At 45.1% G+C, this 72089-nt stretch overlaps 1 protein-coding gene across 1 annotated transcript; it reads right to left on the bottom strand.

Annotated features, from left to right (window-relative positions):
• Positions 1-53699: 53699 nt before the first annotated feature.
• LOC137545163 (piggyBac transposable element-derived protein 4-like) lies at positions 53700-54854 on the bottom strand. The gene has a single exon (XM_068266276.1). The coding sequence runs from the start codon at positions 54852-54854 to the stop codon at positions 53700-53702; it is 1155 nt and encodes a 384-aa protein (XP_068122377.1).
• Positions 54855-72089: the final 17235 nt, after the last annotated feature.

The following is a 72089-nucleotide window of genomic DNA, read 5'->3' as shown; positions in this document are numbered from 1 at the left end:
AAGTGTCCACAGCCCGCTTCCTCAGGCAAAAATACTAGAAGGAGCAACTGTATAATAAAAACATATAAATGACAGATTTAAAAATACAGCTAACAGTTTCAAATCCAGGATTCTGACATAAAATCCTGAGCAAGAACATATATGTCACAGATACTACAAGCGATATATATATACAAATATATGATTAAAATCTATAAAAAATATAGAAACATAAAGAAGTAGTAATCAACCTTAAAAAACAGAGAAAGTACACCCTGGGAACATCACAGCATGTGCTGTTAAAGCCATCATACAATAATATGCAAGATGCTTGTATTATATGTGAATCTATACAATCTACAATCAAGAAGGTGGTATAACAAGGATATCAATAAGATATAGAAATTGATGTGCCAAAGATATAAACTGCAGTGTCATAACCATATGCATTGATTATGATATTATGCACATACATTGTTCTGAAAGCTGCCATTGCATTTTACTGCATAGCTGATTATATATATATATATATATATATATATATATATATATATATATATATATATATATATATATATATATATATATATATCACAAAAACAATCTAGATCTGAAAGAATGAACTATTCTCACAAAATACTTCGCTCTTTACATAGCTGAATGTGCTGACAACAATATCACACAAAAATGATCAATGGAAATGAAGTTTATCAACCTACAGAGGTCTGGATTTGGAGTCACACTCAAAATTAAAGTGAAAAAAAAAATACAGGCTGATTCAACTTTGATGTAATGTCCTTAAAACAAGACAAAATGAGGCTCAGTAGTGTGTGTGGCCTCCATGTGCCTGTATGATCTCACTACAATGCATAGGCATGCTCCTGATGAGGTTTCAGATGGTCTCCTGAGGGATCTTCTCCCAGACCTGGACTAAAGCATCCACCAACTCCTGCACAGTCTGTGGTGCAACATGGCGTTGGTGAATGGAGTGAGACATGATGTCCTAGATGTGCTCAATTGGATTCAGGTCTTGATCTGAACGGGCGGACCAGTCCATAGCATTAATGCCTTCGTCTTGCAGGAACTGCTGACACACTTCAGCCATATAAGGTCTAGTATTGTCTTGCATTAGGAGGAACCCAGTGCCAACCGCACCAGCATATGGTCTCACAAGGGGTCCAGAGGTATTTAGGGTAAATAGTGCTTATGGTAAGCACTGAACTTATGTGGGAAGGCAGTGGCCGGCCTGCTGTAAAATGGATGGAAATTGTAAGAATTAAAATGTGGGAAAGCAGGAGCCTGCTGTACTATGGAAATAGACATTGTAACTAACTGAAATCAAACATGGGACAGAAGGAAGCAGTGGCCGGCTGCTGCTGCAGAATTGATTTTGAAATAATGATGTGTTATATGTCATTAGACTACAGTACTTAACTTCTAATTACCTTATTATTTCTAAATGAATTACAGCTCTGTGACTGTCTTTGCATGCCCTCAGCACATTGTGCACCAAAGCTCTGTAGCATACATCCACGCTGTTGTTCCTCTCCAATCTCCTCCCACTCCATCAGCCCCAACAGGACCTATGCGGCCAATCAGAAGGGGGATCGGAGATGGGAGGCAGCGAGTGGTGCCGACATTGCTATGGTGACCACAAGGCGCTGTCAGCGCAGTGGGGAGGTCCGGAGGTGATTGGGATGCGAGAGGGAGGCACTGCTTGGCAAGCCGCACGTAAGTCACACATAGTCCCTTTTCTTCTGCGGGGAAGCGGGCAGCATAGACAACACCGCTGGCGGAGAGTCAGCTACATGGGAAGGTGCGTGCAGTACTCGGACGGACATGGACCTGAGGGTTGATTTATTAAATTGATTACTGGGGATGTGCCCCCCAGATGAGGACAAAGGGGCATCTATGGCAGGTGCCCTATGTGCATCCCTAAAAATACACCTCTGAAGGGGTCTGAGGATCTCACCTCGGGTACCTAATGACAGTCAGGCTACCTCTGGCGAGCACATTGAGGGCTGTGCGGCCCCCCAAAGAAATGCCATCACACGCCATAACTGACCAACTGCCAAACCGGTCATGCTGGAGGATGTTGCTGACAGCAGAACGTTCTCCGCAGCGTCTCCAGACTCACATCTGTCAAATGTGTTCGGTGTGAACAATCTTTCATCTGTGAAGAGCACAGGGTGCTAGTGGCAAATTTGCCATTCTTGGTGTTTTCTGGGCAAATGCCAAATGCCCTGCATGGTGTTGAGCTGTAAGTAAAACCTCCACCTGTGGATGTCCTCATACCACCCTCATGGAGTGTTTTTCTGACAATTTGAGCAGACACATTCACAATTGTGGCCTGCTAGAAGTCATTTTGCAGGGCTCTGGCAGAGCTCCTCTTCTTCTTCCTTCCACAAAGTCGGAGGTAGCGATCCTGCTGCTGGGTTGTTGCTTGCCTACAGCCTCCTCCAAGTCTCCTGATGTACTGGCCTGTCTCCTGGTAGCGCCTCCATGCTTTGGACACTACACTGACAGAAACAGCAAACATTCCTGCCACAGGGGTGAGCTTGGGGTGCCTGGCACCAGGGTGCAAGATTTTCTCTGGCGCCTATGGGAGTAGTTAAATTAACCGCACCCAACCACATAACCACACCCATGTCCTGCCTAATCACACCCACACCTTCCACATCTTTACGCATGCATGTGATACCGCATTCCTATCCCTCTTCCATGCATAGCAATGACTCAATCCATTTTCCAATCTAAAGATACATACCGGTGCACCGGGGATATCAAATCGAGGACAGTGGCGCACAATAGTCCACATGGTGGAGGGCCGGCAGACCACAAAATGCAATCTTATTGGCAGCAGATTTCCCCACAAATGCAATCTTATTGGCAGCAGATTTCTCCACAAATGCAATGAGAATTGGCAGCAGATTTCCCCACAAATGCAATCTTAATGGCAGCAGATTCCCCCACAAATGCAATCTTATTGGCAGAAGTGGATTTCCCCACAAATGCAATCTTATTGGCAGCAGATTTCCCCACAAATGCAATCTTATTGGCAGAAGTCGATTTCCCCACAAATGCAATCTTATTGGCAGCAGTCGATTTCCCCACAAATGCAATCTTATTGGCAGCAGTCGATTTCCCCACAAATGCAATGCTATTGGCAGCAGTCAATTTCCCCACAAATGCAATCTTATTGGCAGCAGTTGATTCCCCCACAAATGCAATCTTATTGGCAGCAGTCGATTTCCCCACAAATGCAATCTTATTGGCAGCAGATTTCTCCACAAATGCAATGTGAATTGGCAGCAGATTTACCCACGAATGCAATCTTAATGGCAGCAGATTTCCCCACAAATGCAATCTTATTGGCAGAAGTCGATTTCCCCACAAATGCAATCTTATTGGCAGCAATCGATTTCCCCACAAATGCAATCTTATTATTATTATTATTATTATTATTATTGATTTATAAAGCGCCAACATATTCCGTGGCGCTGTACAAAGTAAGAAACAAACATGGGGTACATAACAATACAGACAATGGTGTACACCAAAATACAAGATACATAATTAGTGACAAAATACAAATTATAGAATTGGTAACGACAGTGATAAAATTAACATGACGAATAAAATGTATAATGGTTACCAAGACAAAAAAGGGAGAGAGAGCCCTGCCCTTGCGAGCTTACAATCTAAAGGGAATGGGGGGAGGGGGGGGAACAGGAGGAGGGGTAGTATGCAGCAAATATATAGAGGATTTGTGTTTTAGGATACCTAGTAGGAGTGCAATTTGGTCTTAGTACAAAAGGAAGTGGCCTAAGGTAGCGTATATGCTTGTCAGAACAAGTGTGTTTTTAGAGAGCGTTTAAAGGTAACAAAGGTTGGCGAATGACGGATGTGTTGTGGGAGGGCATTCCAGAGGAGGGGTGCAGCGCGTGCGAAGTCTTGTAAATGTGAATGTGAGGAGTTGATTCTAGAGGAGGACAACAGAAGATCATGTGCCGATCTAAGATTGCGATTGGGTTTGTATCTGGAAATTAATGAGGATATGTATCGGGGAGAGAGATTGTGGAGAGCTTTATAGGTTAGGGTTAGGAGTTTGAACTGAATCCTCTGGTTAATTTGCAGCCAGTGAAGAGCTTGACAAAGAGGGTCGGCAGAGGAAGATCGAGAAGAAAGATGAATGAGACGAGCAGCTGAGTTTAGTACCGACTGGAGCGGGGCCAGTTTGTTAGAAGGTAGTCCACAAAGTAATGTGTTGCAGTAGTCCAGACGAGAAATTATGAGAGCATGTATTAACATTTTAGTTGGGTCTTGAGTAAGAAAGGGACGGATGCGAGATATGTTTTTGAGTTGGAGATGGCAGGAGCTGGTTATGGAGTGAACATGAGGAATAAAAGAGAGAGATGAGTCGAATATCACCCCCAAGCACCGAGCTTTGGGAACTGAATTTATGGGAGTGTTATTAACATTTATTGTTACTTCAGGCAGGGAGATGGACAGAGACAGTGGAAAAATTATTAGTTCTGTTTTACTCATATTACGTTTTAGGAAGCGAGAGGACATGAAGGAGGATATAGCAGACAAGCAGTCAGGAACACGTTTAAGGAGGGAGTTAAGGTCTGGGGCAGAGAGGTACAGTTGTGTATCATCTGCATAGAGGTGGTATTGAAACCTGAATGAGTTGATTAAATCACCATGACCATGCATGTAGATGGAAAAGAGGACAGACAAAGCATGAGGAGAAGAGATCTGATCTGAGTAGGAGACTGTGAAGGACCTTCCAGAGAGGTAGGAAGATAACCATGTGAGAGCAAGGCCCTTTATTCCGACATTTGAAAGTATTTGTAGGAGTAAGGTGTGGTCGACAGTATCAAATGCTGATGACAGGTCAAGAAGGATGAGTATGGAAAATTGACCTTTGGATTTGGCTGTAAGAAGGTCATTGGCCACTTTGGTAAGGGCTGTTTCCGTGGAGTGGTTAGAGCGAAAGCCAGACTGGAACTGATCAAGTAGAGAGTTAGCAGATAAATAATGGCTTAATTCTGCATGTATGTGGCGTTCAAGTAGTTTGGATGCAAATAGGAGAAGTGACACTGGGAGGTAGTTGGCAAGTGTGGTAGGATCTAGAGAAGGTTTTTTAAGTAGTGGTGTCACAACAGCTTTTTTGAGTGGGGACGGAAAGATGCCAGTAGAGAGGGACAGGTTAAATAGCGTTGTTAGTGCAGGAAAGAGAGATGAGGATAGCTGTGGAATGAAATGGGAGGGAATAGGATCCAAAGAACAGGTGGTTAGATTAGCTTTGGCAATTATAGAGGAGAGAGAGAGTGTTCAGAGAGTGGAGAGAAAGCAGTTAGAGAACAGTCAATGAGAGGTGTGGAGGTGGGATTTGAGGGCTGCGTGAAGAATTCACTTCTGATTTTGTCAATTTTATCAGTGAAGTATGTTGCAAATTCTCTGATAAGCAAGATGAAGGAGGAGGAGGAGGGTGATGGAGAACGGAGTTGAAGGTGCTGAACAAGCGTTTTGGATATTGGCAGCAGTCGATTTCCCCACAAATGCAATGTTATTGGCAGCAGTCGATTTCCCCACAAATGCAATCTTATTGGCAGCAGTCGATTTCCCCACAAATGCAATGTTATTGGCAGCAGTCGATTTCCCCACAAATGCAATGTTATTGGCAGCAGTCGATTTCCCCACAAATGCAATCATATTGGCAGCAGTCTATTTCCCCACAAATGCTGTCTTATTGGCAGCAGTCGATTTCCCCACAAATGCAATATTATTGGCAGCAGATTTCTCCACAAATGCAATGAAAATTGGCAGCAGATTTACCCACAAATGCAATCTTAATGGCAGCAAATTTCCCCACAAATGCAATCTTATTGGCAGCAGTCGATTTCCCCACAAATGCAATCTTATTGGCAGCAGTCGATTTCCCCACAAATGCAATCTTATTGGCAGCAGTCGATTTCCCCACAAATGCAATCTTATTGGCAGCAGATTTCTCCACAAATGCAATGAGAATTGGCAGCAGATTTACCCACAAATGCAATCTTAATGGCAGCAGATTTCCCCACAAATGCAATCTTATTGGCAGCAGTCGATTTCCCCACAAATGCAATCTTATTGGCAGCAGTCGATTTCCCCACAAATGCAATCTTATTGGCAGCAGACTTCTCCACAAATGCAATGAGAATTGGCAGCAGATTTACCTACAAATGCATTTACAAAAAAAGATGGGGGCCAGCACCATGCAAGCCAATTTGTATGAAATATTTATAATAATACCACAATTAGAATGTGCTAGGGGGAGAGAACTTAATTGTATAAGGAAAAGAAAAAAGATATCCCCATAAACAGCACCAGACTAATAGTATTCAAAAATATAAATCTTTATTGTTTTCCAAAAACCATCAGTTATAAAAACCCACAAATGCATTTACCCACAAATGCAATCTTAATGGCAGCAGATTTCCCCACAAATGCAATCTTATTGGCAGCAGTCGATTTCCCCACAAATGCAATCTTATTGGAAACAGTCGATTTCCCCACAAATGCAATCTTATTGGCAGCAGTCGATTTCCCCACAAATGCAATGATAATTGGCAGCAGATTTACCCACAAATGCAATCTTAATGGCAGCAGATTTCCCCACAATGCAATCTTATTGGCAGCAGATTTTCCAAACAAATGCAATCTTATTGGCAGCAGATTTTCCCCACAAATGCAATCTTATTGGCAGGCTGGCAGGCAATTCACTCACCTGAGTCTCTGGGTCTGGGTGGAGGAGGGAGGAGGATATAGGCAGTGGCTCTGCCTCTGGAGGAGGATATCGGCGGCACTGACTCACACACTGCTGGGCCTGGCTCAGTCAGCCCTTCTGCCCGGAGTAGGAGGAGGACTCCGTCTCCTCTGGCGGAACACTCTGCTGGCTGGCTGCAGCTGTGTGACCACGGAGGCGGGCGGGCGGGTGGCACTGTGCTGGCTGCTGGCAGCGCTGGCGCTCTCTCTACTCTGTCCACGGGTTGGGTCTGGCGGGCGGCCGCAGCAGTCTCACACACTGAGCTGTGGCTGCGTATTGGCTGCGCGTCATCGGCTCCTCCCCCGTCAAGCGTGACGTGAGGTCAGGTGGGCTGCCTGTTTCCCGATTGGGCTGCGCCGGCGTCTACGTGTGGCGTCAGGCACAGTGTGTTGCTGGGAGTGGGGAGATGAGATAGGAGGACTTCTTCTGCCCGTCCTTCCTTGCCTTCCGCCGGACCAGCCGCTGGCGTCTGTCAGAGAGAGGCGCCAGGGTGCAATGCACCCGCAGCACCCGCCCAGGCGCGGCCCTGGATGTGCCATCCAGGATGAGCTGCAGTACCTGAGCCACTTGTGTGGGTTGTAGACTCCATCTCATACTACTACTAGAGTGAAAGCACTGCAAGCATTCAAAAGTGACCAAAACATCAGCCAGATAGGATAGGAACTGAGAAGTGGTCTGTGGTCACCACCTGTAGAACCACTCCTTTATTGGGAATGTCTTACTAATTGCCTTTAAATTTCCACCTGCAGTCTATTCCATTTGCACAACACAATGTGAAACTGATTGTAAATCAGTGTTGCTACCTAAGTGGACAGTTTTATTTCACAGAAGTGTAATTGACGTGGAGTTACATTGTGCTGTTTAAGTGTTCCCTTTATTTTTTTGAGCAGTGTATTATTGTTACACTTACCTTCCGGGTTCATGACATCATCTCTCTACGCGCACGTGGTAATGCCCGTGATATTAACGCGATGGCCTGGTGTGGTTATGCCTTGTGTGCGCGTAAAACTGTATGCATGCTGAAAATGGTTTGCGCATGTGCAATTTGCAATGTTCGTGATTGCACTTGCATGGTGAACTTTCAGTGCCAAATTCAAACTCCAGTTCCATAAAAGGCCACCCTGCCCACTGGCTGTGCGGTTCGTTCTGACAGCTTGGGCTAAGTCAGTGAGGCGAATCCCGTGCTTGTTTATTCTGTTTATTGTTGTTCCGGTATACATTCTTGGCTAGTGACCTTGACCTCTCCATTTGCCACCTCTCCTGACCTTTGTCTATTGTTCTTTGACTACGCTTGTTTTTTTTTTTTATAACTCTTTATTGACTGCAAGAGAATGTCATGTACAATGTATTACATATCTCCAGTTCAACACATAGACATTTTTTGCTCAAAAGAGGAACATAATAAACTCAACTGTACATCATCTACGTCTATGTGTGGTTATTACATCAGTGTGTATAAGAAAATAGTACATTGTATAATCCTAGAGAACAGTATGCTTCTCTTCTTTCTTTGTTAAAATGTCCATCACATAAAATGCTTTATAAAAGAGACCCAAAAGATCATATGGGTCTAAAAAGACTACAGAAAATGAAAACGTCTACACAGATTCTCCCATGAGACCAAGATATTATGTGCATCTTTTAAGAATAAAGCAGTGATCCATGTCAAATCCCCCCCCCCCCCTTCCCTCCCCCTCAACATTCACATCCCAGTAATCCCAAATCTTTTTAAATAGTTCTTCTGTCTCGTGGACCAAAGAGGTCAGATATTCCATAGATCTTATATTTCTAATTCTATTAATCACATCCTCCACTCTGGGACATGAATTCCTCTTCCAGAATGCCGCAATAGTTAACCTGGTTGCGGTCAATAGATGATTAAGCATACGCTGGGTATGTGATCGCAATCCTGGGGCTGGTTTTCCCAATAAATATATCCATGGGTCTAATGGAATATGTTTCTTTATGGTTTTGTAAACTAAGGATTGGACTGATTTCCATAAGATAGAAACTTTTGGACAGTACCAAAAAATATGGTCAATAGAACCTATCATCCCACATTGTCTCCAACACAAGTTAGAAGTAGTGATGCTCAAATACCCCTTTTTAAAATTCGAGTTTGGTTGAATTCGAATAGTAAATTATTCGAGGTCAGTCGAATATTCGAGTCGAATAATTTTTACTATTCGATTCGACCTCGGACTTCGAGCTCACTATTCGAGTCGGTATTCGAGCTCACTATTCGAGCTGACTATTCGAATTGGCCTTAAATAGCTTCCAACACTTGTTTTGAGGGTGAATGATGCAAGAAACATCTTTTTTTCCAAGTAACAACAGCAAGTGATTATGTGGGGATGTTCCTTTAAAAAAAAATGTGGAAAGAGAAGTTGTGTCCTTAATTTTGTTCAGTAGTGTTACTGTATATACTTGTTCTTCTTCTTCTTTATCTTTCTTCTTCTTCTTCTAGATCTTCTTCTTCTATATCTTCTTCTTCTTCTTCTTCTATATTGTCTTCTTCATCATCTTCTTCTTCTTCATCTTCTTCATCTTCTTCTTCTTCTTCATCTTCTTCTTCTTCATCATCTTCATCTTCTTCATCTTCTTCTTCTTCATCTTCTTCTTCTTCATCTTCATCTTCTTCTTCTTCTTCTTCTTCATCTTCTTCTTCTTCTTCTTCTTCATCTTCTTCATCTTCATCTTCTTCTTCTTCTTCTTCTTCTTCTTCTTCATCTTCATCATCTTCTTCTTCTTCTTCTTCATCTTCTTCATCATCTTCTTCATCTTCTTCTTCTTCATCTTCTTCTTCTTCTTCATCTTCTTCTTCTTCATCTTCTTCATCTTCTTCATCTTCTTCATCTTCTTCTTCTTTTTCATCTTCTTCTTCATCATCTTCTTCATCTTCTTCTTCATCTTCTTCTTCATCTTCATCTTCTCCTTCTCCTTCTTTTTCAATATCGTCTTCTTCTTCTTCACGTATTTCTCTTTTCAATTTTTTTTTTAAAGAAATGCAGCTATTTTTGAGCGTAACAAATAGCTGGTGGGCGCACGCATGTTGGAAGCGCCATTGTATGTGCTCCCTGGCAGTGGAAACACAAAGACAGCAGGAGGTAAATTCAGCAGCAGGAGGAGGAGGATGAGTGTGTGGCAGCAGGCAGTCAATGAGGCAGGCAGCTCGCCGTGACATAATAGCCCTGGTACCTAGCGGTGATACCAGGGCTGTAAATAAACACAACAGGAGGTCCCAGACAGCGGTCGTGCAGCCCACATTGTGTCCAATACACAACTGGGACAACACAGTTTTCAACCCGGGCACCTCAGAAAAATTAAACCTTTTTTTTTTTTTTTTAATGGTTTGTTTGGTTTTGGTTTTGCAACCAATATAGCTATTGTTTGACGTAATAGCTGGTGGCAGAGTGGCAGCAGAAGAAGGTAATTCTGTGTACCCTGGCAGTGGGAAACACAGACAGACAGCAGCAGGAGGAGGAATGGAGGAGTAGGCGAGCAGCTATTGTTTGACGTAATAGCTGGTGGCAGAGTGGCAGCAGAAGGTAAATCATCTGTGTACCCTGGCAGTGGGAAACACAGACAGACAGCAGCAGCAGCAGCAGGAGGAGGTATGGAGGAGCAGTGTGAGTGTGGCAGCAGGTAGGCAGCGTGACATAATAGCCCTGGTACCTAGCGGTGATACCAGGGCTGTAAATAAACACAACAGGAGGTCCCAGACAGCGGTCGTGCAGCCCACATTGTGTCCAATACACAACTGGGACAACACAGTTTTCAACCCGGGCACCTCAGAAAAATTAAACCTTTTTTTTTTTTTTTTTTAATGGTTTGTTTGGTTTTGGTTTTGCAACCAATATAGCTATTGTTTGACGTAATAGCTGGTGGCAGAGTGGCAGCAGAAGAAGGTAATTCTGTGTACCCTGGCAGTGGGAAACACAGACAGACAGCAGCAGCAGGAGGAGGAATGGAGGAGTAGGCGAGCAGCTATTGTTTGACGTAATAGCTGGTGGCAGAGTGGCAGCAGAAGGTAAATCATCTGTGTACCCTGGCAGTGGGAAACACAGACAGACAGCAGCAGCAGCAGCAGGAGGAGGTATGGAGGAGTAGTGTGAGTGTGGCAGCAGGTAGGCAGCGTGACATAATAGCCCTGGTACCTAGCGGTGATACCAGGGCTGTAAATAAACACAACAGGAGGTCCCAGACAGCGGTCGTGCAGCCCACATTGTGTCCAATACACAACTGGGACAACACAGTTTTCAACCCGGGCACCTCAGAAAAATTAAACCTTTTTTTTTTTTTTATGGTTTTTTGGTTTTTGGTTTTGCAACCAATATAGCTATTGTTTGACGTAATAGCTGGTGGCAGAGTGGCAGCAGAAGAAGGTAATTCTGTGTACCCTGGCAGTGGGAAACACAGACAGACAGCAGCAGCAGGAGGAGGAATGGAGGAGTAGGCGAGCAGCTATTGTTTGACGTAATAGCTGGTGGCAGAGTGGCAGCAGAAGGTAAATCATCTGTGTACCCTGGCAGTGGGAAACACAGACAGACAGCAGCAGCAGCAGCAGGAGGAGGTATGGAGGAGTAGTGTGAGTGTGGCAGCAGGTAGGCAGCGTGACATAATAGCCCTGGTACCTAGCGGTGATACCAGGGCTGTAAATAAACACAACAGGAGGTCCCAGACAGCGGTCGTGCAGCCCACATTGTGTCCAATACACAACTGGGACAACACAGTTTTCAACCCGGGCACCTCAGAAAAATTAAACCTTTTTTTTTTTTTTATGGTTTTTTGGTTTTTGGTTTTGCAACCAATATAGCTATTGTTTGACGTAATAGCTGGTGGCAGAGTGGCAGCAGAAGAAGGTAATTCTGTGTACCCTGGCAGTGGGAAACACAGACAGACAGCAGAAGGGCAGTACACAGCAGCCCACTGTAGGTGTAAAATGTGTGGCTGCAGGCGACGTAATAGTCAAAGTGAACCAGGCTGGCTTAGTGAGCAGGAGCCAGGAGGTGGTAAAGGGTGGTAAGGCACATTAACGATGGTTCCGGCAGCCAGTTCATGTCCCCCTCTCGCCGACAACAGGGGCCAGGAACTCGCCTTCCACCCACGCCTGGTTCATCTTGAGAAACGTCAGTCTGTCCACAGACTTGTGAGACAGACGTGAGCGTTTCTCGGTGACCACGCCACCAGCTCCACTGAAGCAGCGCTCGGACAGCACGCTGGAAGGGGGGCAGGACAGCACTTCCAGGGCGTACTGCGCCAGCTCGCTCCAGATCTCCATGCGCTTGACCCAATACTCCATGGGATCAACAGGGGCATCGCTGTCAAGCCCGCTGTACGACCCCATGTAGTCAGCCACCATGCGGGTCAGGCGCTGGCTGTGACCGGAGGAGGATGCTGCTGCATGCATCTCCTCTCTAGTCACTGCTGCCGGTGCCTCTACAGTCCTGTAGAGCTCGTGGCTAAGAGACAGCAGGTCTGTGGGGCGCTTGCTGCTGCTGGATGCAGGCACCTGCTGCTGCCTCTGTGCTGGCTGCTGGACAGTGGGGGTGGAAGGCTGGGGGAAGGCTTCCTCCAAGCGCTCAACAAGGGCCTGCTGCAAGCTCCTTATTTGTTGCGCTGGGTCTCCTCCTGCAGGCAGCAGGAACTGGCTCAACTTCCCCTTGAGGCGTGGGTCCAACATCATGCTGATCCAGATGTCCTCCCTCTGCTTCATCTGGATCACCCTGGGGTCCCTGCGCAGGCACGTCAGCATGTGCGCTGCCATTGGGAAGAGGCGGGCCACGTCTGCTGGCACATCGACGTCAGTGCTGTCCTCATCCTCCTCCTCTGCCGCCTCATCCTCTCTCCACCCCCGCACCAACTCAGCTGCGCTGTGCTGATCCCCCTCATCAGCAGCCAGGTCAGGGACCTCCACCAAGTCCTCCTCCTCCTCCCCCTCAGAGGTGGACTGCGCAGCTGGTTGCCGCTCCTGCTGGTCCAAGGCTGCCGCTGCCTGTTCCAGCAAAGCATCGAGGGCCCTGTTCAGCAGAGAAACCAGGGGCACCCACTCGCAGACCATAGCATGGTCCCTGCTCACCATGTTTGTGGCCTGCAGGAAGGGAGCCAGCACAAAGCACACCTGCTGCATGTGCCTCCAGTCATCATCGGGGACGATGGACGGGATGTTGCTGGTCTTGTCCCTTCTCTGAGCTGCGGAAACAGTGGCCAGGGCAAGGTACTGTTTGACAGCGTGCCTCTGTTCAACCAGACGCTCCAACATCGCCAGGGTGGAGTTCCAGCGAGTCGGAACGTCAAGGATCAGCCGATGGCGTGGCAGATCCAGCTCCTTTTGCACGTCTTCCAGGCTCGCACAGGCTGCAGCCGAGCGCCGGAAGTGACGCACAACATTCCTTGCCGTTTCCAGCAGTTCGCCCATCCCCTGGTAGGTGCGCAGGAACTTCTGCACCACCAGGTTCAGCACGTGGGCAAGACAGGGGATGTGGGTCAGGTTTCCCCTGTCTATTGCGGCAACCAGATTGGCCCCATTGTCGGCCACCACCTCTCCGACTCTGAGGCCTCTGGGGGTCAGCCAAATCCTCTCCTGCTCCTGGAGTTTGGCCAACACATGGGTTGCCGTCAGCTTGGTCTTCCCAAGGCTGACCAAGTGCAGCAGCGCTTGGCAGTGGCGGGCCTTCACGCTGCTGCTGAGGGGGGGGTTTGGCCAGGTGTGCCAGAGGATGGCAGAGGATCGGAGGAACCTGCTGCAGTTCCCCTGACCCTGCGGGGTGGCACCACCCACTGTGTTGCTGCTGCTGCTGTGCCCGCTGCTGCTCTCCCATCCTCACCCCCTTCCACCAAGCTGACCCAGTGGACAGTGAAGGACAGGTAGCGGCCTGTCCCGAAGCGGCTGCTCCAGGAGTCCATGGTGACGTGGACCCTTTCACCAACCGCGTGCTCCAGCCCTCGCTCCACATTGGCCATCACAAAGCGGTGCAGTGCAGGAATGGCCTTGCGGGCAAAGAAGTGTCTGCTGGGGAGCTGCCAGTCTGGGGCTGCGCAAGCAAGCAGCGCACGAATGTCGCTCCCCTCCTGCACGAGCGTGTACGGCAGGAGTTGGGAGCACATGGCCCGTGCCAGCAAGCCGTTCAGCTGCCGCACGCGACGGCTGCTGGGAGGCAGAGCCCTAACCACCCCCTGGAAGGACTCGCTCAAAAGGCTCTGGCGTGGCCTTTTGCTGACACGGGAATCAGCAGACACAGCAGAGGAGGCCACTGAGGACTGGCTGCCAGAACAGGCCTCAGTGTCGGCGGCAGGAGTTGCAGAGGGGGGAGGAGCAGTGCGTTTCCGCACTCCTGCTGGTGCTGCTGGAGGAGCAGGAGGGCGGGTGGCTGCTGTTGCTGCTGCTGCTGCTGAAGGCTGTGCAGTGATGGGTGTGGTGCCACTGCCAGCACCAGATGCCTTCAGCCTCTGGAACTCCTCATGCTGGTGGAAATGTTTAGCCGCAAGGTGGTTGATGAGCGAGCTGGTGCAGAACTTTAAGGGGTCTGCACCTCTGCTCAACTTCCGCTGACAGTGGTTGCAAGTGGCGTACTTGCTGTACACAGTGGGCATGGTGAAATATCGCCAGATTGGTGACTTAAACATCCCCCTACGGCATGGAAGCGCTGCTGCCTGTCTCCCTGTGGTGGTTGGGGGGGGGGCTTGGGGGGCTTGGGTGCGGCTGGTGGTGGTACTGGCAGATGCTGCTGCTGCTGCTGCTGAGCCTGAGACACCAGCAGGCTGTGGGACCTGCCTACTGCTGCTGCCAATGCTTGCAATGATGCGCCTCCTTGCAAGGCCCACAAGAGCATCCTCCTCCTCCTCCTCAGAGCTGCTGAGGACGACATCCCCTGGAGGTGGTGGCACCCAGTCTCTGTCTGTCACCGGGTCATCATCATCCTCCCCCTCCTGAAACATGTCCTGCTGGGATGAGGACCCCCCAAACTCCTCTCCTGATGCATGGATGGGCTGCTTGACTGTCGCCACAGTCTTGCTGTCCAATCCCTCATCCCCCAAAGTGCCCATCAGCATCTCCTCCTCAAAATCGCCAACAACAGCAGACAATTGACTCATGATGCCTGGGGTCAAAAGACTGCTGAATGACAGGTCGCCAACTGACGGTGAACTGGCCTCCTCCCCAGGCCCTGCTGGGCGGCTGCTGCGAACAGGGGTGGTGGTGGTGGTGAGGGTGGAGGCCTCGGATGCAGAGCTGATGGCGGGCTGCTCATCCTCCGTCATGAGTTGCACCACAGTGTCTGCATCCTTTTCCTCCATGGGACGTTTCCGACCCGGCTGGAGGAAAATGGGAGCAGGTGCTACACGCTGCTGCTGCTGTGTCTCTGCAGCGTGAGTTGCAGATGCTCCTGCTGGGCGGCGCCCAAGGCGTCCACGGCCAGTGGCTATGGGAGGAATGTTAGCCACTGACGCTGCTGCTGCTGCTGCGGAACTGTGCATGGTGGCGCGCCCGCGGCCGCGGCTTGCCACAATGCTGCTCCCTCTCCTCCTGATTCCCTTGCTGCCCTTCCCCTTGCCCAAACCGCGCTGGCTGCCACTTCCAGACATCTTAAATGTTTTGGGCGTATAGACAAAAGTTTTGTAAAAGGGCGGGTGAAAAGTGGGGTACTTTAATGGAGTGGGTTGGTTGGTGAGGTGACTGAGTGAGTGTCCCCTAGTACAGTAAGTAAGTAGTAACAGTCAGGAAGTACAACTAGCAGTTACAATAATCAGTAGTAATCACAAGTAAATTTAGTGTGTGTACACTCAGACAGTGAGTGCACGCACGCAGGAGCTAGTAGCCTATGAACACAGTGACTGAGTGTCCTAGACTCCTAGTACAGTAAGAGTAAGTAGTAACAGTAAGTAGAACTAACTAATTACAATAATCAATCAGCGATCAGAAGGAAATGGAGTGTGGGTGTGTGTACACTCAGACAGTGAGTGCACGCACGCAGGAGCTAGTAGCCTATGAACACAGTGACTGAGTGTCCTAGACTCCTAGTACAGTAAGAGTAAGTAGTAACAGTAAGTAGAACTAACTAATTACAATAATCAATCAGCGATCAGAAGGAAATGGAGTGTGGGTGTGTGTACACTCAGACAGTGAGTGCACGCACGCAGGAGCTAGTAGCCTATGAACACAGTGACTGAGTGTCCTAGACTCCTAGTACAGTAAGAGTAAGTAGTAACAGTAAGTAGAACTAACTAATTACGATAATCAATCAGCGATCAGAAGGAAATGGAGTGTGGGTGTGTGTACACTCAGACAGTGAGTGCACGCACGCAGGAGCTAGTAGCCTATGAACACAGTGACTGAGTGTCCTAGACTCCTAGTACAGTAAGAGTAAGTAGTAACAGTAAGTAGAACTAACTAATTACAATAATCAATCAGCGATCAGAAGGAAATGGAGTGTGGGTGTGTGTACACTCAGACAGTGAGAGCACGCACGCAGGAGCTAGTAGCCTATGGACAGTGACTGAGTGTCCTAGACTCCTAGTACAGTAAGAGTAAGTAGTAACAGTAAGTACAACTAACTAATTACGATAATCAATCAGCGATCAGAAGGAAATGGAGTGTGGGTGTGTGTACACTCAGACAGTGAGTGCACGCACGCAGGAGCTAGTAGCCTATGAACACAGTGACTGAGTGTCCTAGACTCCTAGTACAGTAAGAGTAAGTAGTAACAGTAAGTAGAACTAACTAATTACAATAATCAATCAGCGATCAGAAGGAAATGGAGTGTGGGTGTGTGTACACTCAGACAGTGAGTGCACGCACGCAGGAGCTAGTAGCCTATGGACAGTGACTGAGTGTCCTAGACTCCTAGTACAGTAAGAGTAAGTAGTAACAGTAAGTAGAACTAACTAATTACGATAATCAATCAGCGATCAGAAGGAAATAGAGTGTGTGTTGTGTGTGTACACTCAGACAGTGAGTGCAGTGCGCACACGCAGGAGCTAGTAGCCTATATGAACAGTGACAGTGAGTGTCCCTACGGGTACAGTAAGAGTAAGTAGTAAGTAAGTACAACTAACTAACAATAATCTATCAGTAATCAGAAGGAAATAGAGTGTGTGTACACACAGACAGTGAGTGAGTGCACACACGCAGGAGCTAGCTAGTAGCCTATAAACAGTGACAGTCAGTGAGTGTCCTACTCCTAGTACAGTATAACTACAATACTATTAGTAAAGGACAGCAGAAATACTGGTATAGATGAGAGAAATAAACAGAGGACAGCTGCCCACAGAGGCAAGGCCCCCCTGAGGCCTAAACCTGTAAGCTTGCAGCAGCTGCCTGTCTCTAATGTAACACACAAGCTACTAACTAAAATACAATGTCTATCTAACTAACAACAATATAGGTGTATATGGCAGGTGTAGGTAAGCAAAAACGCTAGGTAAATGATCACAATAGAGCACTTGCTAAGCCAAAGCACAAAGGAGCAACTCTCTCTCTGTACAAGTCTCAGGCAAGCATGGAGAAACGGAACATGGCGGCCGCTATTTATAGGGTAGGGGCTGGCCAGGGTCCCCCTCTGTGATTGGCTGCCGTCAGAGGGCCTGGGAGCCCTCTGATTGGCTCTAAGGACATCAATCTGGGCTATGACGCTATTCGAGCTCGGTACCGAGCTCGAATAGCGCCGAGTTGCTCGAATAGCTCGAATAGTGAATGGGCTATTCGAGTGTACTCGGATAGCCCATTCGAATAGCTCCAGCTATTCGGAGCTCGAATACCGAGCTCGAATAGCTGAAAAAGAGCTCGAATATTCGAGCTACTCGAATATTCGAGCTCTGCTGAGCACCACTGGTTAGAAGTACCCTGATATATCATACTCAACCTATCTGGTGTCAAGTACCATTGAAACAATATTTTGTAAATATTTTCTTTTGTTTGGGTGCATATAGAAGTCTTACGTGCATTGAGCCATATATCTTCCCAATCTGCTAGATCCTGATCTGATCCCAATTTTGATTCCCAGGATAGCATATAATTATGTTTTTGAAAAGAGTAAGCGCCTGGTATGTTGAGAAGAGAATATAGTCTGGAAATCAATCCTGGTTCTCTATCATGATTCAATAATACATTTTCACAATTTGATCTAGGGGTAAGGGAGGCTGACCCATGATTCCTGGTCACATACGAGCGGATTTGAAGGAACTCATAAAATTTATGGTGTGGTATCGAATATTTATCCTGGATTTGAGAGAAAGTCAGCATTCTGGAACAGGAATGATCATATATATCACTCAGTTTATAAGGTGTCGTAGTGGACAGAAGACCTTCAAATTTAGTCAGAGAGTTTTTGGGAAAGGATGGGTTCCCCTTCAGATAGACTAGTCCAGATGGGAAACTAGACAATTTATATTGTTTAGCTGCTTTACGCCATAGTTGCCAGGTGAATTTAATTGCATTGAGAGTTGGTTTGAACCCTTCTGGGATGGTCTCTAATATGCCTGGGAGCGCTCCTATTGCGTATGGGGATATGGATGCCTGCTCTAATTCAGCCCACTTAGTGCGTAGTGGGGTAGCTAACCACTCAGCTATTTGGCGTATATGAGAAGCTAGATAATAAAAACGAAAATTAGGGACCGATAGGCCTCCTCTGGATCTATCTGATAACAGTACTATACGTGAAATTCTTGGCCTCCTCTTTGCCCATATAAATCTTAATACATCTTTTTGCAGCTGATGAAGAGCTCCCGAGGGAACTGGGATTGGTAAGGTTTCGCATAAGTATAGGAATCTGGGCAGCAAATTCATTTTTATAGAATAGATCCTGCCAATCCAAGAGATATTATACTGATTCCACCTATCTAAGTCTCGGCGTATCTGGGTTAATAATGGAGTGTAATTAAGATCATACAATTTCCTATAAGTATTTCCAATCTGGATTCCCAGATATTTTATACTATCCTTTTTCCATCTAAAGGGGAACCCATCACACAGAGCCTCTAAAAGTTCCTTGGGAACATTAAGGGGGAGAGCCTCCGTTTTATCTGGGTTTATCTTGAATCCCGAGAAAAGCTCAAAAGCTTGTATTATCTTCAGTAGGTTGGGGAGGGATGTGATTGGTGATGATAATGTTAAAAGCACATCATCGGCGAAGAGAGATAATTTATAGTCTCTTCCACCGATTGATATACCTGAGACATCCCTGGATTCTCTTATTGCTATTGCTAGTGGTTCTATACATAAAGCAAACAGCAGGGGGGAAAGAGGGCACCCCTGCCGAGTGCCATTGGATAGCTTGAACAGGGAGGATGTCGTTAAGGGGACACATACCTTGGCCTGTAGATTGCAATATAATCCCCTGATAGCTGTAAGGATGAGATCCGAGAGACCAAAACGCTGGAGTACTTCAAAGAGATATGGCCATGCTACCCTGTCGAAGGCCTTCTCTGCATCTAAACTCAGAAGCAGAGAAGGCCTTCCTGAGTTCCCAACCCAGTCAACAATATCTATTGCCCTGCGGGTGTTGTCACCTGCTTGCCGTTTAGTGATGAAGCCTACTTGATCTCCATCAATAACTGTAGGCAGCATAGGAGTCAACCTGTTTGCAAGTAATTTAGTATAAATCTTTAAGTCTGAATCTATTAATGATATGGGACGGTAGCTACGTACATCTTGCGGGTCCTTACCATCTTTGTGTATCATGACAATGTTAGAGATTTTCATACTCCTGGGGATCATGTCACCTTTAAAAAAAGCATTAAACATGTTGCACATGTGTGGGACTAAAACACACCTACATTTTTTATAATAAGCGTATGAGAATCTGTCAGGGCCGGGTGCCTTTCTAGATGGTAAAGCCTTAATAATCTCCCGGATCTCTCCTTCCTCAATCGGTGCATTCAGCTCCTCTAATTGTTCAGCTGTAAATCTGGGGATATTCAGACTATCCAAAAACTCTCCCATTTTAGAGTGCAAAGATTCCTGGTCTCCAGGGGGGTCAGATTGTAAAGTTCTGAATAGTACGATTCAAAGGACGATGCAATATGAGCTGGGTCCGCTGAAGTTAACCCCTGTTTGTTAGTGACTGCATAGATTTCTCTTTTTTTCTTTAACTCCCGTAACTAAAGCTAAAAGAGTGTGGGGTTTATTTCCCCTGTCATAGAACAATTGCTTAGTCCATAATAATGACCTCTCTGCTCTTCGTACTTGTAGGTCATATACTTTGGATTTAGCTTCCTGCCAGTATCGAAAGTTAATTTTTGAGGGAAAAAGCTTATACCTGGACTCCATTTCTCTAAGAGTGCGTAGCTTCCAATCTAAAAGAGCTTTATCATTCCTTTTTTTCTGCACTGCTTCTCTAATAAGAACTCCTCTTGTGACAGCCTTGTGGGCTTCCCAGAGAACAGAGGGGTTACTTACTGACCCTTGGTTCAAAGTAAAATATTCTTCAATTTCCCGTCTGACTATATTGTATATCACCTCATCTTTTAATAGTGATTCGTTCAAGCGCCAGTGAAATGGGCCTCTTGGTCTTATATAACAATTTAAATGTGTTGTGACTGGAGCATGGTCAGACCAGGTTATATCATGTATCTCTGTCTGTGTAATTTTAGAAATCAGTAGCTTTGATGCAAAAAAATAATCTAATCTGCTGAAACTGTCGTGGGGTTTAGAATAGAATGTATATTGTTTAGAAGTGGGGTGGGCCAGCCTCCATAAATCTACCAAATGCAGTCCTCTAACCCATTTTCTAAATTCTCTACACAGAGATTCGATTCTATTTTGAGAAGAGTTTAATCGGAGTGTTGATCTATCTAGAGCTGCTGAAAATGTTAAATTAAAATCTCCCCCTAGAAACCAGGAGTCAGCCGAGAAGGTCTCCAGTTGTCTTTGCACTCGGTTTAGAAAATGAATCTGATGAGTGTTTGGAACATAAATATTGCCAATAACCAATTCAGTGTGGCCTAGTTGACCGTGTAGTAGTATATAATGACCCTGTGGATCAAGGTATGTTTTATAAATCTTAAAAGGAAGATCTTGTTTTACTAAGATGGCCACTCCTCCTTTTTTAGTTTTACCACAAGCATAATAAACAGTCGGAAAATTCTTTAGTCTTAGCTCAGGGTGAGAGTCACATTTGAAATGAGTCTCTTGAAGCATTATGATATCAGGCCTCTGTCTTTCCACCTCTCTTCCAAGCAGCTGTCGTTTAAAGGGGGAGTTTAATCCCTTAACGTTAATAGACAAAATTTTCACCATTAAAGTAGATAAGATCTTTTAAGCTCAGCAATACTCAAATGATGAAGCAGAGAGACAGAGGCCCGGCCAACACAATTCTTAAGCCTCCGTTGTATTAATACATATAATCTCAATGCAATGGACAATAGCATAACAGAAAAAATCAAACTTGAACCGTAAAATTTAGAACTTAAGATAAAATAAAATGAAAACATAACACTATAACCCATCAGAAACACCGTGCATTGAAGATAGCACGGCTCTGCCCATTCCTCTCCTATAGGTTGGGATGGGGGTCCCAGGAGATTAGGCAGCATTGGGGGTAGCACAAGAGCACCGGAAAGTGCGGCCTCCATCCGTATGCTGGAATCAACATTTTCATATTTGTATAGTTACGTGTCCCTCTTCTGTTAATTATACGCAGTTCCTAAGCCATCTTATTCGGTTTCTGCATCTGGTTGTTCATCCATCAGGATCGGGGAGGCAGAAGGCGAGCCCGAGGCGTATGGCCCTCGTTTGCTTGATCCCTGGACAGTCCAGTCTGGCAAGAGTCTCTGACGATCTTGTGAGTCTCGGGCATGTTCAGAGTTTGGAGATTTATTTGGCGAAGTACGCCTTGCAAGCGGTAGGTGTAGGCCCAGGCGTTTTATAAAGTCTGCAGCATCATCAGGATCATGGAGGATGTATATACGGGAGTTCTTAGTGACCACAAGTTTAAACGGGAATCCCCACTTATAGCGCAGGCCCGCATCTCTTAGTGCCTGCGTCACTGCTCTTAGCTGTCTTCGTTTTTCCAAAGTAACTGGAGATAAATCATTATAAAAAGATAAACTGTCCCCCTCAAATTCCACTTTCTGCATATTTCTTGTAACATTAAGAAGAGCTTCTTTACTTTCAAAATAATGAAATCGGAGGATCACATCCTTAGGTGCCTGTGAGTTACGTAAGGGGGTCCCTAGAGACCTATGAGCTCTGTCCATCCGCCACAGAGAGATCTCCCAATCTGGCAAAAGATGTTGGAAAAGTTTCAGTAAGTACTCACGGAGTTGCTCTGGGGTTACTGACATGGGAACTCCCTTAATCCGGACATTCTGTCTACGGTCTCTGTTCTCTGTGTCTTCCTGAGCGAGTCGCAGGAACCGTATGTCCGCTTGCGTCTGGGTATGGTCATCCTCCAGTGCGTTATGGCGGTTAGTGAGATCATCTAATTTATTCTCCAGCTCACTCGTTCTGGTCCCGATAGCAGCGATCTCCGTTTTCAAATCCGTCATCGCCGTAGCTATTAGCTTATGCATGCTGTCGACCAGCGCCAGCTTGTTGCGTTCTAGCAATACCTCGATCTGTTGCAGAGTCACTGCTTGCTGGGCCTGCTCTTGCTGCGAGTTACGAGTCCCGGCGCGGGAGTTCCGGTCGCCATCTTGTGGGCCCGGTGTGCTGAGAAATTTCTCCATATTCTCGGGCGCTTTGCTTTCCCCGCCGGTTTTCTTATTAGCTTTCGGTGGCATAGGTACTCAGGAGCTCAAGTCTCGTGGTTGCCTCAAGTTTAGCATCTGTTAGCTCTTCTAAGGCAAGAAATCACTCGGAGGCTGTGGCGGAGCTCAGATAGACGCCGCCATCTTGTCCAGCGCGCGCATGCGCCCCGACTACGCTTGTTTTGCTGACCGTCCTGACTTCTGGCTTGTGACTCAGACTACGCTGATCTCCGCCTGCCCTGACTTCGGCCCCATCCTCAACTACAATTTATCTCTTCAGATCCTGAACTACTCCACATCACTTCTTCTCCTTGGTCACCAGTGGGGCAATCACAGGGGTTGTGGCCACCAGGCAGCAAAAATGTCTCCTGCCCACTAGGGGTAGGGGCCCATCATTGAGACCCTGTATAAATGTATAACTATGATTCTCCCCTGAGGTATTATCCGTAATTTACCTTCTGTTTCTGCACAAAATGCTTGAATAACGTTGTTTGCCATCTGAATGGGATATACTGGCAAAAATGCCCATATCCAAGATGGCCGATGGACTAGTGATCAGGTGACTCCCTAGTACCATAAAACGGACGTCCATATACCGTGACGTCACATCCTGATGAACCCCAAGACTGGGCGAAATGCATCAATGGGAGGAGCTGTGATGACGGGCTGGGACAACCTCTCTTCGCAAACTGTATCCCTGCTCCCCGCATGGTTACAGGAGACTAGAAGAGATGGGAGGTCCGGATCTTTTCAATGATTCGGATGATTCGAATCGGATCATTGAAAAGATCCGGATCTTTGATCCGAATCTCGAATCATTTTACTAGGGAAGCATTCGGGGGTGAAATGACTAGCAGGACAGGACTTTCCCTGCAGTGGACAGAGAAGGGGAGGGGGGTGGACAAACAGAGAAGGAGGGATGGTGGACAGAGAAGGGCAGGGAGTGGACAGAGAAGGGAGGAGGTGGACGAAGAGGGGAGAGCAGAAATGTTTTTTTGCACACATTACCCACATGTTGCAATCATATGCTTTAAATATATTTCACCTATATGTGCATCTGTATACTTTGAATACAAACGTCTCACAGTGAAAGAAAGCATTCCCCAATGTGTCCTTTTCTCACCTCGAACACTCATCATAAATTTAGGGAGAAGTTAAGTGCAGCTGTTTAGAGCAGAGTGCAGGAGGATCATATGGCACTGCAATCACAGTGCCTGCCCTGTCATTCTAGCCCAGCACGCTGTCTGCAAAGTTACTGAGCTGTGCTTCTGAGCCAAAAGTTTCCCATTTGTTCACTTTGCACAACTACGGAACAGACAGCCTAAAATGAGCAGCACATTACAGCCAGTACGTGTGCTCTGCACATATCTGGTAGTGGCACCCATGTCCCCTCTCTCATCTACCTGTCCCTGCAAGGCTGGCTCCCCTCCAATTGAGCGATCCATCTCTGCTCTGCTTCCAGGATTCCGGTGCCCGCTGAGAGGGGGCGTGGCCCTCCTGGCCCCGCCCCCTTTGTGAACCGAATCATTCATTTTCATGATCCAGATGATTTGACTCACAAAAGAGATTCGGATCAAAGATCCGAATCGTTCATCATGATCCGGACAACACTAGAGACTAGCGGGTGGAGCGTAGCGATATGAAAACTATCATCCACCAGTGTGCACACTGAATTCCAGAATGGCCAGAGCAGTGAGACCTTTTCTTTTGTGGTTACATATCAGAGGCACGCTACACGCCACACGCTGCTGCTGTGCTTACATATATGCATAGCCACCTGCAAGCTTACACGCTTATGCTGATAACGCTTTTTGACTCTGCTGGGACGACTTGCTTGCTCGCCTTCTAGCACAACTGCAGGCAGAGAGGCAATGATGTAACATATCACTGGCAGCACATCTTAATGGCATATTATAAACAGCTAGTCTGGTTATTTAAGTTTGGCAATTGTCTACATATGATCACCACGTGAATGGTGAAATCCACGGTTGCTTTGAGCGACAACAGGAACTGTCATAGATCATACCGCCATTGGGCAGAAGTATGCGACCTAGTAGCAGGACAGCATCCTGGTAGTCTTCAATAGACACTATTTTTATACAACCCTGGGGTCCCCCCTGGTCTGAATGAGAATATGTGCATGACATATAGGGCTTGATTCACTAAACCATGCTAACTCATAGCACAGCGGCGCTAGCGCTTTGCATGGTTTTCACGTTTTTGCATGCAATCACGTATTTTCACATGCAATCGCGATTTTTCACACACAATCGCACATGTGCGTCCGCAAAACGAGCGCAAAAATGCTAGCGTGCCCATGCTAAGAATTAGCACGGTTTAGTGTATCAAGCCCATAGTGTGGATGGGGTCGACCCAACTTTGGATCATCCTGGTATTTTAAAATATTTTAGTGTATGTCCAGCCCACTGGAGCGGCATATATAGTAACACACACTGTATGTATTTTTTGACACAATAACGTGATTTTTTTCTTTCTTTTCAAATCTGTGAGGCTCATTATCATGAACCATCATTCTTTACTTCGAATTTCAGTAGGGGCCCATCATCCCTTGCGGGGTGCTCTGGTGAAGACACATGGCCACTTAGACTCCACGCCGTGGGAGAGCCCATGCATACCGCCTGTGACTGGGTCAACAGGGTCTGCCTGTGCCAGCCTCATAACAATTATAATGTATCCAGTGATAACTTAGTTCTCTCTAGTTCTACAATGTGGGCAGTTCAGTGTGAGCACGCTCTGTATACTAATTGTAGTAACAAAGAGTGTAAACAAAATAAATTGTTATCACCTCTTCGGATGCAGCCAGAAGCTTAAAGGACATCCAAGGTGAAAATAAACTGATGAAAAAAACAATTGTATCTGTCCTCCTTCTCCTAAAAATGACTTTTTTAGATATCCGACAATTTTATTTTATATTTAAATCTAGTTTTTAAGTCTTTACTGTTTCATTGTCTCTGCTCAATGACACCTTCATTGAAGTATGCTAAAGCTCAAATCTATTAATTATTGATCCTTTTTATTCTTTTTCTGCTCTCAGAAGCCACTTACTGACAGGAAAGTATTTTGTGGCTGTAATTACTTATCAACTGATCACTGTAAACCCAGCCTTAAAGAGAAACCGTGACCAAGAATTGAACTTCATGTCAGAGTGTAAATCAGGGAGAGGAAAGGTTTTACAATGGGCAAACACTGACTAAATCATTTATACATAATTACTGTAAAAATGAAGCATTTTTTTATTACATTATTTTCACTGGAGTTCCTCTTTAAACTTCAATAAGTCCCATCAGTATTAACAGTCAAAAGCATTGTATCTGCCCAAAAGGTGGCAGAATTACACCTATATGCCACAAGTTAAGAAAACAGAAAACGTGCTAACAAGCCACAAGCGCAAAATGTCACCTACTGTTTGTAAAGGCATCAGTTTACAGTCTGTGCACCATGTAGTGCACAGGTATTCATTAAGTATTTTTAAGTCTCTGTGGGGGAATACCTCATGTTCATATAGTTTACAGATTTATTTAAAGCTCTTTGAACAGGCTAAAAGTGTTGTCAGCACCGAGTAAAAATATTTTGTTTCTTTTTTTTTTTTTACATGCAGCATTTTACAATGCACATAAACACAAAGTTATGTGACTTACAGGAAACAGATTTACAAATACTATCTTTATTCAGAAGGTCTGAAAACATACTAAAACAAAACTTCAAGGTACGGTTACTTCTCCATCATGACATTTAAATTACATTAACCAGACCTTGCAAATATAAATTAAATATCACACAAATGTTTTGGAACTGCTCATATGTTTTACTTTGCAGAAGCATATGGCTATATAAAACGTTTGGTTGAGTAGCAGGTCAGATTACAGAAATGTTAAAACGCAGCCGAAGTAAAAAATAAACTATAAACATCTCTCAGTATTTATGATATAAAAAATAGTTTTGGGCTTAACCAGCTTAAAGTGGAACTATAGAGAAAATGTTTCATTCTTATTACTCTCTGTGTACAATGGGAGGCAGAGGAGGGAGGAAACAGGAGGTCACAGGAACAGGATCACCAATAAAGGGGCCCATACACTCAGCCGATTTTCTGGCCGACCGATCGATCCCGATCGATCGATCTATTGATCGTTTGCAAATCGGTTGGCCAATCGACCGATCGATGGCCGATTTCGATCGATTTCGATGGATTTCCATCGAACTGGCTGGATGGAAAATTTAGGTCGATCTGATGAGATTGCTTATCAGTTTGCATTGGCCTTGATGGAAATCTGATGGCAAAAAAATGCCATCAGATCGAATTTCAATAGATTTCAAACTGAAATCTATTGGAATTCTATCCTGGTAAAAAATGTTCTAAAAACGCATCAGATAGATCATCAGATGCATTTCTTATCTATCTGCTGCCAATCTGACGAGTGTATGGGCACCGTAAGAGTGCACTTTTTTAAAGGTAAGATTAAACCCTGCTCAAGGTTTTTCTAGGTGTTGTGTCCCAATAATATTTCTGTCACATCCTGCTCCAGTGGCAAGATCATTGATAACCACAGACCATATGAAATCTTCCCAATGCTGTAAGGCCCCTTTCACACAGCAAATGACAGGTGTTGAATTCGCAGCCTGCCAGCTGCTCTTCTGCACTTCCGGACGATTGTTAGTACTCCATGCCGAACATGGCCGCGATGTTCGGGTGTTCGACCCGAACTCCGAACATAATGGAAGTCAATGGGGACCCGAACTTTTGTGCTTTGTAAAGCCTCCTTACATGCTACATACCCCAAATTTACAGGGTATGTGCACCGTGGGAGTGGGTACAAGAGGAAAAAAAATTTAGCAAAAAGAGCTTATAGTTTTTGAGAAAATCGATTTTAAAGTTTCAAAGGGAAAACTGTCTTTTAAATGTGGGAAATGTCTGTTTTCTTTGCACAGGTAACATGCTTTTTGTCGGCATGCAGTCATAAATGTAATACATATAAGAGGTTCCAGGAAAAGGGACCGGTAACGCTAACCCAGCAGCAGCACACGTGATGGAACAGGAGGAGGGTGGCGCAGGAGGAGAAGGTCACGCTTTGTGAGACACAACAACCCAGGCCTTACATGAGGACAAGAAGCGTGCAGATAGCATGCTTTGTACCGCCATGGAGTCATAAATGTAATAAAGATAAGTGGTTCAATAAACAGGGACCACGCGGCAAAGCTAACCCAGCAGCAGCAGACATGATGGAACAGGAGGAGGCGCAGGAGGAGAAGGCCACGCTTTGTGAGACACAACAACCCAGGCCTTGCATGAGGTACCGCCATGCAGTCATAAATGTAATAAATATAAGTGGTTCAATAAACAGGGACCACGCGGCAACGCTAACCCAGCAGCAGCAGACGTGATGGAACAGGAGGAGGCGCAGGAGGAGAAGGCCACGCTTTGTGAGACACAACAACCCAGGCCTTGCATGAGGACAAGAAGCGTGCGGATAGCATGCTTTGTACCGCCATGCAGTCATAAATGTAATAAAGATAAGAGGTTCCATAAACAGGGACCGGCAACGCTAACCCAGCAGCAGCAGCAGCACACGTGATGGAACAGGAGCAGGCGCAGGAGGAGAAGGCCATGCTTTTTGAGACACAACAACCCAGGCCTTGCATGAGGACAAAAAGCGTGCGGATATAGCAGCAATGCTTTTTGCCGCCATGCAGTCATAAATGTATTACAGATGAGAGGTTCAATAAACAGGGACCGGAAACGCTACACCATCCCAGATGTTCATTGGTCATGTTACTTGGTTGGGGTCCTGGAGTGTTGCGTAGTCATTTCCAATCCAGGATTGATTCATTTTAATTTGAGTCAGACGGTCTGCATTTTCTGTGGAGAGGCGGATACGCCGATCTGTGACGATGCCTCCGGCAGCACTGAAACAGCGTTCCGACATAACGCTGGCTGCCGGGCAAGCCAGCACCTCTATTGCGTACATTGCCAGTTCGTGCCAGGTGTCTAGCTTCGATACCCAATAGTTGAAGGGTGCAGATGGATTGTTCGACACAGCTACGTCATCTGACATGTAGTCCTTGACCATCTTCTCCAGGCGATCGGTGTTGGAGGTGGATCTGCACGCTTGCTGTTCAGTGGGCTGCTGCTGCATGGGTGTCAGAAAATTTTCCCACTCCAAGGACACTGCCGATACCATTCCCTTTTGGGCACTAGCTGCGGCTTGCGTTGTTTGCTGCCCTCCTGGTCGTCCTGGGTTTGCGGAAGTCAGTCTGTCGGCGTACAACTGGCTAGAGGAGGGGGAGGATGTCAATCTCCTCTCTAAAGTCTCCACAAGGGCCTGCTGGTATTCTTCCATTTTGACCTGTCTGACTCTTTCTTCAAGCAGTTTTGGAACATTGTGTTTGTACCGTGGATCCAGAAGGGTATAAACCCAGTAATTGGTGTTGTCCAGAATGCGCACAATGCGTGGGTCGCGTTCAATGCAGTCTAGCATGAATTGAGCCATGTGTGCCAGAGTCCTACCAGAATCCTCATCATCCTCTTGTGAGCGTTGTGATAGTTGTTGTGATGCATCATAGTCGTCACCTTCCTCCTGGTCTGCTTCTGCTGACCATTCGCGCTGAATTGTGGAAGTCCAACGTGCACCGCTCTGGCCCTCGTCAGTGGTGGCATGAAATTCCTGCTCCAACTCCAGCTGTTCCTCCTCCTCTTCTTCGTCATAGCTGCTGGGGCCAGCGTTCCCTGAGGCGGATGGCCTGATGTTGGTACCATCACGCTGATCGTTTTCTCCTTCAGATTCCCCCAGTTGCATCATGACAGCTGTTTCCTTGATTTTCAACATTGACCTCTTCAGTAAACACAGCAGTGGTATGGTAATGCTGACTGAAGAGTTGTCACTGCTCACAAGCAACGTGGATTGCTCAAAATTTTGGAGGACTTGGCAGAGGTCCAACATGTTGGCCCAATCGGATCCACAGAAGCTTGGCAGCTGTCCGGATGCTCCTCGGTACTGCGCCGTCATGTACTGGACCACTGCACTCTTCTGCTCACAAAAGCGTGCTAGCATGTGCAGCGTAGAATTCCAGCGCGTAGGGACATCACACAGCAAGCGATGGTGGGGGAGATTGAAGCGCTCCTGCATCTTGGCGAGTGCCCCCGAAGCAGTACTGGAATTTCTACAATGTTTGGCCACTCGACGCACCTTCAACAGAAGATCGGCCACGCCTGGGTATGTCCTCAGGAACCGCTGAACTACTGGGTTCATCACGTGCGCCAGGCAAGGGATGTGTGTCAGCTTAGCCAACCTTAAAGCGCGAATGAGATTACTCCCATTATCACACACAACCATGCCCGGTTTCAGGTCCAGCGGTGCCAGCCACAAATCCGTCTGTTCCTTTATTCCCTTCCAAATTTCCTCCCCTGTGTGCTGCTTATCCCCAAGGCAGATCAGCTTCAGCAACGCTTGCTGACGCATGCCAACAGCTGTGCTGCACTGCTTCCACGATCCTACTGCTTCTGGGTTAGCGTTTCCGGATGAGGTACAGCTTTGAGATGCGTTGGAGGAGAAGGAGTCAGAGAGGTAGGTGCTGCTGTTGTTATCCAGTGGGAGGGACGGCGGTGCAGCTGTTTGCGGCGTGGGCAACACCCGCGCCGTAGCAGGTGAGGAATCGCTGCCAGGCTCCACAAGGTTCACCCAGTGCGCGGTAAGGGAGATGTATCGACCCTGTCCGAACGCACTCGTCCAAGTGTCAGTGGTGAGGTGAACCTTGCAGGCAACGGCATTCTTCAAGCTTCGGGTTATTTTGCTGACCACGTGCTCATGCAAATCAGGCACTGCAGAGCGCGCAAAGTGGTAGCGGCTGGGAACCACGTAACGTGGGATGGCCACTGACATCATGCCCTTGAAGCTGTTTGTCTCCACCACTCGATATGGCAGCATTTCGCAGGCCAGAAGCTTGGCTATGCTGGCTGTTACTGCTACGGCCCGGGGGTCATTTGCTGGCAATTTCCTCTTGCGCTCAAACATCTCCGACACAGACAACTGAACCGTAGCGCTGCACACGGAAGGGCTGTTGGTTGTTGTGTTTGATGAACACTGGGAGACCTCAAGAGCACTACTCCGGAAGGTGACAGTGTCAGCGTCGTCTGATGTTTGTGAATGTTGTGAACCACGCAATGGCTGGGCTACTGCTGCTGCTGAGGCGGGTCTGGTGGTGAGTCTGGTGAACCCAAGGGAGGCAGTGTTGCTGGTACCCTGTCCTGCCGCGTTTGCCCACAGAGTGGGATGTTTGGATAGCATGTGGCGGCTCATGCTGGTGGTGGAGAGGTTGTTAATACTTTTCCCCCTGCTCAGGCGGGTCTTGCACACCTTGCAAATCGCCATGGTAACATCCTCAGTGCAGTCTTCAAAGAAAGCCCAGACTTTGGAGCACCTGCCTCCTTGCTGGCGATTTCTGTTTGCTCCTCTTTTGCCTCTCACTTGAACTTCCACGCTTGTGGTGCCTGAAATTGCGCGCCGCCTACCTTGTGGCACAAGGCGAACTCGTGCAGCAGTGGGTTCTTCAACAGACTCATCTGTGCTGCTGCTACGACGGCGATGTTCTCGTTCAGAAACAAAATCTGGGTCTATGTCCACATTGTCCATACCCTCCTCTTCCATCTCCTCAAACTCGTCATATGTCATTGTGGGGGGCCGCCGCCGTGGAGTAGAGCTCCCCAGAACAACCTCTGCGCAGCTCACTCCAACGTCGTCTTCCAGATCTTGTCGGCCAACCTCCTGCAATTGCAACCCCTCCTGCCCAACTTGCTCTGGGATTTGGGTTTCCGAGTCCTCCTCGGACTCGCCTTGTATTTCAGTGCGCGGTGCATTTCCCACAGTTAATGGTTGTGAATCCGGGCACAACATTTCTGGCTGTTCCTCCATTGACCTTTGAAAGGTGGAAGTTTGTTGGGCTGGGAATAGCTCCTGCGAATACCCCATTGTGTCCTGAGGTAATTCATCGGACTGGTTATCTGGCAGTTGTGTGCGTGGTGTCGCTGCCGGTTGGGTCAGCTTTATGCCCACTGGCTCCTGGTAACTGGCTGAAGACTCGGACCTCGTGCGTGATGTGCTGGTGCTGCTTAACCCACTGCTGGACGCTTGAGAGGTCATCCAAGTAATTATCTGGTCCTGTTCTTTTGGATCTGTGAGGGTTGTTGTCCTGGACAACATGGGCGGTATTGAGTGGGTTTTCTTGGGTGCTCCCCTGTGGCCTGTACGTGAACCGTCAGGGGAAACACCTCTTCCCTTGCCCCTTCCTCTTTCACCGGATTTCTTCCTCATTTCACTTATCCTTACAGTACACGCTGACTGGCAGCAGTACAGTGGCAGTACAGAAATGCTATACAGTACCACTATTCCCAGCAGCGACACAGAGCACAATGCTATACAGTGGCGGGTGAGCGGTGTACCACTATTCCCAGCAGCGACACAGAGCACAATGCTATACAGTGGCAGGTGAGCGGTGTACTACTGTTCCCAGGCCCAGCAGACACAGAGTGGAAGTAAACACAATGCTATATAGTCTGGCTGAGCGGTGTACACAGAGTGGCAGTACACACAATGCTATATAGTCTGGCTGAGCGGTGTACACAGAGTGGCAGTACACACAATGCTATATAGTCTGGCTGAGCGGTGTACACAGAGTGTCAGTAAACAATGCTATATATAGCGTGGCTGAGCGAGGTACACAGTGGCAGTACACACAATGCTATATAGTCTGGCTGAGCGGTGTACACACAGTGTCAGTAAACAATGGTATATAGTCTGGCTGAGCGGAGTACACAGAGTGTCAGTAAACAATGGTATATAGTCTGGCTGAGCGGTGTACACAGAGTGGCAGTACACACAATGCTATATAGTCTGGCTGAGCGGTGTACACAGAGTGGCAGTACACACAATGCTATATAGTCTGGCTGAGCGGTGTACACAGAGTGGCAGTACACACAATGCTATATAGTCTGGCTGAGCAGTGTACACAGAGTGGCAGTACACACAATGCTATATAGTCTGGCTGAGCGGTGTACACAGAGTGGCAGTACACACAATGATATATAGTCTGGCTGAGCCGTGTACACAGAGTGGCAGTACACACAATGCTATGTAGTCTGGCTGACCCGTGTACACAGAGTGTCAGTAAACAATGCTATATATAGCGTGGCTGAGCGAGGTACACAGTGGCAGTACACACAATGCTATATAGTCAGGCTGAGCCGTGTACACAGAGTGTCAGTAAACAATGGTATATAGTCTGGCTGAGCGGTGTACACAGAGTGTCAGTAAACAATGGTATATAGTCTGGTTGAGCGGTGTACACAGAGTGGCAGTAAACACAATGCTATATATAGCGTGGCTGAGCGAGGTGCACAGTGGCAGTACACACAATGCTATATAGTCAGGCAAAGCCGTGTACACAGAGTGTCAGAAAACACAATGCTATATATAGCGTGGCTGAGCGAGGTGCACAGTGGCAGTACACACAATGCTATATAGTCAGGCTGAGCCGTGTACACAGAGTGTCAGTAAACAATGGTATATAGTCTGGCTGAGCGGTGTACACAGAGTGTCAGTAAACAATGGTATATAGTCTGGCTGAGCGGTGTACACAGAGTGGCAGTAAACACAATGCTATATATAGCGTGGCTGAGCGAGGTGCACAGTGGCAGTACACACAATGCTATATAGTCAGGCTGAGCCGTGTACACAGAGTGTCAGTAAACAATGGTATATAGTCTGGCTGAGCGGTGTACACAGAGTGTCAGTAAACAATGGTATATAGTCTGGCTGAGCGGTGTACACAGAGTGGCAGTAAACACAATGCTATATATAGCGTGGCTGAGCGAGGTGCACAGTGGCAGTACACACAATGCTATATAGTCAGGCTAAGCCGTGTACACAGAGTGTCAGAAAACACAATGCTATATATAGCGTGGCTGAGCGAGGTGCACAGTGGCAGTACACACAATGCTATATAGTCAGTCTGAGCCGTGTACACAGAGTGTCAGTAAACAATGGTATATAGTCTGGCTGAGCAGTGTACACAGAGTGTCAGTAAACAATGGTATATAGTCTGGCTGAGCAGTGTACACAGAGTGGCAGTAAACACAATGCTATATATAGCGTGGCTGAGCGAGGTGCACAGTGGCAGTACACACAATGCTATATAGTCAGGCTGAGCCGTGTACACAGAGTGTCAGTAAACAATGGTATATAGTCTGGCTGAGCGGTGTACACAGAGTGTCAGTAAACAATGGTATATAGTCTGGCTGAGCGGTGTACACAGAGTGGCAGTAAACACAATGCTATATATAGCGTGGCTGAGCGAGGTGCACAGTGGCAGTACACACAATGCTATATAGTCAGGCTAAGCCGTGTACACAGAGTGTCAGAAAACACAATGCTATATATAGCGTGGCTGAGCGAGGTGCACAGTGGCAGTCACACAATGCTATATAGTCAGGCTGAGCTGTGTACACAGAGTGTCAGTAAACAATGGTATATAGTCTGGCTGAGCGGTGTACACAGAGTGTCAGTAAACAATGGTATATAGTCTGGCTGAGCGGCGTACACAGAGTGGCAGTAAACACAATGCTATATATAGCGTGGCTGAGCGAGGTGCACAGTGGCAGTACACACAATGCTATATAGTCAGGCTAAGCCGTGTACACAGAGTGTCAGAAAACACAATGCTATATATAGCGTGGCTGAGCGAGGTGCACAGTGGCAGTACACACAATGCTATATAGTCAGGCTAAGCCGTGTACACAGAGTGTCAGAAAACACAATGCTATATATAGCGTGGCTGAGCGAGGTGCACAGTGGCAGTACACACAATGCTATATAGCCAGGCTAAGCCGTGTACACAGAGTGTCAGAAAACACAATGCTATATATAGCGTGGCTGAGCGAGGTACACAGTGGCAGTAAACAATGCTATATATATAGTGTGGCTGAGCGAGCGGTGTACTACTGTTCCCAGCAGTGACACACAATGACTGGGGGGGACCCTGGCTAGCGTGGCTGGAGAGCGAACTACCCTGCCTGCCTACCCAAAGCTAAACCCACAGAGAAATGGTGGAGATATGACGTGGTTCGGGTATTTATTTACCCGAACCACGTGACCGTTCGGCCAATCAGAGCGCGTTCGGGCCCGAACCACGTGACCCGTTCGGCCAATCACAGCGCTAGCCGAACGTTCGGGGAACGTTCGGCCATGCGCTCTTAGTTCGGCCATGTGGCCGAACGGTTTGGCCGAGCACCGTCAGGTGTTCGGCCGAACTCAAACATCACCCGAACAGGGTGATGTTCTGCAGAACCCGAACAGTGGCGAACACTGTTCGCCCAACACTACTCCATACCAGCACTAGACTGGTGGCCCCCCATGGAGTCAAATCTAGCGATGTATGGGAAGATAGACCCAGGGGCAGATCTCTCTCTGACCGTATCTGCCCATACACCGCAGGACGACTCCATATCTATGTCAGCATAAAAAGTTTCAGAAATTATTCTTGTGACGCTCTTTTGCCACCTCCGTTACTGTCCCCCCAAGTGTAAATGTGCTCCCCATGCCAGTGCATTAAAGGGCACCTTTATGGAAAAACAAATCTTGGGATGGAGAAGCCTCTGAATCCTAAAGAGGCTTCTCCATCATCCTTCACAGACCCCGTCTACCACTGGGCAGTGCCAGATTTGGACATTTTATTGCCTAAGGCCCACAGTCACCAACCCCCCCCCCCCCCCACCCACACACACACACACACACTACACACACACCGCCCTATCCTTAAGGGTACAAAAAGGCTGTTCCATCTATTATGAATCCATTATCCATGGATGAGTAGAGAAACAGGTTGTTTTGCCTAACCCACAAAAATCTGAGTACACAACAATAGCCGGCTCATATCCCTTCTGCTTCCGGGTTATGAGTTGTTCTGGATGTGCTGTCTAGGCTATATGAGACTAGGCTGCTATCTAGGCTATATGAGAAATGCTGCTGCAGCCTTTCATCTGTGTGCTTTCATTTTGATATGATGTGCAGCTGCCTGTAGGAAGTGTCTCTCATAGGAATGAAACTGCAGTCATCATCATTATCTAGTGCACACAGAGCACACAGGGATCATATTGCAGCCACACTTGTCTGTTCAGAGCTTCTCTCTCAGCAGCAGCAGCAGCCCCTCCCATGTCATCACAGCTCTCAGTATGCAAAGAAGGAAATCTGAGCCAGGAGGTGGCAGGCTTGGGCTTGAAAAGACTCCACAGAAGAGTGACTCAGCTATAATGATTCCAGGTCAAACCTAGACTGAGCCAGTTGGGGATTCTTATCACAGCTACTAATAGACTAATTAGGCAGATAAGAATGAAACTAAAAGCAGGGTAGGTGTTTACTGTCATGTTCCCATTGATAAATGTAATAAAATACATGAGGGTGCTTCGTCTCTGGTTCTCTTTAAGGTGTTTGTGATAGCCCCTGCTACCTGTTGCAGCACACAAACACTTTTAGGCTTCTTCCATACTGCAAATCACAATTCCGATTTCCAATATCGACATGTGATTTAAATTAGCGATTTTCGTATAAAAAAAATCGGAATCGGAATTGCATGTAAAATTGCATCAAAATTGGAATCAGAATCGTATGTACTGAAAAAAAAGAACCTGGTAGTGGGGTGGATTTGCAGTTTTTAGCTCCTTAACATTCTCTTGCTTCAATCTACAATACTTTTTGCGGGGTCAATAAGTGAAACTTTTAAGGTTTAAAGTCACAGTACACATTTATCAAAGAACAGTGTGTAACTCCCACCCAAGCACTTGTAACCTCTTGCTCCTCATTGAAGCTGGTATTCCCCAGGGAATCTAGAGCTCCTGAAGCTCTACCCTAATGGGGTTTGCCTTATTTACGTTAAAGGGACCCTGAGCAGGGGCATTCATTGAAAATCTGTACTTACCTGGGGCTTCCTCCAGCCCCCTATAGCCCGCGAGGTCCCCCGACATCCTCTTGGTCCCTTCTGTGGTCTCGCTGATGGCTCTGGTAATCCGGCGACTTTGGCTGAAGTCGCACATGCGTGGCTCGGTGTGCGTATCTGGCGTGTCATCACTCCAGTTGCCATAAGCGTCCTACGCATGCCCGGTTCTCTAAAAACTGAACTGTGAATGCGCAGGACACTTACAGCGACTGGCAAGATGATGCGTCGGGTGTGTACATGGGCTTAACATGTGCAACTCCACCCAAAGTTTGCACATTACCAGAGCCACCAGCGGGACCGTGGAGGGGGCTAGGAGGATGCAGGGGACTTTGCGGGCTACAGTGGGCTGGAGGAAGCCCCAGGTAAGACCAGTTTTATTTTTTATGACACTGCTCAGTGTCCCTTTAACTACTTGCTGCATGCCGTGCAGTATATTCACGGCCCTTTAAAAAAGACAGGATGCAGCAGGGCCGTGAAAACAAGTCTGCAGCGGCATGCAGCCGACGCTCGCTCCCGTTCGCGCGTGCGCGCGCACCGCCGTTACCGCTGCTTAGAGGGGAAGTTAATGAATGGGACCGCAGGTCCCATTCATAAATCTAAGTCCCCGATTTAATGAATACCAGCGTCTACGAGACGCCGGCATTCATTGTATCTTCCTGTGTTACACAGCCACGGATTACTTCCGATTCACGTGCTTACGTACGTGAATCGGAAATGACGACTGAGGACATCTTGTGGCCAAATAGTATATTGCACCAAAATTGCTTTTTATTTAATAAAAATCCCCACACTGACTGATATAATTAACTATTTCCCTCCCACACCCTCCCATAATACCCAAACTTTTTTTTTTATTTATAAAAGGGGGGAAAAAATTACATCAAAAAAAAAAAAATATAAGTAGTTACCTTAGGGACTGAACTTTTTAAAAATTTATGTCAAGGCAGTATATTACTATTAATTTTTAATTTATGGGCTTGTAATTAGTGATGGACGCAAAATTGAAAAAATGCACCTTTATTTCCAAATGAAATATTGGCGCCATACATTGTACTAGGGAAATTTTTTGAACGTTGCAATAACCGGGACAAAAGGGCACATAAAATGTGTGGCTTTTATCCACAGTAGAATGTTTTATTTTAACACTATAATGGTCAAAAACGGAAAAATAAATCATTTTATATTTTTTTTTCTTATTATTCATGTTAAAATGCATTTAGGATAAAATAATTCTTGGCATACTGTACCTATCAAAGAAAGCCTAATTGGTGGCAAGAAAAACAAGATATAGATCATTACGCTGTGATTAGTAGTGATTAAGTTATTGGTAAAAGAAAGGGAGGAGCGCTGACAGGTGAAAATTGCTCTGGTCAACAAGAGGAAAAATGCCTCAGGTGTCAAGTGGTTAAAGGGAATCCGAAGTAAAAATAAACTTATGAGATAATGATTTGCATGTGTAGTACATCTAAGAAATAGAACATTAGTAGCACAGATATGAGTCTCATATTGTTTCCAGGACAGAAAGAGTTAAGAAACTTCAGTTGTTATCTATGCAAAAGAAATTCTCTGAGCTCTCTGACTAATTTAGTCAGAGAGGAATGCTATTTTCTGAAGCACTTTTCTCAACCTGTTTCTCACTGTTTCTTGTTTGTTTAAGGTTTTTCTGCCAGGAAGTTCAAATGGTCATCAGCTCTGCTCTGCTTCATCATTTAAAATATAGGGTGTGATTTGTAAACTGCATATATTTGAGAATGAATCTTCATTATTCTAGGAGATTTCAACCACGCTAACCTGCGACAGGAGCTCCCTCGCTACAAACAACATATCACCTGCCCCAACAGAAACACCCTGGACCACTGTTACACGGTCCTGCATACAAGGCCGCCCAAGGAGCTGCTCTGGGGAACTTTGACCACAATCTAGTCCACTTGATCCCCACCTACAGGAGGCAGCTGGAGACTACCAAACCAGCAATCAGGAACTCCAGGCATGCTTAGATAGCACAGACTGATCGACCCTGGTGGTACCCAATCTTTATAAATGGATAGAGAACATACCTCCTATCCTACATCAGTTTCTGTGAGAAGTCATGTATCCCATCCAAGACCATCAAAGTCTTTCCCAACAATAATCCCTGGTTTAACAGCAAACTGTGGTGGCTAAGGAAGATCAAGGAAAAGACGCACACATCTGGGTCCATGGAAGAGTTCAGGGTAGCTAGAAACTCCCTGAACTGGGAGCTGAGAATCGCAAAGAGGGTCTACCTTCAGTCCAAAAACCCACAGGAGGTATGGAAAGGCCTTAGGGCAACTACGAACTTTAACCCTTTCCACTCATATGTCCCGCATAGCGGTACATACGGAAAAACCCGATGCGCTTGTATGTCCCGCTATGCGGAACATCCCTGCAGTGGCGGTTTGCAGCTCATCGGGACTGCTGAACCCTATGTGACTATTTGTGGACATGTAATACTACATGCCCACACTGTCAGTGCCCCCCAGCCCCATACCTAGTGGCTGCCATCGACGCTAGAAGGAAGTGACATTTAGATTTAAATGTCACTTTCGTTTCTTTCCTGTTTTTTTTTTTGTTTGATTTTTTAAAATAAAAAATAGCTGCCAATTCATTTTTGCAGATTCCATTCTGCAAAAAAAATCAAAAAAAAAAAATCATTGCAGATTAAATTTTATTTTTCTAGCAGATTGCCTGCAAAGTAGTAAATAGAATGAATGACATCATATGGGATGGACTGGGGGAGGGTGTAAATAGTAGCCAGTATTTTATTGCTAATATGCCCAATCGAAATTCCAAAGATTGCAACCTTTGATAACTTGTAATTGTCATTTTTTTATTTTTTCATAAAACATTTTATTTGGGTAATTTTTGGTGTAGTAGGTAAACAGTTAATTTTAAATGTAATAATATGTGTTTATTTCATTAAAAAGTGTATGTAGATGTAGTATTACTATTTGGCCACAAGATGGCCACGGTGAGCATTTTCTCTTTTTTAGTCCTGGAAGCGAGATCTCGCTTCCAGGATGTACTAGGGTACGTGTCATCATGCAGATGACGCGTACCCTCGTTCGCGTCATCGCGGTACTTCTGCGCCCTCTTGACGCGACTTCAAATGTAAACAGGAAGTGTGTCAAGAGAGGGCGGAAGCACCAGATGGTACTAGTGCCCAAGAACTCCGGCTTCCCTCTTCCTGACCTCCTCCTCCTCAGGTACTTTTGGGCACTTAAATTTAATTATAGGGTACCGGCAGAAGGGAGAGCTTAGCGGGGAGGGGTGGGGGCATTTCCGACCCCCCCCCCCCCCCTGCGCTCGGGGCATGCTCTCCTTTTATGCTGGGACCCTATAGGGGCCCCAAAGGGACATGTTCGGGTTGGGTTCGGGGTTCGGCTCGAACATGCCGAACATCAGGGGCATGTTCGGCCGAACCACACCAAACCCGAACATCCAGATGTTCGCCCAACACTAGTGAGCATCACGTCCAGGCGGCATAAATGGTTAAAGGGGCACTATGGCAAAGTATGTGCAAACAGAGACAATTAAGAAGTAAGTTTTTTTCCAGAGTAAAATGAGCCATAAATTACTTTTCTCCTATGCTCCTGGACTTGGATTATCTTGTACTTCTATCACTCACCACCAGATGTCCTCAGCGGGACTTTCCTCTGCAATTATGCAGTCAGCTGCAGAGAGCCTATTTGAAGACTCCACCCTGCTGCAGACATTGCCAGAGCTTCAATTGTACTAGGCCTCTGCTTGCTGCCTGAACTCCTGGTCCCATTGCCTGTTTCCTGATTTCCCTTCTCTGACCTCTTGCCTATTGTCTTTGGATTCCGACTCTGTACTGCATTGTTCTCCTGGTTCATGATAATGCGCTTTGTCTTGACTTGCATGTGGTGTGTGCATGTGGAATTGTTGACTGTGGTTGTATCGTTCATACTGACCACTTTTCACTGTTGTATATAATTATTGCACTTTTCAATAAATATTATTGTCGACATCAGCTATCTCATCTCCTGTATGTGCTGCTGAGAGTGGTCACTGTAAGAATCTAATATTTAGTCTCTGTGTGTGACTACCTGTCAGCTTCAGTGCTTGTCCTTATCACCTTCGGAAAGTATACAGCAGTTAGCAGATTTCCACAGAATTGGAACGCCAGAGCAATTAAGAGTTTTTATTGTATCCAACCGGGATACTCTGTGCAATCTTGGTTACAAAACTTATCTTGAAAATGGCATTACTTTAGCCCAAAACACACGAAGCAAAGCAAACATCAGCATGTAACTGTAAGGATCCGCTCCTCTCGGCCGCAGTATGGTCTGAGGCGACGATTGAGGTAGAGTCAGCTAACACTTAGCAGGGGTTTATTTTAATAATATAAAATTATAGTTTGTGACCGTGCCTAGGATTGAACCCTGGTCTCCCACATCAGAGGTGGTGAGCTTGACCACTGTGCTATGGTTAATACACTCAGAAAGCTTTGCTGGTCAGCATTGGGTGGGTCAGCTGACCTGTTGTGGTCATCTGTTCAGCTGATCTCACTGTCAGCTGATTTATGCCTGCGTGTGATTGGCTGCTGTATGCATGTGGCCGGCCACTGATTGGTTGCATGTAGTATATAAGTCTGCTGAGTGCTTCCTGTCATTGCCCGTGATAGCGTTAGCTAGTCTAGCTGCTGGGTGCGTGTATCCTGGTTGGAAAACTATTCTTTGTTGGATTACTTGGCTTTTTGACCTCTGCCTGATTTTGGACCTTCCTTGCTCGCTGCCTGAACTGACCCCGGAAACTCTCGACTACTCTCTTGCCTGCTCCTTCTGTACTGCGAATCTCGGATACCTGTGTTTGACCCCGGACTGTTATTGGACTCTGCTTTTGTTTCTTGTTTGGTGTTGGTGATCTATCTATACCCACCCTGCATTCAGCCTCAATATCTTGCGCCCTAAAGGCCTGGGTGTAACCGAAGTCGGGTAGGTGTTGTCTCTCACCTCCCGTTCAAGCGGGGACGCGCCACACAAGGTGAAGACGGCGGAGGTAGATTGGGACATTGAGGCTGATTCGTGGGTGGATAGGTTGCTAGGCCTTACAGTAACAATACGGATAGTGAGCAAAGCTGAGATTAATATGAGCGCGCTACCACAGACATTTAGGGATAAACCTTATATATGGAAAAACCTCAAGGTCCACAAGTGTTAACTAACCACACGCCCCCGAAGGTGGGATATGAGTGGGTTCCAGGTGTCACCCCTATTTAACACTTGCTATTGGCTTATATAACTCTGTGATTGACAAACGGTCCTGTGCAAGCGCAAAACCTCGGTCCATATTAGGAACATCTTATGACCTGTACTCTAAATACATAGAAATACATGTTTAGGAACAACAGGTCGTTGTTTATAATTCACAACTCTAAGCTGAGACAATCAGTCTGCACATATGCTAGATAACGATGCATTTTGACCTTACTCACTGAGGAAACTGTTCACTCTTCTACTTCAGAATTATATTTTAAATATATATTAAACCAGACCTCTGCATCTCAGTCTTTTCAGAAAACAATGGTTCATTTAGAATACGGGCAATACCTGGCAAGAACCTCTCAGGATCTTACAGTCACCAGCTCTGCTGTCAGTGAGGTTCATAACAGGGCCTACAGTACATAGATGATACACATAGAAGAGGGGGCTGCACATGGATGAGAGGGGCGCTGCTGCACATGGCAGGGGGCCAAAGCATACTTGGCCTAGGGGCACAAAAAGAATAAATTTGGCCTTGCATTGGTGTACTCCATGTTTGTTTCTTACTTTTGTACAGCGCCACGGAATATGTTGGCACTTAAAATAATAATAATAATAATAATGAATCAATATACACTTCTTCAGGAGCCAGAAGGGGGCTGGAAATTATAAATGTCTATTAAAAAAAAAAGTAAAGCATGCCTCACTCACAAAGGTAAGTGAAGCATGTTTTACCTTTTTTATCCACAGTTAATACAGCTGTTTCATCTACATGTTTTGATTTCATTTCAAGTCACTAAGATGTGATTCTTCTAGACTGGTAGCTCATGCTGAATTTTCACTTTCTCTCATCCTCTATTACGTGCATAATGCATGTACAAACGCTTATGTGAAAAGAATAGATCCTGAAGTGCAAGTCGTACTTCCAGCATCTCCTCTGAATCACCGCTGTCCAACTTCAGTCCTTGAGGGCCATATCGATGCCAGTGTTTAGGATGGACAGAGAAATGCGATCTGCTCAATGAACCACACCTTTCCTGATTCAGTCCCATCAATGAGTTTGAGCTGTGCCAGAAATGTGTGAGGACCTCAGCCCTTGTAAACTGGAGTTGGATAGCCCTTCTCTGGATTAACCACTTGATGACCCACCCTTTACCCCCCCTTAAGGACCAGCGCTGGTTTGATTGATCTGTGCTGGGTGGGCTCTGCAGCCCCCAGCACAGATCAGGGTGCAGGCAGGGAGATCAGATTGCCCCCCTTTTTTCCCCCCTATGGGGATGATGTGCTGGGGGGGTCTGATCTCTCCTGCCTGCTGTGGGTGGCGGGGGGGCACCTCAAAGCCCCCCTCCGCGGCGAAATTCCCCCTCCCTCTCCTACCTGCTGCCTCCCCCTGGTGTTCCGGGCTGCACAGGACGCTATCCGTCCTGTGCAGCCAGTGACAGGATGTGGTCTGTCACATGGCGGCGATCCCCGGCCGCTGATTGGCCGGGGATCGCCGATCTGCCTTACGGCGCTGCTGCGCAGCAGCGCCGTACAAATGTAAACAAAGCGGATTATTTCCGCTTGTGTTTACATCTAGCCTGCGAGCCGCCATCGGCGGCCCGCAGGCTATTCACGGAGCCCCCCGCCGTGATTTGACAGGAAGCAGCCGCTCGTACGAGCGGCTGCTTCCTGATTAATTAGGCTGCAGCTGGCGACGCAGTACTGCGTCGCTGGTCCTGCAGCTGCCACTTTGCCGACGCACGTTATGAGTGTGCGGTCGGCAAGTGGTTAAAGATGTAGCATGCAGAAAGCAGGTGGAGTGTGGTAAAATGGAAAGTTTGTTATTGGTACAGTGCAAAGAGTGCACATTTCCTATAATAACTTGAGATGTATTTATAGAAAATTGTCAACACACACTACATTTTTATTATAATATCCACCAATAAAAGCCTATGATGAAGTCAGACTAACACTTACATTCTAAGTTTGCATGTAAAAATGTATTTTACATTACAATATATGCTAACAATCTTATTCTGCCAAAAGTAATATATTTTTATAGTGGAAAGCAGTCCAGGAGTGTCCATCAGGTCTCATTGTCTAGGCAATCAAGCTCAAGGTCTGTCTTAAAGGTGTTGAGTGATGTAATCTGTAGTATAGTTAGAGGAGGAACAGGCATTGCACATTTGGAAAGAACTCATTCATGTTGAATATAAATTTGTACTTTCTGAGGTCTACAAAACAACCACTCAAATGGCCTAATTCAAACTCTAGTTCTTACAAATGATTGGTACAAAATGTTTATTATTACCATTTGAGATATATTGGGATGCCAAGGAAATTGATAGGCAGGCATGCTGCTGATAGTGGGGTTGCAGGTTATTTAACCACTATTGCCTCCTGGAAGTAGTAGCTATGTCCAGGAGGCCATGTGCGCGTCCGCTATGGTGCCCGATCACTGATTCCTCTCCCCTGCAGAAAAAGCAACAGCTTCTCTCGGAAGCTTTGCTTTTTCTGGCTCTTGCGTCCCCATGTGTCCCTCTAAGTGTATGTAAACAAACGCATGGCTGCCATCTTGTGGCCAAAAAGCAAAACTACAACTAAGTGCAAAAAAAAAATAGAAAAATGAATGCACCGTTATTTCCAAATAAAATATTGTCGCCATACATTGTGATAGGGACATAATTTAAATGCTGTAATAATTGGGACAAATGGGCAAATACAATACGTGAGTTTTAATTATGGAGGCATGTATTATTTTAAAACTATAATGGCTGAAAACAGAAATAATGAATTTATTCCACTTTTTTCTTATTCTTCCTGTTAAAATGCATTTACAGTAAAGTGGCTCTTAGCAAAATGTACCACCCAAAGAAAGCCTAATTGGTGGCGAAAAAACAAGATATAGATCAGTTCATTGTGATAAGTAGTGATAAAGTTATAGGCTAATGAATGGGAGGTGAACATTGCTCGGATGCATAATGTGAAAACGACTGAAGGCTGAAGTGGTTAATGGACTAGTCTGTTGCACAGAAATTTTGCATTCCTATTTTGCATCTTAATGTTAGCTATTTGGTCACTACTATTGATGACACTCCCTTACAGCTAAACCAACCTATGACTATTACTCCTGAGGTTCAGTCTAAGGTGGCGGCTTTCTATTTTGAATTGTTTTGTGTTCAAAATGCCTACTACCTCTTTGGTCTTGGGTCTGCCTCGGTTGCAAATGCACAATCCAGTTTTAGACTGGCAGACTGGTCAACTTGTCCAATGGTCTAGTTTTGGTAACAAAAATTGGTTGAAATGTATCCCCTTGCATGCTATTGACTTTAAAGGACAACTTTAGGGAGGCTGCCATGTTTTTTCCTTTTTTGCAATACCAGTAGTAGTCCTGGTAGTCCTGCTGATCCCCCCCCCCCTAATACTTTTAGCCATAGACCCTGAACAAGCATGCAGTCAGATAAGCTGACAAGATTAGCTGCATGCTTGTTTCGGGTGTTATTCAGACACTACTACATCCAAATAGATCAGCAGGGCTGCCAGTTAACTGGTATTGCTTAAGGGGAAATAAATATGGTAGCCTCTATATACCTCTCACAACAGTTGTCCTTTAAGATTAAACCTGAACCGTATATCATTTTCTGATACTGGGTAGGCCATGGATGCTTCTAAACTATTTGCCATATTGAATTGGCCTCAGGCCCATGACTTAAAATCCTTGCAGTGCGTTTTGCGTTTCCAGGACTCTGGACCCTCCAGAGGCTTCCAACTACTGACGTTAGTAATTAACTTTTTCCCCTCCCCACTTCAGATTTGCTTTAAGAATTTATTTGGGCACAGGCTGCTGTCAGGGTAGTACAAACAGTACTCCTGTATAGGGCACATGGGGAGTCTGGGGCCTGAACGGTGGCTGCACCACACAGGTCCCAGCTGGTAATCACTGTGCCTGGCATGTAAGCTCCCACAGCATGGCTCCTGACAGAGGAGTTTGGCCTGAGCCAGCAGAGGATATTTTGGCGTCTACCCTCGACCCTTCAGTGTAAACTTCGCCCTTCACAAGTATGGAGGAGAGTGGTGCATGCAATGCCTGAGAAGTTCCCAGCACAGCTGCAGAAGCTCTGCTCCCCACACTAGAATGGAGTAGAGTGGTGCAGTCGGAACCCTGGAAAAGTGCCAGGAGCTGGTTGACGTTCCTGCTCAAGGATGTAGGAGAGCCAGTCAGACCACTTACCACCTGGGAGTTCCTGCACCAGGGGTCATGTAAGCCTGTCTGTCACTTCTTGTCAATTTCTGTCTGTCTCCACTCATCATCTGCTTTCTGTCACTATTATCATCCACTATGTACTGCTGCTCATCATTCACTATGTACTGCTACACGTCATCCGCTATGTACAGCTGCTCATCATCCGCTATGTACTGTTGCTTGCATCTACTATGTACTGCTGCTCACCATTTACTATGCACCACTACTCACCATCCACTATGTACCACTACTCGTCATCCACTGTGTACTGTTGCTTGCTATCCATGATGTACCACTGCTCACCATCTGCTATGTGCCACTACTCATCATCCGCTAAGTACTGCTGCTCGTCATTTACTATGTACTGCTACTTGCCATCCGCTATGTGCCAATACTCACATCTGCTATGTACCACCACTTGTCCTCCACTATGTACTGCTGCTCGCCATTCATTATGTACTGCTACTCATCATCCATTGTGTACTGCTTCTTGCCATCCATTATATACCACTACTTATCATCTGCTATGTACAACTACTACCCATCCGCTATGCACCACTACTCAAGACACATCTTGTAATGTAAGTAGTGCACCCCTTCTTATTTGTATCATGTATTTTTATACAACAGTTCTGTTGATTGTGAACGCAGTAGGGGAGGTCACTTGGGTTAAGACTGTGGGTTATTCCGACTTTATGGGCCCTCTACTGACTATACTGCCCCAGGACATAATATATCTCCATCCCAAGGGGCATATCTATAACCATAGCAACCATATCATTGCCATTTGGCCCGCTGTCCACAGCCACAACAGGGGGCCCACCTGCCCTGCTCCCTGTTTGTGCAGTTTTGTTTTTCTTTTGCATTCATGGGCCCACCACAGGCCACACCCTGCTCCCCTAGCCCCCCCCCCCCCCCCCCCGCTTATTTCAGAGAGCCTGGCAGGGACTATTTTCAACCTGATGCCTGTCTGCACCTTGATTGCCGATACTTACACCACAGTTCTGGCCAGGTCCAGAATACAGAAGAGCAGTGCTGGTTGTAGCTCTGCCCCCCAGGGCTGACCAAGGCCCCGCCCCTCCCACCCACGATTGATGTGGCTCCACCCCCTTACCGCCTGTTACCGTTTGGAAGAGAAGGCACACAGAAAGAGAGAGAGGAGGGGACTGTCACACTGGAGCTGCAGAGGGACTCAGTGAGTGGCAGCCAGCAGCAGCCACCGCCAGCAGGGCATTAAAAGGTACACGAGGCAATAATTAGAAAGAAAATTTTTACTCACCTAGGGATTCCTCCAGCTTCTATAAGTTTATTAGGTACCATGCCAAAGTTCTGCTCTGCTCCCGTTGCTGGGTCATGGTTTTCTGCGCATATACGCCGCGTGTTTCTCATGATTTTGCTCCTGCCGCTAGGAGTGCACTGCGCTTGCATAGTTCACAAAGATATGCAGAGTGCACCTGGCCATGGGAGCGTAATCTTTCTTATTCTTGCTTCATGTACCCTTTAATGTTCTCTGCTGCATCCAGCCTGTGAGTCTAATCTCAGTCACAGAGTCACCTGCCTGCCTGGCTGCCAGTGTCCAACCTCACATGGTGGCAAGATGGACTCTGGAGAAGGGAGAGTTGTCACCACAGACATCAAACCAGGGGCGACAGCAGCACACTGTGCCACCGCCCACTCCACCAGGTCCAGGGAGCCGAAACACAGAAGGCACAGCAGTATCATCACCCACCCCACCCACTGCCAGCAGGTAAATACATACCGGGAAAGTTACCAACCAGGGATAGTTACTTGATCCCTTGGGCAAGATTGCAGGGCCCACAGGCTAGGGAAGCATTCTGTTGCTATGTAAGTGGGGGGGGGGGGGGGAGATGAAGGAGCGGCACAGGAGTGACATCATGCGGCAACGGGGTAGGTGGAGAGAACAATGCTCTTGGCCAACTCGATCTGCCTGGCAGATCGCTTGCTGAGGGGATCAGGTGCTGATGTAAACACTGGATTCTCAGCCGAGGCAGTTGTTTGCAACTGCCCCAGTCAAGTTTTATCCCGCCCCACTGGCTCCCCATTTTAAGGGCTCCTGTAAGGGAGATCGATTTTAAAATTTCTACAGCCAAGGCAGTTATACATTAATAGATTGACACTGCAGCAGTGAGATTGATGCAGCAGAGAGATTGATCCCTCTCAGATCAGAATCTGATCAGAAAGATCGAATACTGCCACTCACTGCCCACAGTGATTCTGTATAAATGTAATCATGAAACCTATAGAGAATCATTTGAGCCTAAGCACTACAGTATTTGATTCAGTGAAGAGCTATAGAACTTCTGCTCCTGCTTCACCCCTGATCAATGAAGATTTTCCATCTGATCCGAACATTTTCTTTGATTGATTTTTGGTTAAAATTATTTGAGATTCAATCAATCGCGCATGTGGGGGCAATAGATTTCTAGCAGAATTGATCAAAGTGATTGAATCTATCAGGATTAAAAAAATTGATAATATCGATAAACTTACATATATCTTAATAGTGCTTAACTCCACTTATTCAAAGGAATTTTCCGTCCAGTCTAATTGAATTTTGATCAATATTTAACCTAAAGTAAAATATAAAATAGACGGAAAAATCTCTATCGATTGGGGGTAGGGGCAGAAGTGTATCGATCAGCCATTGCACTGCACTGAATTGAACTGTGCAATGCTGTGGCTCTACTTATTCTCTATAGATTTCATGCTAAAATCTATAGAGAATTGCTGGGCAGTGTTTGGCAGGAATCGATCTCACTATGATAAGATACTGATTTGAGAGAGATCGATCTCTTTGCCGCATCTGGTGGCCATTAATAAGTGGAAGTGGGACGGGAGGTCTAGAAGGGGTGTGGGGGTTTTGGGGCGGGAGGTCTGAAATGTGCGTAGGAGTGGGAGGTCAAGAATGAAGGGGGAGGCATTAAAAAAATTGCCCAGTCACGTTTAGCTATGCCCCTGCTCCATCCCACAAGCATTCAATAGACAGATAGGTACAGGCCATCTGGAAATACACTGTTTGCAAAAGTATTCGGCCCCCTTGACGTTTATCACATTTTGTCATACTATTGCCACAAACATGAATCAATTTTATTGGAATTCCACGTGAAAGACCAATACAAAGTGGTGTACACGTGAGAAGTGGAACGTAAATCATACATAAATCCAAACATTTTTTACAAATGAATAACTGCAAAGTGGGGTGTGCGTAATTATTCAGCCCCCTTTGGTCTGAGTGCAGTCAGTTGCCCATAGACATTGCCTGATGAGTGCTAATGACTAAACAGAGTGCACCTGTGTGTAATCTAATGTCAGTACAAATACAGCTGCTCTGTGACGGCCTCAGAGGTTGTCTAAGAGAATATTGGGAGCAACAACACCATGAAGTCCAAAGAACACACCAGACAGGTCAGGGATAAAGTTATTGAGAAATTTAAAGCAGGCTTAGGCTACAAAAAGATTTCCAAAGCCTTGAACATCCTACGCGATCATTCAGAAATGGAAGGAATATGGCACAACTGTAAACCTACCAAGACAAGGCCGTACACCTAAACTCACAGGCAGAACAAGGAGAGCGCTGGTCAGAAATGCAGTCAAAAGGCCCATCGTGACTCTGGACGAGCTGCAGAGATCTACAGCTCAGGTGGGGGAATCTGTCCATAGGACAACTATTAGTCGTGCACTGCACAAAGTTGGCCTTTATGGAAGAGTGGCAAGAAGAAAGCCATTGTTAACAGAGAAGTATAAGAAGTCCCGTTTACAGTTTGCCACAAGCCATGTGGGGGACACAGCAAACATGTGGAAGAAGGTGCTCTGGTCAGATGAGACCAAAATGGAACTTTTTGGCCAAAATGCAAAACGCTATGTGTGGCGGAAAACTACCACTGCACATTACTCTGAACACACACCTAATACACCTAACGATTTTCCCACCGATATACAGCCGATCCGATCACAGTGTTCGAATCGGATGTGAAATCGCCGTGCACACTGCTGACAGAACGATCGATTTCTGCCCGAAATCAATCGTTCCCGTTGATTCCCGTTGATCCGTCCGTGCGGAAGATTTTTCTCGATCGCCGGCGGGTCGGGAGTGCATCGATATTAATGTTTGGAATCATGCATGATTTTCGTTCCACTTCTCACGTGTACACCACTTTGTATTGGTCTTTCACGTGGAATTGCAATAAAATTGATTCATTTTTGTGTCAGTAAAATTAAAAATTCAAGGGGGCCGAATACTTTTGCAAACCACTGTATACATTGAGGAAATCTAACTAAACATAGTGTGGGACATTTATCTTTTTTTTTCACACATTTTGAGGGATAGCTGCACCCCATCCAAGCCCAAGGATTATGACAGTGTGAGGACGAGCAAATAACCCCTTACAAACTGTGTGTGTGGGTTGAGGCCAAGACCCCTGGCATCTCAATCCCTACAAACTTTTTATACTTTATATTGTACTCATTAACATGACCTATTCTGTATACTAGACTGCATTTAGGTACATTCAGAGCGTAGTCCTGTGGACCAAGTGTTGTATGTACCACAACTCACCATTTGTGATGTAGCGAACATCAAACTTTCGGTTCGCAAATGTTCACAAACCGTCAGTTTTAATGGCAGGTTAACAGCTGCCAACTTCAAAGGGACACTTAAGTCAGGAATGTAAAATCAGTTTTACTTGCCTGGGGCCTCTACCAGCACCCTGCAGCCGTACCGTGCCCTTGCAGTCACTCACAGAGCCTCCAGTCCCCTACCAACAGCTAGTTTTGTTTTCGCTTTTTGGATGGATTGGACAAGGAGTCTGGGGGAGATGGGGAGGCTTGGTCGCCCCTCTCCCCCAGAGCTCCCCATACCATTGCCCAAGCTGGCTGATATAACTCAGGGTTTGAAGGCCCTCGCGGGTGAGGCTCTGCATTCTGGCTCTCCCAGCCTGCATGGGGGACAAGGCGTTAAAGAGGCTCGAGAGAGGGGACCTCAATTCATTTTTTTTATATCCCTGGCCAAAGCATACTTCCATAGGGTTTCCATGGGGTCTTTACGTAAGGTGAAAATTGCTCTGGTACAGAAGGGGAAAACCCCCTCAGTAGTGAAGTGGTTAAAGGACTTTTTCATGGTTTTGTTTTTATTTTATTTAACTGTTTGTGAAAATGGCTTAGAGGTACCTTGTACCCCTAAGACCTCACACAGCTGAGGCTCCGCATTCTAGCTATCCCAGCCTGCATGGGGACAAGGGGTGAAAGAGGATCTGGAGGGGGACCTCACATCATTTTTTATATTTACCACACTCTGAACAAAAAAAATGTTCCTAATAGGTTTCAGGTAAAGTTGCTGTATAGCGATCCCTGGCCAAAGCGTTGCCACTTCCACAGGGTTTCCAGGGGTGCGTATGGACCCCCTGGAAACCCTATCATGAAATTCACTGCTCTTTCTTTTGATATATATAAATTACACTACCATTACGTTGATACAGTATTTGTCATTTACCGCATTTAAATGTATAGTTTTTTCCTATCGTAACTTTAACCACTTCACATCCAGACCTTGTTTTCCCCTTATTGACCAGAGCAGTTTTGACGATTTAGCTATGTCCCTATTTAATCAGCAATAACTTTATCCCTGCTTATGACACCTAAATGATATATATCTTGTTTTTTTCACCACCAATTAGGCTTTTTTGAGGTTAGATTTGTTTTCAGTAATTACTTCATTTTAAATGCATTTTAAAGGGAAAAACAAGGGAAAAAATGAAAAAAACACACTTTTTCTCTAATTCCATCCCCTATAGTTTTAAAATAAACACTGGTACTGTGCATAAAACCCACACATTTTATCTGTCTATGTTTCCTGGTTATCACGACATTTAAATTATGTCCCTAGTATAATGTATGCTGACATTATTTTACTTGAAAATAAAGGTGTATTTTTTCCATTTTGTGTTTTTGGTCTTCTCATTGTACTCTTTCAGTAATTACAAGCTCTTATTTTAAAATATCACAGTAGCACACCCACATGACATACATATTTAACAAGCTAAGTCTCTAAGGTAACTTTTTATGTATTTTGTTTTTAATTCTGTCTTTTTGGGTTTTTTTTTACAAGTGTTTCATTTTGGTGCAGAGTATAGGAAAATAACACTTTGATTACTTTTCATTCAGTTTGCTGCTAAAAAAAAATAATATGACACAGGACTAAACTCACAAACCTCACACATTCTATTCTCTCGCTTGTCATGTTTAAAATGATACCCTATATACATAATCATATAGCTTTTTGGGCACACGGCACACTGTTAACCACATGTAGCACCAATGGATTTTTCAAGGCTATTTTTTGAACCAAAAGTAATACAGTCATTATTTCTTAGCAAAGCCCATGGAGCATCTGAGCAATCAAGAAAAGCCATAAATGTCACCATTCTGAAAACTAGAGACCCAGGCCTACTCAGATATATATATATTGTAACATTTGGACTTACGTGGTTTTGCTAAAATTGCACCATAACTTTGAAAATGGTATTTTTGTACAATTTTTTACAATTTGTCACCAAAAATAATTCGCATGACATAGGCCTCAGCCTAAAAGCATCTCAAATTATATTCTCTTGCTAGTTACGGTTAAAATGATATATCATATACATAATCTGATAGTTTTTTGGTACACAGCAGACTGTAAACCACAATTAGCACCAATGGCTTTTTCAAGGCCATTATTCTCACCAAAGTGACATTCTTTTTTTCAGCTTAGTACACACTTTCAATTATAATTGGCCAATCGCTGACCAATTTGACCACATCCATGTAGTATGAGAGTCAACAAATATTGTATATTACGAGCAGATTGTGTAGGTAAACCCTCATACTACATAACATTAATAAAATTGGTCAGTGATTGGCCAATCATAACTGAAAGTGTGTTCCAGCAAAGCATACTGAGGTACATACTGGTACATGCATTGAATTTTGATTGGCTAATTTTAACAATGGCATATAGTGTGAGGGCTAACAGATTGTGAATACTATGAACAGATTGTACAGGCAAGCTCTCATACATGCGAGTACAGCAAAGTCTCTAAACAAAAACACAAACACAGTGGTACTCACCATTGTAGAAACTGTAGAATCCTGGAAGCTAGAGGTTGGTTAGCAGCCATTACAGAGGTCAGCTGATGTTTGGCAGCCATGCCAGGGGTCTGAGGGTGTTCAGCAGTCATACCAGGGGTCAAAAACCAGAGAATCGTCCTCAGCCAGGCCAGGGGTCAAAAGCCAGAGAATCTTCGTCAGCCAGGCCAGGGGTCAAAAGCCAGAGAATCATCTTCAGCCAGTCCACAAATCAAAAGCCAGAGAGTCTTAGTCAGCCAGGCCAGGGGTCAGGAGCCAGAGAATCGTTGTCAGCCAGGCCAGGGGTCAGGAGCCAGAGAATCGTTGTCAACCAGGCCAGGGGTCAGGAGCCAGAGAATCATAGTCAACCAGGCCAGGGGTCAGGAGCCAGAGAATCGTTGTCAGCCAGGCCAGGGGTCAGGAGCCAGAGAATCGTTGTCAGCCAGGCCAGGGGTCAGGAGCCAGAGAATCGTCGTCAACCAGGCCAGGGGTCAGGAGCCAGAGAATCGTCATCAACCAGGCCAGGGGTCAGGAGCCAGAGAATCGTTGTCAGCCAGGCCAGGGGTCAGGAGCCATATTGTCAAAAGTATCAAGTTTGCACAGTTCATTTGAAAGATGAAAAATGAAATAATCATTACTTATGGAGTGTGTGGTAAACTTCAAAGCAGTCTTTAAGGCACAGGGAAGGTTTGGATGCACATTGTGGACAATAATATCTGGAATCTCTTCTCATGTGATGTTTGCTACAAATTTTACATCTTCTTTGAGGATACGGTTTGGATGGAGTAGGGGGGATTGGCGCAGGAAAATGCTTGTCACGAAATCGTGCAACGTCCTCACAATCTTGGTCTGTGGTTTGGGCTTTATATCCAGATTCGAAAATCAGTGAAGTTATTATTTGTTCTTGGAACTTAAGATAGGAGTCCCCATGGCCTGATTTTTTGAAGATAACATAGGAATTATACATGGCCATTTGCAGGAGGTAAATTCCTACTTTTTTGTACCAGGCCCTGGTCTTTCTTAGGATCAAATATGGTGCCATCATTTGGTCTGAAAAGTCAACAGCACCCATATATTGACTGTATTCTGCAATGGCCACTGGCTTTTGGATTTGCTGTCTTCGACTTTGACATGTCATGGTAGCCTCCGTGTGGATGGTCGATAGCATCAGGACATCCCTTTTGTCTTTGTATTTTAAAGAGAGAAGCTCATTGCTTCGGAGACTGCAGGATTCCCCCCTTTTTAATTTTGTGTTTAGGACCTGTGATGGCAGACCTTTTTGATTTAGCCTCACAGTGCCACAGGCCATAGTCTGTGCTGTATAAAGAAACTTAAAAAGTGGAACACCACTGTAAAAATTATCCTCGTACAGGTGGTACCCTTTATGTAAAAGGGGATTAACCAGGTCCACAACTATTTTTCCGCTGGTACCCATGTCTGGCGGGCACCCAGCAGGCTCCAACGAGCTATCTTTTCCCTCATATACCCGAAAGGAATAAGTGTATCCAGTGCCACTTTCACATAATTTGTACACTTTAACCCCGTACCTGGCCCGCTTACTGGGAATATACTGCTTAATGGCGAGCCTGCCGTGAAAGGGCACAAGGGACTCATCCACTACAATTTCTCGGCCGGGCATATAAACTTCAGGAAATTTTTGGTTGAGGTGGTTCAGAAGAGGTCTTAGTTTTAAAAGATGATCAAAGGATGGGTCACTGCGCTTAACGGCGTTTGCTTTATTATTGAAATGCAGAAACCTCATTAGCTGTTCATAACGACCTCGGGTCATTGTTGCCTGCTAGATGGGCATAGAGTGAATCGAGTCTTTACACCAGTACAGCCGTAGTTGTGGTTTGTGTGTTAGGCCCATATTGAAAGTGAGTCCGAGGAAAACTTAAAGCTCAGGTACTGTTGTTGGTTTCCATTTAAATGTGTAGTAAGCAGTGGGGTTGGCAGCTGAAAATTGTTCAGCATAAATATTAGTCTGGTCAACAATATCTTGCAAGAAGGATTCTGTTAAAAACAGTTGAAAATAGTCTAGTGGCGTCATATCTGAGGTGTCCACTAATATCCCACTTGCTGCAGTGAATGGGGGAATACTGGGTTCTTCCATGTTTGCCGGAAACCAGAGTAGGTGAGTATTGTCACGTGGCACATCATCTCCCTCAGGTACCCTTGGCTGTGTGGTCTGCCTCACTGCCCCTGGACCATCTTCATTATCGCCACTGGTTCCAGCCAAACTGCCTGCTGTCCTCCTTTCTAGTAGATTTGATGGCCCTTCATCCCCAGAGTCGCTGCTGATGGCAGGAACAGCGATCGCAGACTGCACCCCTCTCATAACTTTCTTAGCCGGTGGCCCTGCGTATTCAGAACTGGAGTCACTGCCTGTTAGCGACTCATTGTCAGGGAGCCAGTCAGTGCCCGACTCCTCTCCACTTTCCTCTTCACTAGTACTGCTGGTTTGGAGAATGACCAGTGCCTCCTCTACGGTATAGTGCCTCTTCGCCATTTTTAGTGGTATGCAGGAAAGTACAAAAAGGGTTTTTTTTTGGGGGGGGGGGGGGGGTAGAGCTACACTCTACGTCAATCTAAAAAAATGTGGAGGAAAAGATGACTGACTCTGGGAGTTATGGGGTTAATTGGTATAGGGTATGGAAGCTGGTATTTATAAAAAGAATGTACCTAAATCTCTGCAAATACACTGCAGCATCTCTTCTGTCACCTCAGTCACCTCAGAAGACAGAATGACAGGCTTCTGAGGTAACTGAGCACTTGAAGGTATTTTGTAAATATTTTTGTTACTTTTATAAGAATGATTACTGCCATTGGCTGCAGCAGCAATCAATCTTATAAGAGGCAATCTGATTGGCATTTCATACTTGGGACAGTAGGTGGGGCTGCATCACACAGAATGCTCACTGTGATTGGTCACAACAGTGATCATTCATATTTACTATGATTTGATTGGTTCTGGGAAGAAATTCTCCCAGTAACCAATTTAAGGGGAGGCCTGGAGGAGAAACACTTGTGCACACTATGGCACAACACAGGGGCCAGGATGGGGCAGATCCACAGGTACAAGGGGCAGGATCGATCACTGCAGCAGTGATTGATCAAACTTTATTACATGGGGACACTCCAGAGTGACAGGCGCGCACGGGAGCACGCGTGCACGCCTACTCAAGCCAGGCAATGTTTACTTTTGATCGATCACTGCTTTTGGCTGTAGCAGTGATCAATCCCCGGGGGGGGCAACTTTGAATACAGGGAACAATGTTCCCACACCAGCGGCAGCATGCGCACGCGCAGGCACGCACCCGATCGCGCGCAGAAGCGCAGCAGTCTATTTTTACTATGATTGATTACTGCTTCTGGCTGCAGCGGTGATCAATCATGAAGGGGGGCACTCTGAATGGTTTTGGGAGCTTCAGTTCCCAACAACCATTCATTCTAGATACATAGGAACGTGGGGGAATACGTTAGATCATGCACAGCCTGTGCACAAGGCATTGTTTACATCCTAATGAATGAACACTGCTATTCGCTACAGCAGTGTTCATTCATTTCTCGGGAGTGTTCTAATTGGCTCAGGGAAAGCTTTTTCCCTTGGACCAATTAGTGATGAATAGTAAATGCACGGGGGCGTGCCTGATCACTCCCAGCAACAGTTTAAACTAGGAACGTTTATCTACGTGGCTGTGGCTTGGGGGAAGCCACAGCTGACGTAGATATACTGTAGTAAAGGGGAAAGTGGTTAAAATTGATTTTCTCCAAAACGATTAGTTATTTTTGAAAAAAAAATTCTTCTTGTTCTCACCGTCCCCCTTAACATACCCTGCAAATTTGGGGTTTCTAGCACGTATGGGGGCTTTTTATTATAATTTATTATATAAAATATTTTTTTCGCTTCAGTATCACTTGAAATATGCAGTGTGTCCATTATGCTTGTTTGTGTCCTCCTTCTTCCCCACCCCCTTTACATGGCTCTGTTCAGCGCATACATCAAAAAAGGGCGTCGGGAAAAAAGGGCGCGTGGTGTAAACGATAAACAGTATTATCGTTTATTGAAATATTGTGTAGAATTTCGTTTAGAAATAGTGTTTTAAGAATTTATAAATCACTAAATAATGTGTATGAGATCGGCAATTCTTAAAACGTTAATCTTCCGTATTTGTAAGCTGAAACGTATATTTACGTTTGTTAAAACCCTCCCTGTACCTATCCCTAACCCCTAGACCCCCTGTTGGTGCCTAAACCTAAGACCCCCCTGTTGGTGCCTAAACCTAAGACCCCCCAGTTGGTGCCTAAACCTAAGACCCCCCTGTTGGTGCCTAAACCTAAGACCCCCCTGTTGGTGCCTAAACCTAAGACCCCCCTGTTGGTGCCTAAACCTAAGACCCCCCTGTTGGTGCCTAAACCTAAGACCCCCCTGTTGGTGCCTAAACCTAAGACCCCCCTGTTGGTGCCTAAACCTAAGACCCCCCTGTTGGTGCCTAAACCTAAGACCCCCCTGTTGGTGCCTAAACCTAAGACCCCCCAGTTGGTGCCTAAACTTAAGACCTCCCTGTTGGTGCCTAAACCTAAGACCCCCCTGTTGGTGCCTAAACCTAAGACCCCCCTGTTGGTGCCTAAACCTAAGACCCCCTATGGATAATAATGTTTTACAGACATTAATAAATAAAAAATGTAAATAAAAAAATGTAATTAATTTTTTTGGGCGAAAAATAATATTTTAGAAATGTTTTAGAAATAGTGATTTAGTATCTTTATAAACGTTATTCGTCACGGGCTCATTTTGTAAAGTTAAATCATCACAAACATAGTTATAAATCCTTAAAAATCTCCGGGCGCCGTTTGTTAAAACGTTAATAATCTCCGGCGCCTTTTTTTCCCTGTTCGGCGCCCGGTAAACGATATTTATAATAGGAGTGAATGGGGCGCCCTTTTTGTCCACTTGTCTCATGCGCCCAAATCTCCTGCTTCCCTGTTCAGCTGCAATTTGGCCCAGAATAGGCCCTGACCCCCTTTGGTTGGAGCATATAAACCAGAAGTCTTTGCCCCGCATGCGCAGTTTGGCCTCTCATGCACTGCTGCCACTGCTGTGACTGTGCGTGCCATGCACAGGAGCCCGCCGGAAACAGGGCCACAGGCAGCATCCTGGACAATCACACTGCACATGGGCATTATGCAACCAGCCTAATCTGCATATGCGCGGCAAAGACCGAAGGATGAGTATGGAAAAATTACCTTTGGATTTAGCTGTAAGAAGATCATTAGCCATCTAAGCTGTTTCTGTAAAGTGGTTAGAGCAAAAGCCAGACTGGAACTGATCAAGCAGGAAGTTAGCAGATAAATAATGATATATAATGATAATAATAATATAATGATATGAATTGTTATATGGGGGTGGATGTTAAAACTAAACTAGAGCTAAATCTTCCTCGCTTCCAATAAGTGAGACTGGTTTAGACTTGAATTTATTGAAATCACAGGCGGTGAAACTAAAAAAGAAACAGATGAATGTACAATGAGATTATCATAGACATAATGATTACAACATGTACAGTGCATTAATGATTAAACAATATTGCAGTTTAACAAGGTACATGAACTCATTCAGGCTACTGATATACATTGTAAGAAAATAGCAGAGGAGTGCTCTAACAGCACACTAACATACTTGGGTTGATGCTGCAGCCATCATTAGGTGCGTGTCACTAGGTCATGTAACAAGAGATCATTTACCAAGAATGCTGCTACTAGAGGAGAGTGTAGATAGTGCTTCTTCTCAGTTCACAGACACGGTTCTAAAATGGTGGAAGCAGTTTCACAATGCATTTCAACTTTCTATCCCAAGAACCCTTGCAGTTAACTAATAATATAAAGTCTGGCCACTAGAGGGCTCAGTGAGTTATGAATCTATGACCAGCAATTGTACACATACAAACAGCATGATATACAGTGCTGCCCATAATTATTCATACCCCTGTCAAATTTTGACTTAAAGTTACTTTTATTCATTTTTTTTTATGGGAAATGACATAGGGGTCTCATAAACGATAGTAAGACAATGTACAAGAGCAAAAAGTGTCCAGTCCAAAATTATTCATACCCTTCTTGATAATTAATAGAAAACCTATTACAGATATCAAATGCTTCCTATAAGTGCAAACCAGCTTTTTTCACTTCTCCACAGGTATTTTTGCCCTTTCATCTTTAGTAATGAGCTCCAAATCTTTCAGGTTGGAGGGTCTTCTTGTCCCCACCCGGATCTTTAGCTCCCTCCACAGATTCTCAATTGGATTCAAGTCAGGATTCTGGCTGGACCACCTCAAAACGTTAATGTTGTTGTCTGCTAACCTTTTCTTCACCACTTTTGCTGTGGGCAGCACTGTATATCTAGGGCTGAGCTGATTCCGAATTTCGAGTTTGGCATCGGAATTTGGCAGTTCCGAGTACACACTCTAAACTCGAAGATTCGGCAGTTCCGAGTATCGAATTCGGATTTCCATTGAAGTCAATAGTGCCAAATTCCGCGGTTAATTGTGAAGCCCCCATACATGCTACCATCTCCAAATTTGGCATGTACATGAATCTGTACTGTAAAATTCTTACAATAAAAAGCATACCATTCTATTCATTATGTTCTCCTGGGCCACTCTGTGCTGTTTCTGCCACTCCCTCCTGCAATCATGGCTTGTAAAAGACATAGCAAGTGATAGGCTGAGAGTAGCTCAGTGTGTGATTCATACAGAGTGTGCAGGGGGCCTGGAGAGGGTGTATATAGCTTCAATCACAAGCAGCACAGCATATTCCAGCCTGACTGCCTGAGCCCAACAGACCCGACAGAGGAGAGAAGATTAGATCATATAACAGAGATAACACAGCCACTGTGCAACTAGGAAAGGCTGCAGTAAGACAGAGCAAATTAGAACAGCTATAGGAACTTATAGGATAGAAGAAATAAGGCTCAAAATTTTGTTACAGAGTCTCTTTAAGCAGATGAGTAGGAATATGGTAAAAAAAAGAATTGTGAAAAGACCTTACAGTTTTTGAGCAAATCGATTTCAAAGTTTCATTGGAAAAATGGTTTTTAAACTGTGTAAAATGACACTGCTGCTGTACAGGTTACTGCATTCCGAGTTCTGTATACATATTTTCATGAAAACAGACAGCTTGGGGTCCCCCCTACCAAGCCTCCTTAACCCCTTGTCTCCCATGCAGGCTGGGATAGCCAGAATGCGGAGTCCCGGCCACGTGGGGTTACGTACCCTGAGCTATACCAGCCCGTATGATCCATGGTATGGGGGGGCTCTGGAGGAGAGGGGCGGCCAAGCTTCCCCCTCTACCCCAGAGCCCTTGTCCAAGCAGCCACCACCTCCTCCAAACACTGTCTGTTTTCATGAAATGTATACAATATGTATACAGAACTCGGGATGCAGTAACCTGTACTGCAGCAGTGTCATTTTACACAGTTTAAAAAACATTTTTCCTATGAAACGATTTGCTCAAAAACTATAAGGCCTTTTTACAAAAAATGTTTTACCTTGCTCCTACTCATCTGCTTAATATACATGCCAAATTAAGCTTTACAATTAACCACGGAAGTTGGCACTATTGAATTCAATAGAAATGCACTCAGAACACGAAAATTCGAAACACGAAATTCGGTTTTCGCATGCAGTACACCGAATTTCCACGAAATCGGAATTCAACTGTTCTGATCAGCCCTATGTATATCCTTTACAAATATTTCTAAACCAAACAAGACACCTTTGCAGAAACATTTTAACCCTGAATTCCTGAACTTAATTCCCTTGGGCCACAAAATAGTTAATATTTTTTTTCTTCCTAATGTTAATAGATGAGAAAGTGGGGTAGTGGTAAAATCCCCTAGGTGCGATCAGGCCCCCACACAAAAATGCTTGGCTGCTCCCAGGATGTGCCACTGGAAGAAAATATAAGAAAGGAGAGGGGCGCTCAGAGCTTCCGAAGACTGCATACAATCCTCCTATCGGGCAGGTCTCACCTGGTTCTCCGTTGGCCGGCACAGCGTACACAGTCAAGGATGTGCTTGTGTCCCACTACGCCGAGCCGGGGACCGGGCTCTCACCTCAATCGCGGGGCAGAAGTGACATTACGCTACCAGGATCCTCCTGATGCTGTTTGCTATAGAGAACCAGGATGCTCGCATGTAAAGCGAGCAATACCCGGAACTATTCAGTATTCTAGGGATTATCAACCCCACTTATGGGAGAGTAATTACTAAAAGTTACTTAAGGAAAAAGAAATGTATTTAAAAAATAAATTTCTTATTAATTAAGTAACCAGCATAGCATATTTCTTATTCTATAGCAACCAGCATCAGGAGGATCCTGGTAGCGTGACGTCGCTTCCGCCCCGCGAGTGAGGGAGAGCCCGGTCCCCGGCTCGGCGTAGTGGGACACAAGCGCATCCTGGCTGTGTATGCTGTGCCGGCCAATGGAGAACCAGGTGAGACCTGCCCGATAGGAGGATTGTATGCAGTCTTCGGAAGCTCTGAGTGCCCCTCTCCTTTCTTATAAAGTTAATAGATGTTTTTAAAGTACTATTCTGGGTATACATGTAATTAACCTCCTGAGCGTTACACAGCTCAGGAGGTTTTGTTAGCCCCCAGTCTAAATCTAATAGCTTTAGTGGCTTTATTGTAAGTTTATTGTAAGTTAGCGAGCACTAGGCTAGCTTGTTTAGGTTGCCGGCACCCCCTGACCCCCCCCCCCCCCACCCCCGATAGAGCCGTTATATACATTACCCAGCCTCTATCCAGTGATCACGCAGCCTCCCTGCAGAGCTCTGTTCTTCTCTATGGGGGGGATTGTACATGATGTCATGACGTCACCGACATCATGACGTCATGCGCAGTCCCGATCCCCCCCATAGAGAAGAGCGGAGCTGTGCAGGGAGGCTGCGGCATACGCTGGAGCCAGGCTGGGTAATGTATATAGCGGCTCTATCGGGGGGGGGGGGGGGGTGATCTGGGGGTGCCGGCAACCTAAACAAGCTAGCCTAGTGCTCGCTAACTTAAAATAAAGCCACTAAAGCTATAAAGCTATTAGATTAAATCTGGAGGAAACTTGAGGCCAGCACAACCTCTGAAGCGGCATGCCCGACACTGTGGTTAAAGCATCAAAATTAAGGCCACAATTGATTCACAAATCGGCTTCCAACAGCTTATTGCTGTCGGCTGAGAATTACGCTGTTTTTATCGTAATTATTGACCGAGCGCCACTACAGCCATGATTCACATTACGACGTACGTCCAAATTTCCGGCACCCTTTTACCTGACTCGTTTCTCTGGGACCTCAAGCTTGATCCACCACCATGTGGCTAGAAGTCTTCTACGCTTGCTAGAAGTCTTTTTTGCTTTAATAATCTTTTCATCTTGCCTGTAGCCTGCCATCCCTTGTTGGTTGAAGTTTTATTGTATGCTGATTAAAGAGACACTTCTTTAAGCACTAAATATCCCCCATGTTTAAAGTAAATTGATATATGATGATGAGCTCATTTCACAAAGCAGTTATTTCACAAAAAAATGTGCTATTATGTTGCGAAATTGTATGTAAGATATCAAACTAACTGCAACTACAATTCATAATTTTGCAATGATTGGTGATTTGGAGAAAATATAACAGCTTTTCACAAAACACACACATTTTCACAAAAAAAGAGAACTTTCTTAGGATTTGGAACACTGTTTCAAATTTGACCGCTCAGCCCAACCAGCCAGTCGCACTTCTATAAAGTAGGTAATGTGGCACACTTTTTTTTTGTGTCTACCAAGGACACTATGTCACTATGCCAAACCCATGAGTTGAAACCACAGGTCTTTTTAATATGAAATTCATTTTTATTATTTTTCCTCTAATTATTTTTTGTTTATGTAGCACCCAATATCTTTCATAGTGCTGTACAGAGTACCAAACTAATAGTGGGAAGCATATATAGTGTGAAGCATAGATACATGAATACTGTAGCTCAACAACACACAGTAAAATCAGGACATCCAAAAACACAAGTACAAATACAGTACATACATAGTTGTTATGTGGTTTACAACATCACCAGTATTAGTACATGTTCATTTGATAAAGTACAACAGAAACAGGAAGGGATCTCTGATGACTTCCTCACAAAGTACCGCGATCGCTTGAAGTCTCATTCGCGTCCATTGTGTAACATCACGTGATGTTGCGGATACCCGCTGGCCAGAAACTGTAGAAAGATGGATCAGGGGAGCTCTCATCATCCGTGAGACGTCACTGGATCCATTTCCCTGCATCGTGAGGTGAGTATGTAGCTTTAGGAGACTGAACAGGATCCTTTGGCAAGGTTTGGTAATTGGCAGACATTGGATGAATTGACAGAGAGAGGCAGAATAAAAAAAAACAGGAGGAGTGATGGATAACATGAGCAGACCCAAACCTTGTCCCAAACCATGTATGTAGATGCAGAAGAGAAGAGGTCCAAGAATGGAACCTTTTAGTACACTAACAGACAGTGAACAGGTTCTAACACTAAAAGTATAGTGCTAGTTCACTAGTGTGATACTAATTATGCAAGCTCTGCTACAGCAACCATTTATTTGCTCTGTTTTTCCTATAAACCAATGGAAATGTTAGAGGATACGCTAACTGGTGGTTTGGAAAACAAAACAGCTTGTTCTTTAAATGCTTTTATGTCTGAGACTTAGGCCTCTTTCACAGTGCGACGTTAAAGTCGCACGTTAAAATAACATTTAACGCAGAATAACTCACTGCAATGAAAAATCAATGCCCCATTCACAGTGCACACGTTCCGTTGGTGACTAACGCTGCACGTTAAGTGAAAGTACTGCATGCAGTGTGTTATACATGTTATTAGCAGCGTTGAACTGTTTGCACATGCTCAGTAATGACTTGGAAACATACTTTTCATTGTCTGTATGCTCTACTGTATGCGACCATAACGGGGTATTAAGTTGCTTTGCGACCTCTTTGGGGCATTGTGTTGTAATTTGTGTTGTGACTTTAACGTCGCATCAAACCGCAACCTCCTACTGTGAAAGAGGCCTTAGAATGATTTGATAATATCTGAAACACTTTCAAACATATTTGGCTCTAGCATTGTATTTTTATAACAGCTGACTACTTAGTATTTTAATAAAACAAACTGTAACACAAGAATCCCCTAGAAAATGCAATTCTGGGATATCTAATATAAATAATATTTTAAAATATTAATAATTTGTAGAATGTTTTACAGGTTCAGATATTGAATTAATCATTTTAACAGGACTAGGCTACTATTTACTTTAAACCCAGTACAATAAACCATTTTCCCCCCTAAATGAATGTGGTCATATTCCAATACTTTTTCGTAAAATAGGAATTTAATTTAAACTTGTAAGATGAATTTAAACTTAATAAGCTTGTGTGCTGGAAGGCTATGTTGTAACTAAAGGTCCTGGACAACTGGAACATTCTGAAATTAAAACAGATGTTAAAAAAAAAAAAAGTGCAAGCACGCCAAAGGGACATTCTGGTTTGCCACTAATGGAAACACTGTTGTATAAACATAAAAGTGCTTGTCATTTCCAAAAATATGAGGATATTGCAACTGGGCTCCCAACAAAACATTAACATATATTGTGCTCATTTCATCATTATTGTTAAACTAACCTGTTATTGTTCAATAGACAAACATATGCATGCTCCATGGTACAACCATTAGTTGAACTGGATGGACGTATGTCTTTTTTTAACCCAAATAACTATGTAACTATGTAACCAGGACTAAATTACAGCGGGATGCGAAAGTTTGGGCAACCTTGTTAATTGTCATGATTTTCCTGTATAAATCGCTGGTTGTTACGAATACGATAAAAAAATGTCAATTAGAATGGATGGTCCTCTAACCCCATATCCTGGTTGGGCAAAATTAACTCAATAAAGATGATGTACCTACCTAAGCTTCTCTGCTACTTTCGCACCCTCCCAATAAAGGTACCTGATCACTACCTTCGAATCTTCCAGGCCAGAGTCATGTCCTTTATTTGGGGTCATAAGGGACCTCGGGTTAAAAAATCAACTATCTTTGAACACAAATTGGATGGCGGCCTAGGTGTCCCCCAGATCAGCTCATATTACAAAGCCGCAACTATTAGTCAATTATCCAGGCTTTTTCAATCCCAAGACACTCCTCTTTGGGTATTTTTGGAGATCCCAGATTGCACACCCTTGCTGCCTAGCACTTTATTGTGGCTTCCACATAAACTAAGACCCTCCACAATCAGTCCTCCTCTTGCTCACAACCTCCAGGTATGGGACTCCCTACGTTACTCAGCTAACCTGCAATCCCCCCACTTACCATTACTCCCACTTGTCGGTAACCCCTTCTTTCTTCCTGGCCTGGAAAGCCCCGGGGCATTTTCCCGGTGGACAGAGCGCGGACTAACCTGCGTCACCCATTTCCTTTCCTACAGAGGCATTCATACCTGGTCTGACCTCCGCGAAAAATATCAAATTCCTCAATCTGAATTCTTCCGGTATTTCCAAATCAGGCACTGGATCTCTACACCGACTAAAGATAGGGATCTCTCAACCGACCTCACCCCATACGAGAACATCTGCCTTCGCCACCCTAACACTCGAGGCTTAATCTCAACACTTTATTCCTTTCTTACTCGTCCCAAACAGCCTATTCAACACACATGTTTCCAGATGGGAAGCAGACCTATCAGAAACCAGAGACAGGGAAGATTGGGTGGACATCTGGGGGAGGGTCTCTAGCTGTTCCAGTAATCTACACACGGTGGAATCAGCATACAAGGTTATGACTAGATGGTACCTGGTCCCGGCCAGAATAGCCAAAGTTTTCCCCTCAACTAACACCTTCTGTTTTAGAGGCTGCAGAGTAAGTGGAGACATGCTACACACTTGGTGGTCATGTCCTCACCTTTGGAGGTTCTGGCACAGAGTGTTTAAATTACTATCCTCTCTTTTTCATAAACCGATCCCCAAGAACCCCTGGCAAGCCCTGTTACATGCAAAAATAGACTCACTAATGTTCAGGCAAAACAAATTAGCCTCTTTTGTTCTCTCAGCAGCAACCATGACCATAGCTAGAAATTGGAAGAAACCCTCTGTCAAATTCGAGGAAGTCAGAGCTAGAGTGAACCAATAAATGATTAACGAGAAACTCACAAGCATACTTAGTGACACCCACCAAAATTTTGAGAAAATCTGGGATCCCTGGATCCAAATGGAACATCCCACCTTGGACAACGCACTCATCACTAGGCTGTGAGATGGTCTCCTCTCTTTCTTTCTTTCTTCCTCTTTCTTTACCCTTTCTACCTTCTTCCTTTCTGGTGTTTCTATCTCTGATTCCTGCTCTCTTCTCTCCTCCTGAGGATCAGATACAACATTTCTGTTGTGCAGAGGCTTCTACTCACTGCTTGGAGCTAGCCTCCACGGCTCCCCTCAGCCCGACCTCCTCTCTCCCCAGGTCGGCCTTCTCTTCCCATACCCTCCATTACATACCCCAGATAGCTGGATTATATCATCTGGGGTACACTGTACCTCTAGCTGAGAATAAAGAACTCTAAGCATGGCCCTCTACGGACCATGAGCCCTGGTTATTCCCTCATACCCCCTCCCCCCCCATATTTTACTCAATTTTGTTTCTGTGGCCTCACCCTAATTACGCTGGACGACTCTCGAAACTTCGGGCTGATGAGCATTTGTTATATTGCATGTTGTTGCCTCACTGTTTACTACAGTTATATTTTCCTCCTGTTACCCTCATGTGATTTGTCAACCTGTAAAAATTTCTAAAAAACTTCAATAAATACTTTGAAACAAAAAAAAATGTCAGTTAAATATATCAAATAAAAATATATCATATAGGATATATACAGTGGTGTGAAAAACTATTTGCCCCCTTCCTGATTTCTTATTCTTTTGCATGTTTGTCACACTTAAATGTTTCTGCTCATCAAAAACCGTTAACTATTAGTCAAAGATAACATAATTGAACACAAAATGCAGTTTTAAATGATGGTTTTTATTATTTAGTGAGAAAAAAAACTCAAAACCTACATGGGCCTGTGTGAAAAAGAAATTGCCCCCTGAACCTAATAACTGGTTGGGCCACCCATAGCAGCAATAACTGCAATCAAGCGTTTGCGATAACTTGCAACGAGTCTTTTACAGCGCTCTGGAGGATTTGTGGCCCACTCATCTTTGCAGAATTGTTGTAATTCAGCTTTATTTGAGAGTTTTCTAGCATGAACCGCCTTTTTAAGGTCATGCCACAACATCTCAATAGGATTCAGGTCAGGACTTTGACTAGGCCACTCCAAAGTCTTCATTTTGTTTTTCTTCAACCATTCAGAGGTGGATTTGCTGGTGTGTTTTGGGTCATTGTCCTGCTGCAGCACCCAAGATCGCTTCAGCTTGAGTTGACGAACAGATGGCCGGACATTCTCCTTCAGGATTTTTTGGTAGACAGTAGAATTCATGGTTCCATCTATCACAGCAAGCCTTCCAGGTCCTAAAGCAGCAAAACAACCCCAGACCATCACAAAAAAAACTCCAAATCTACATGGCCCTGTGTGAAAAAGTGATTTCCCTCCTTGTTAAAAAAATAACTTAACTGTGGTTTATCACACCTGAGTTCAATTTCTGTAGTCACCCCCAGGCCTGATTACTGCCACACCTGTTTCAATCAAGAACTCACTTAAATAGGAGCTAGCTGACACAGAAAAGTAGACCAAAAGCACCTCAAAAGCTAGACATCATGCCAAGATCCAAAGAAATTCAGGAACAAATGAGAACAAAAGTAATTGAGATCTATCAGTCTGGTAAAGGCTATAAAGCCATTTCTAAAGCTTTGGGACTCCAGCAAACCACAGTGAGAGCCATTATCCACAAATGGCAAAAACATGGAACAGTGATGAACCTTCCCAGGAGTGGCCGGCCGACCAAAATTACCCCAAGAGCGCAGAGAAAACTCATCCGAGAGGCCACAAAGGACCCCAGGACAACATCTAAAGAACTGCAGGCCTCACTTGCCTCCATTAAGGTCAGTGTTCACGACTCCACCATAAGAAAGAGACTGGGCAAAAACGGTCTGCATAGCAGATATCCAAGGCGCAAACCACTTTGAAGCAAAAAGAACATTAAGGCTTGTCTCAAGTTTGCTAAAAAAAACCATCTCAATGATTGCCAAGACTTTTGGGAAAATACCTTGTGGACCGACGAGACAAAAGTTGAACTTTTTGGAAGGTGCGTGTCCCGTTACATCTGGCGTAGAAGTAACACAGCATTTCAGCAAAAGAACATCATACCAACAGTAAAATATGGTGGTGGCAGTGTGATGGTCTGGGGTTGTTTTGCTGCTTCAGGACCTGGAAGGCTTGCTGTGATAGATGGAACCATGAATTCTACTGTCTACCAAAAAATCCTGAAGGAGAATGTCTGGCCATCTGTTCGTCAACTCAAGCTGAAGCGATCTTGGGTGCTGCAGCAGGACAATGACCCAAAACACACCAGCAAATCCACCTCTGAATGGTTGAAGAAAAACAAAATGAAGACTTTGGAGTGGCCTAGTCAAAGTCCTGACCTGAATCCTATTGAGATGTTGTGGCATGACCTTAAAAAGGCGGTTCATGCTAGAAAACTCTCAAATAAAGCTGAATTACAACAATTCTGCAAAGATGAGTGGGCCACAATTCCTCCAGAGCGCTGTAAAAGACTCGTTGCAAGTTATCGCAAACGCTTGATTGCAGTTATTGCTGCTATGGGTGGCCCAACCAGTTATTAGGTTCAGGGGGCAATTTCTTTTTCACACAGGCCCATGTAGGTTTTGAGTTTTTTTTCTCACTAAATAATAAAAACCATCATTTAAAACTGCATTTTGTGTTCAATTATGTTATCTTTGACTAATAGTTAATGGTTTTTGATGAGCAGAAACATTTAAGTGTGACAAACATGCAAAAGAATAAGAAATCGGGAAGGGGGCAAATAGTTTTTCACACCACTGTATATATGTAGTGATATTTGAGAAGTGAAATGAAGTTTATTGGATTTACAGAAAGTGTGCATTATTTGTTTAACCTATTTTAGTTCCTGGACGTAGAAACTACGTCCAGGAACCATGCATGCTCCCACGGCCGATCGCGTGCGTGCACGCGCGCCCCCTGGCTCGCGGTTCGTTAGCCAGGTAATCAGTGAATCGGGCTATGGTGCCCGATCACTGATTCCTCTCCCCCGCTGAAAAAGCGACAGCTTCTCTCGGAAGCTTCGCTTTTTCTGGCTGTAGCGTCCCCCATGCGTCTCTCTAAGCGTATGTTACGCTTAGAGTGACGTCATGTAAACAAACTCATGGCTGCCATCTTGTGGCCAAAAAGTAATACTACAACTAAAAGTAAAAAAAATAAAAATCAACACACATTTACATTATAAACCTATTATTTACATCCCACCCTCCCAAAAATACCCAAATAAAATGTTTAATATGAAAAACAAAAACATTACAATAAAAAAACAAACAAACATGTAAATATTTACCTAAGGGTCTAAACTTTTTAAATATCAATGTAAAGATGAAATATTTCTATATTTTTTTTATTTTAAACTTGTAAATAGTGATAGATGCACAACGGAAAAAATGCACCTTTATTCCTAAATAAAATATTGTCGCCATACATTGTGATAGGGACATAATTTTAACAGTGTAATAACCGGGACATATGGGCAAATACAATACGTGAGTTTTAATTATGGAGGCATGTATTATTTTAAAACTATAATGGCTGAAAACTTTTTCCGTTTTTTTCTTATTCTTCCTGTTAAAATGCATTTACAGTAAAGTGGCTCTTAGCAAAATGTACCCCCCAAAGAAAGCCTAATTGGTGGCGGAAAAAAACAAGATATAGATCAGTTCATTGTGATAAGTAGTGATAAAGTTATAGGCTAATGAATGGGAGGTGAACATTGCTCAAGTGAAAACGACGGAACGAGAATGGGTTAAATAAAATGAGGCAGGTGCATGTAATTTTATTGGTTCCAAAACCTTTAGAACTAATTATTGGAACTCAAATTGGGTTGGTAAGCTCAGTGACCCCTGACCTACATACACAAGTGAATCCAATTATGAGAAAGAGTATTTAAGGGGGTCAAAACACCTACAACATCATCTTGCTGCAGATGAAGTCACTGTTCATCGTTTAACCATTCGGTGCACTTTACACAAAGAGATGCTATATGCGAAGGAAGCCTTTTCTCCACCCAAAGCACAAACATAGCCAATTGAGGTATACTAAAGCACATTTGGACAAGCCAGCTTCGTTTTGGAATAAGGTGCTGTGGACTGATGAAACTAAAATTGAGTTATTTGTGCATGACAAGGGCAATTATGCATGGAGGAAAACCCTACCTACAGTAAAATATGGTAGTGGTTCCATCATGCTGTGGGGCTGTGTGGCCAGTGCAGGGACTGGGACTCTTGTCAAAGTTGAGGGATGCATGGATTCCACTCAGTATCAGCAGATTTTGGAGACCAATGTCCATGAATCAGTGACAAAGCTGAAGCTGTGCCAGGGTTGGATCATTCAACAAGACGACAACCCTAAAAACTGCTCAAAATCCACTAAGGCATTCATGCAGATGAACAAGTACAACGTTCTGGAATGGCCATCTCGGTCCCCAGACCTGAATATAATTGAAAATCTGTGATGTAAGTTAAAGAGCTGTCCCTGCTCGGAAGCCATCAAACCTGAATGAACTAGAGATGTTTTGTAAAGTGGAATGGTCCGAAATACCTTTAACTAGAATTCAGATTCTCATTGGAACCTACAGGAAGCGTTTAGAGGCTATAATTTCTGCAAAAGGAGGATCTACTAAATATTGATTTCATTTCTTTTTTGTGGTGCCCAAATGTATGCACCTGCCTAATTTTGTTTAAACAATTATTGCACACTTTCTGTAAACCCAGTAAACTTCATTTCACTTCTCAAATACCACTGTGTGTGTCTCCTATATAATATATTTAACTGACATTTTTTAACAAACAACGATTTATACAGGAAAATCATGACAATTAACAAGGTTGCCCAAACTTTTGTATCCCACTGTATATAATATCCAAAGCTAACCAATTCTTAAATGCCAATGTCAGACAATCAAAGGAGGAAAGGTAGCATCCAGAGCAACTCTCTCAGTGGCATGATTTGACAGGTGTCTACGTCAGAAAAATGAGAGAGAAGAGAGCACTTGTGTGGTACAATACCTTTAATTCAGTTTGAAAATTGAAGATTACAAACATTTGCAAGCATATATCAAATGCCCAATGTTCCACTCCTAGGACGTCAACAGTGGCCAGAGAGAGACATCATCAAGGGTACCTGGTGCTGGGTGATACTGATAATGATGATGCGTTTTGATACACCAGTGTGTTTTTGTCAAGTCAGAATAACAGCACTGGAGAGGAATGGCACCTATATAAAAGGTCTAGCCTGGTAATGTGATTTCAAGGCAATAATTTGCATATGACCCCAGGGAGACAGAGAAGGGAACACTGAGTCATGTCCAAAAGAACAATATAAAATGTATAATTTCTGTACATTAAAGGCCCATACACACGGCGGATTTTTGCGAACGACGGGTCATTTGAACGTCCCATCGTTCAGTCGTCCGCACGCCAAATCGGGCGTGTGTACAGACTGTCGTTCGGGTGATAAGCCTGCTTTTGAGTGATCCACCGGGCGGATCGCTCATAAGCAGTCTTATCACCCGAACGACAGTCTGTACACACGCCCAATTTGGCGTGTGGACGACTGAACGACGGGACGTTCAAACGACCCGTCGTTCGCAAAAATCCGCCGTGTGTATGGGCCTTAAGAGTAACAGAGAAGCACATATAAAACTACAATCATTACTGTGTCCATATCAGCAGACCACAAATAGGAAGTGTGAGATAATGCAAATTACCCTAGTCACTTTT

The sequence above is a fragment of the Hyperolius riggenbachi genome, chromosome 2, assembly GCF_040937935.1.
Source record: "Hyperolius riggenbachi isolate aHypRig1 chromosome 2, aHypRig1.pri, whole genome shotgun sequence".
Lineage (NCBI taxonomy): Eukaryota > Metazoa > Chordata > Amphibia > Anura > Hyperoliidae > Hyperolius > Hyperolius riggenbachi.
This window is presented reverse-complemented; position numbering and strand designations above follow the sequence as displayed.

Coding starts and splice junctions, on each gene's coding strand:
- LOC137545163 (XM_068266276.1), bottom strand. CDS start 54,854: ATGACCCGAGGTCGTTATGAACAGCTAATGAGGTTTCTGCATTTCAAT.